General features: G+C 43.0%; 2 protein-coding genes across 2 annotated transcripts; both read right to left on the bottom strand.

The window, feature by feature from the left end:
* Nucleotides 1-662: 662 nt before the first annotated feature.
* LOC142748287 (volume-regulated anion channel subunit LRRC8D-like) lies at nucleotides 663-5,078 on the bottom strand. The gene is made up of 2 exons (XM_075855386.1): nucleotides 5,063-5,078; nucleotides 663-3,010 (listed from the first exon to the last, which is right to left on the bottom strand). Exons 1-2 carry the CDS (start codon nucleotides 5,076-5,078, stop codon nucleotides 663-665), a joined length of 2,364 nt encoding a protein of 787 aa, XP_075711501.1.
* A 25,482-nt stretch (nucleotides 5,079-30,560) lies between these two features.
* On the bottom strand, nucleotides 30,561-62,692 carry LRRC8E (leucine rich repeat containing 8 VRAC subunit E). The gene is made up of 3 exons (XM_075855385.1): nucleotides 62,590-62,692; nucleotides 35,690-35,838; nucleotides 30,561-33,300 (listed from the first exon to the last, which is right to left on the bottom strand). Exons 2-3 carry the CDS (start codon nucleotides 35,825-35,827, stop codon nucleotides 31,030-31,032), a joined length of 2,409 nt encoding a protein of 802 aa, XP_075711500.1. The 5' UTR covers nucleotides 35,828-35,838; nucleotides 62,590-62,692; the 3' UTR covers nucleotides 30,561-31,029.
* Between the last annotated feature and the right edge of the window lie 9,397 nt (nucleotides 62,693-72,089).

The raw sequence follows: 72,089 nt of genomic DNA, 5'->3' as shown, positions 1-72,089 counted from the left end.
GGTCATCTGGAAAAAATTAGCACCTCGTACCTTATGTGTCACTCCTCCTAGTGCATTTAGAGTGTGTGCTCTTATGGGCAGGGACCTCCGTCTTTTTGTATCATTGTTTGTTCATGTTTTTATTTTTATTAGTTGTTATTTAAGGCAATGTTCACATCTGCCTTCAGCATTCCGTTGTTCTGCTCCTTCAGAGCAGCAGAACAAAGAAATTACCGAAAGCGCAGGTTCCATTGAACAACGGGGACAACTGGTACTGGACGAAACCCATTGACTTTAATGGGTTCATGTTGTTGGTGTCCATGGTTTTAACAAAAAACATTAGCGCAGCACTAATGTTTTCAGTATATTCGGTGGAATCTGCGACGGAGGCCCTAACGGAGCCTCCTACTCAGATGTGAATTAGGCCTTACTTGTTAGTTACTTCCTCAATGACAAAGCGCTGCGGAGTATGTTGGCACTATATAAATAAAGGTTGTTATTATTATTAAACAGAAACGAACAGTTACAGAAGAGTTATTTATGTACAAGTGAAAAAAAAAAAGCATACACACACAAAATACAGTAAAAAGTTCACCTAGGGTGTGTCCAAATAATTTAGATATGGAAACATACATCATGTAACAGGAAATACATTTCTAAAGTTTGTGCATTTTTTTTATTAATTAGAATTTTTTCCTCAATTCTGGAGCTAATGTTCCTAAGACATGCTCTTCCACATCAATCCCCCCTTTCTTCAGTTGGAAGCAATTTGCAATTTCCTCTGGCAATTCAGTCAAGTTGTTGCCCATAAGGTCCAAGGTAGACAGGAGAGGTAGCTGTCCAATCTCAGGTGGTAGACTGGTAAGTTTATTAGAACTAGCATGGAGTGACCGGAGTCTAGAGCAACGGAACAGCTCACGTGGTAGGAAAGAGATTTGGTTAGATACGATTGCCAGTGTTTCCAGACGTGTTAAGTGACCAATTTCATGGGGGATAAATCTGATACGATTATAACTTACATCTAAGTGTCTTAACCTAACAAGATTAAAAAGAGAAACTGGTAAATTCTCCAACCTATTATGGGAAATTGAGAGCTCTTCCAAGTTATGCAGAAGCTCAATAGATGGTGGGAGACGACAGATCGCATTGTAGGATAGTCTTAAGATGTTCAGACTTCGGAGACGCTGAAGGGTTCCTAGTTCGTCAACATATTGCAGATGGTTGGATGTTAAATCAATACATTGCAAACTTGATAAGACAAGAAGGGCACCAGGGATTTTTGAGATCTTGCAGTGACAAAGGTTAAGCACCAGTAAGTGGTTCATCCTTTTCAGTTGACCCAGGGAACCAAGCTCAGTATCTCCATTCTGTATGCTAAACTTTGACAGCTGCCCAGCCACATCCAGAACTACTGAAGGTAGATGAGACAAGTTACTTGTTAGAGAAAGAGACCTAAGTGTGGATAGTCCACGTAGAGACTGTAGACGGATGGACTTGTTGTTGGAGCAATTGAGGTTGCCAGAAAGATGCAGTTGATTTACATTCTTCAAACAGTACATCCAAGATGGAAGTTCTTCCATGTCTGTGAATCTAACATGAAGCACTTTTAACCGCTCCAGAACAAAAGACAATGCATCAGGGTCCAATTTGACTGAGCAATGGCTTATATGGAGCTCCGAAAGAGATTTGAGTTGAGACACTGCTCCTACAATCTTTGCAGAGGAGATCAACTCTAACTTGAGAACCTCAATTTCACTCAATTCATAAACATCTTTTGGTATAACTGGGATCATTGACAACTGCAGCTCAAATCGTCCATTGGTGTCCTTGTTGATCATCTGTCTCAGTTTCTCTGCTGGCCACTCTGAATTAAGTGCTAACTCTCTGAGCCTCCCTTCGCTTACAGCTGAGAGGAACACAGAGAATCTTCTTGAGTACAAGGTGTCATAGCGGTCTACCATGTGTAACATGAAGGCAAAATCATTTTTAATATCAGGGATATCACTAAAGCCAGCTCCTTCACTATTCTTCTCAAAGGTGTAGACCCTGAGTGAGCTGCTAAATAACCAAAATAACGCATAAGCAGACAGGACAGCATAGACACAAACAAGCAAAATGTAGGTCAGCAGAAGTTTTTCTAGTATGAAGGCCAAGTTGTGTGTGCAAGTGAACACAGAATATCCCATGAGATTCTGTATGCCTGGTTTACAAATATGGTGGAAGTTGAATGAACCTATCAAACTGAGTGAGTACCCCAGGATTATAGCCACTTTAACCACTTTGAAAACAGTCTGACCAACATAAACTCTATACACAACATCTGAGTCCTCAGCATGAGCTCGGAAATGACGTATCTTCTCAAATAAAGCCTTAGCTTGCTCTTCCTCCTTTTTGTCCAATATTGCAGAAACCGTGAGCGGTACGAATGAAAATGGCATTTCCTTTATCAGTGGTGTCCTGGGGGAGTAGTCCATGGAACGTGAACTGCTGGACTTTTGACGGTTGTGCTCTGGAGGAGGCTGGTCGCTAGTTTCCTCAAGTGCTTTAGTAGTCCATGGAGACTCAAAACATTTGGCCAGGATAGAAAGGAAATGTTCAACCTTCGAAGATGTTTTTGGATACTTGAACCAGAAATTACTGCTCACCAATAGCATCAAGGTGTTGATAAGAGCCAAGTAAGGAAAATATTTTGACTGCCATGGTACGACTTTGTGGTAACAAACAACACTCACATACATATACTGTTGGTAGTCTAAGTTGGTCAAGTGGCCAATTCCTTTTAGAATAGTTGGAGTAGGTTGTGTGGTCATGCTAGCTTCACTAAAGTCATTTAACGTGTTCTTGGCAAACTTTGTAGCCTTTGGCATACAAACAACTTTATCCATGGTGATAAGGAGTGTTGCAGAGAAGAAAGATGTCATAAGCATAATTATGAGGAGATAATCCATAAGAACGTCCCACCAAGGTTTCATGGCCTTGAAATGGGCCTGGGTCTCGGCCAACAACGCAGCCTCGCTTACTGTTATCATACCTGGAATTAGGGAAACAACAGTTAGGGAAACATTCAAAACCTAAAAATTTTATTTTGTTTGATGTTTTCGAGCAATCTGAAGCACTCCGTGTTGTCGACAATGGTTTGCTTTGGCTGTCTATCAGAGTGCTATAACGTATGAAGAGGATTTTCTTTTTACTGGAGTAACGGGTGTAAATACTAAAGCATGATTGCACCATTACTTGTCAACTCTAGTTGGCCACTGAATAGATGAGGGACATAAACACTTTTCTGTTTGGACCCCTATTGATGCTTGCAGAGATAGACCACTTTTAAGATGACTGTTCGCTGAGTGATTGTGTGGCAAACAATTATATTCCCCGTATCCCCCTGAGCGTTATTTCAATGAATGGAGATAAATGGCTGACTTACACTGTTTACCTTGGGGGATATTTCGGCTCCAAAGCTAGCAGAATTGTGAATGCTGCCCTGTATTATAATACAGGCTGTAACTCAGGATCATTAGAGGAGAAGTAATGTATTTACATTGTTAACTTTATATGTAGATTTATTCTATATGTAAACGGTAAAATAGTGTATTAAAGAGTGCAATAAGCTTTTTCGGGCATGTTCATATCTACATCAGAAAACTGCAAAACTACTGCTCCCTAAAAAAAAGTAGCAACAATTGCACAGAAATACTTACATCTTTGTTATTAAGACCTCAGTTTTACCCATTTAAGTGAATCAGAAAACCAGTGCAGAACCACTGAAAGACAGGGCATGGTGTAGTGCCCTTAAAAAAAACCCACATCATTTTCAGCTGCAATTTTTTTTTAAATTCCATTCATTACAGTGACACATCTGATGCTGCAGTACAATAATTCAGACCCACGTCCGGGTTACTCTGCCTTGTATCAGTGACGTAAGCTAACATTAACAACTGTTATGGAATTGCAAGTTGAGCGATTCCCCAAAGGCTGCTGGAGACTGTCAGGAGAGAGTGTGCAAATGAAACCGCAACCTCAAATCCGTCACAACTCTAAGGCTACTCTAAGGTTTTCGCCAGAGCCGACCGCAAGGTGGAATGGTCTTTGCTGCATAGAACCCGGTTGCCTTAGCAGAGTTCAGTGTGGTATAAGAGGTGCAATGCAGGCAGGATAACCAGCCAGCCAGAGGATAAACACAAGGTCCAAAACAGAGCAAGTGGAAATCAGGTATATCAGAGGTCAGAACCAGCCGGGAGCAGATGATCAATATCGGTAAACAAGGTGTTAACGAGAGACAAGCCGAGGTCAGTTTCCAAGAAGTCCAGAAGTCAGAAGTACAGAGAGTGATTGATCAGGCTTGATCAGAACACCAGAAGACTAGGAAAATCACAAGCAAAGAGCAGGTGGAGGAAGGCAGATATAAATACAACCCCACACCTAATTGGCAGAAAGACAGAGAAAAGAGATAGGCTCAAACTAAAAGAGAACCGCCCAGAAGCTAGAACAGTAGTCATGGTGATCTTAAGGGAACAGGCGTTTTCCTTATTATTATAAAAAAAAAACACCTTATATGCTCCATCTCCACGTTCCCCCTCTATTATATGCTGCCCTCAGATGGAACAGCATATATCAGCCAACAAATTCCCATATGTTCCTGATGTACTAATTTATTAAAAGGGTTAAAAAGAAGCATTCTATGATATTGTAGAAAGTTTTTAAAGAAAAAAATAATTGCGTTGAACAACCAATAGGTGGCAGATTTTGCTTCAGTGGGTTGGATATTAGAAATGTAGGTGGTCTTCTATCCCATCCTGGAGTATTCCTAAAGGTCCTATGATGTGGTAAGGACAGTCTGTGATAGATTATAGTATCAAGGACTGTATCCATCAACATCACTAGACATTAGTCCTATACATATTTCACTGCTCATTCAAAAATATACCATTTACCCGTCAAGTGCTAGCTGGCTTCTTCCGCTTGTTTAACCCATGGACTTGCCTACCTATGTTTACCATTGGTTTTCAGGGTTATCCTGCTGAACATACGCTGCTCTTCAATTTCTCTTACCTTCTTGAAGTCTTGTTGAACTTACAGTCCTTACCTCTACGGGCGAGCATTTTTAAACCAGGAAGCTGTAGCAGATTCTTTTCTTTCTCAATCCAGGACAAGCCTTAACGTGTATCTTGTGCAATCTGTTCTTTATCTTTGGAACATTCAAAAGTGCGTGCCCCCAACTTCTATCCCCAAGGCTAATAGTTTTGTCAGGCAGAAACCTTCACTCTACGGCCACTTTTCACTCGTTCCTGTCTGCAGCTACATCTGAGAGTCGGCGGCCTCACCCACACAAAACTTTGGTTGGTTTAAACATGAGTCAATCATGCAGAACTTGGCTTACAAATACTGTGTACACATCTTTCTAGATATTAAAGGCTTTACATTTATGCGCTTTAGACCGTTGACTGATTGGTGTCATTATGACCTTACGAGTTTCAGATTCTTTATAAATGGTGGATGGGTTTTGGAAATCAAAAAAATAAACTTCCCCCTGAAATCAAAATCACGACATGGCCACTAGTACAGCCCCCTCTAAGGAGCTTACTCAGAAACAACTACATAAATAACTAAGGACCAGTTGAAGAAGAACTTGACAAGGGACAAACTGAAGGACTTATATTTGCCCATCTTGGGTTTCCTTACTCTTGGTATTGTAGAACTGCACACTTCTATATGTGCTTTATTGACCTGCAATTAATATCTGTCTTAGGCCTCATGTACACGACCGTAAGGATTTTTACCGTCCGCAAATACGGATCTGCAAATACAGATGCACATCCGTAGATGCCCCCAATTGAGGAAGTGCCCATAGACTTCTATGGGCAAGTCCATGCCAAAATTTGCGGACAAGAATAGGACAGGTTCTATATTTTGTGGATCATATCTATGGCCCGGACACACATCCATAACTATACAGAAGGGTGTCTGTGGCCTATAGAAATGAATGGGTACGCAATTTCATCCGTAATTACCTAATCCGTAATTACAGATGAAAACTACGGTCGTGTGCATGGGGTCTTAGGGTGAGTTCACACGTGCAGGCTTTGGTCAGATTGTTTTATGCAGTTTTTGAAGCAAAAACCAGGAGTAGATTCAAATAAGAGGGGAAGTAGTATCTGTCCTTTATACCTTTTCTCCCTTTTTGGATCTACAAATTGCATTAAAAAATCGGAACAAAACCTGATCAAAACATGTGCATGTGTGAATACACCCTAAGGAATCAGTTCCAAGACAACAGAACCAAAAGGTAATAAAATGTATGTAAGACTATAATTATTGAGCCAAAAAACCTTAACATCACAGTAGACAATAGAAGTGTTTAACTGGTTTGCCAGTTCATACAGGTTGACAACGTATTTGCCGAGGTCGACTGCATGCAATTTAACCATTATTTTTATGCCAGGGATAAATGAACTCTCATTCTCCACATTCAAATATCTTCACTGGAGCCATTGAGCTCCATTGTCCTTATTAGATGGTAGAAGTTGAATTGACATAAAGGATCTTGTTTGATGAGGGAATTTTAACGTGAAAGTTACAAAAGACCCGTGGTAGAGTATTCGAGAGAAAAGAAGAAGCACGGGTCCTAGTCACGTTGAATTTAGTGGTTGCATTTGAGTTGGCATCTAGAGATAAATAAAAGAGAGAGTGCCAGGTTCCAGAGGGTAAAGTTTGCCAGTGTAAGGCGTATGAAAAGTATTCTTATGTGGTAAGATTTGAGGGGCACTGGTCAACTTCATAGTAGGCTACAAAGGAGGGTCCATCGGGGGTATGATGAAGGCAGGAGCAAGTATTCAGGTTGGATCAGAAGTAAGGAAGGCGTGGAAATGGCAAATGTTTTACGTCGGAAGTGACAGAACTTGTTAAGACTGAGCCAAGTTAAATATTACCTGTAAGCTGCGGGCTTGTAAGACTAGAGTCAGCGTGTAGATATCTGCCACATTGTTTGTACAGCGAGGGAGGGGGAAGACTGAGGTAACAGAAAGATGATGAACTCACTTTTGTTCACTTGGATCTTGAAGACGTGAATGACATTACTGATAGAGACTCACATGTTCTGGATAGTAAAGAAGTAAAAGTAGAAACAGGACTATTGATATGGATTTTTCTTAGGCTCTGTTCATGTCTGCGTCAAACTCACAGATTACAAATTTAAGGGGAAAAAACAGTCCAGCATGCAGCACTATTTTTCCGGTGTCGGTTGTATCTGTCGTACGACGGATCCGGCAAAGTGTTGTGGCTTCTTTTTATGAATGGAAGCCACAATGCAAGTTTGAACATAGTATTAGTTAGTCTTAGTCTTAGTTCACCAAAACCAGGATCTGATCCTGTTAGATGAAAGCAAGTAGACTTTTCCCAAAAGTCTCTCCTTTCCCTTGATAGAATGGAGTCCTGTTTTTTGGTACAAAATATATGACTATCACATGTATCTCTAACACAGAAGTATGAATGAAGTCTTAGCTACACACAGACTTTTATTTAAATGGCCACAAAATTTAGCACAAGTGAATCTAAGAAACGTTATAATATATTTTAGCAGATAAAAATGCTTAATTTTCCCACTTATCAATCTTCTTTCCTCCACCACCTAACTGCTCACCAACTCTGAATTGACTATTTTTTCATCTCCTCAAGTCTAGACCGACTCTCAACTCACTGAGGGATCAGGTTACAGCTGCCCATAGAAGTCTATGGAGAGAGAAGGGGGATGAGGGAGCAGAGTGAGAGAGAGGCAGAGAGACACTGCTACAGCTTCTAGTAAGTGTTATATCTAACTCCAGTGCTGAATTTACTGCTAAACTGCTCATTACTGCTGTGTAATCTCCTCTATGCTGTTTCATCTTCTATATATCTGTGATAGATGGAGATAGGAGAGCAGGATTCCCCTTCTCTGTGTGCATTGTATAGAAGAAGACATGATAGCAGTAAGGCTCCATCCACTAGCACAGAGACAACGGAGAATTAGGCTACACTTGTAATGTCCCCCAAGACATTACTTGTATGATAATGTGTGTAAATGTATTTTATGACATTTTTGCACTTTTAGGTACTGTCACTTTAAAATAACAAATGTGAAGTTACAATGCACTTAGGACATAGAGGGGGTCCTGGTTCAGTAAGAGGAGGAGTGGCAGTTGCAGTTAGTGGCAGTTGGAGTCAGAGTCGGTTGGTAGAGGAGGACAGTGGTACCTGGGTCCATACATCTAGGATCCAGAGACAGGCTGCCTAGAACATCAGGCCATAGTAAAGCTCACAGGGAGAAAGAAACAGCCTTAGGCCTTACTCACACGAACGTGTGCGTTTTGTGCGCGGAAAAAAACACAGCGTTTTGCGCGCGCTGCACTGCCGTGTGTCATCAGTGTTGGCTGCGTGGCTGCGTGATTTTCGCGCATATGCCATGCTTATGACAAGCGGTTTTGATGTTTAGAAAAAGAAATGAAGGAAGTGCTTTTATTTTTTCCTTCATTTCTTTATCTACTGTTGCGCGAATCTTGCGCGTCACAAGGTAGTGCTTCCGTGCGCCGTACGTGATTTTTACGCACCCATTGACTTCAATGGGTGCGTGATGCGCGAAAAACGGCCAAGTATAGGGCATGTCGTGAGTTTAAGTGTGTGATTACTGGCCATGAATTACGGAAACCGCGTAGCTCACTGAGCTACGCTGTTTCCGTAAGTACAATAGAACTGACTGGTAGTTATGGAAACAGCGTAGCTCGCATTCTACGCTGCTTCCGTAACTGCCATTCACTACTATAGGAGTTATGGAAACAGCGTAGCGCCGTGAGCTACGCTGTTACCTTATTAATGGTCGGGAATCACACGCTTCAGCCACAATATAGAGCAGTAGAACTGGGTTTAGAGGGGGTCGGATTCTAAAGATAGGTGCGGGTCCCAGAGGTGGGACCCGCATCTACAGTGAAGGAAATAAGTATTTGATCCCTTGCTGATTTTGTAAGTTTGCCCACTGTCAAAGACATGAACAGTCTAGAATTTTTAGGCTAGGTTAATTTTACCAGTGAGAGATAGATTATATATAAAAAAAAAAAAAAGAAAATCACATAGTCAAAATTATATATATTTATTTGCATTGTGCACAGAGAAATAAGTATTTGATCCCCTACCAACCATTAAGAGTTCAGCCTCCTCCAGACCAGTTACACGCTCCAAATCAACTTGGTGCCTGCATTAAAGACAGCTGTCTTACATGGTCACCTGTATAAAAGACTCCTGTCCACAGACTCAATTAATCAGTCTGACTCTAACCTCTACAACATGGGCAAGACCAAAGAGCTTTCTAAGGATGTCCGGGACAAGATCATAGACCTACACAAGGCTGGAATGGGTTACAAAACCATAAGTAAGACGCTGGGTGAGAAGGAGACAACTGTTGGTGCAATAGTAAGAAAATGGAAGACATACAAAATGACTGTCAATCGACATCGATCTGGGGCTCCATGCAAAATCTCACCTCGTGGGGTATCCTTGATCCTGAGGAAGGTGAGAGCTCAGCCAAAAACTACACGGGGGGAACTTGTTAATGATCTCAAGGCAGCTGGGACCACAGTCACCAAGAAAACCATTGGTAACACATTACGCCATAATGGATTAAAATCCTGCAGTGCCCGCAAGGTCCCTCTGCTCAAGAAGGCACATGTACAGACCCGTCTGAAGTTTGCAAATGAACATCTGGATGATTCTGAGAGTGATTGGGAGAAGGTGCTGTGGTCAGATGAGACTAAAATTGAGCTCTTTGGCATTAACTCAACTCGCCGTGTTTGGAGGAAGAGAAATGCTGCCTATGACCCAAAGAACACCGTCCCCACTGTCAAGCATGGAGGTGGAAACATTATGTTTTGGGGGTGTTTCTCTGCTAAGGGCACAGGACTACTTGACCGCATCAATGGGAGAATGGATGGAGCCATGTATCGTCAAATCCTGAGTGACAACCTCCTTCCCTCCACCAGGACATTAAAAATGGCTCGTGGCTGGGTCTTCCAGCACGACAATGACCCGAAACATACAGCCAAGGCAACAAAGGAGTGGCTCAAAAAGAAGCACATTAAGGTCATGGAGTGGCCTAGCCAGTCTCCAGACCTTAATCCCATCGAAAACTTATGGAGGGAGCTGAAGATCCGAGTTGCCAAGCGACAGCCTCGAAATCTTAATGATTTACAGATGATCTGCAAAGAGGAGTGGGCCAAAATTCCATCTAACATGTGTGCAAACCTCATCATCAACTACAAAACACGTCTGACTGCTGTGCTTGCCAACAAGGGTTTTGCCACCAAGTATTAAGTCTTGTTTGCCAAAGGGATCAAATACTTATTTCTCTGTGCACAATGCAAATAAATATATATAATTTTGACAATGTGATTTTCTGTTGTTTTTTTTTATATAATCTATCTCTCACTGGTAAAATTAACCTAGCCTAAAAATTCTAGACTGTTCATGTCTTTAATAGTGGGCAAACTTACAATATCAGCAAGGGATCAAATACTTATTTCCTTCACTGTATCTGACATTTATGACATATCCTGTGGATATGTCATTAATGTCTCTGATGGGAAAACCCCTTTAATGAATTGGACAAGGCCATAGGTATAGACTGAGGGAGAAAAGATGGGAGCTGTGGGGTAGTGGGCGACTGCGTCACATACAGACTTTTATCATATGATAGTCACGTGACTTGCAAACAAGGTTGCACAACTTTTTTTAACCACTTGCCTTTCTTTTTTTCCAAAGAAAGTGAGCAAGAACCATTTGACAATGCTACACGAGTATGTCACGTAGCCACTGGATAGGACCATGGATGACATGTCACTACAGCCATATTCATTACATACAGCTATAGCTTTCCAGGGCAGCCTTGGGTTAACATCTTTTGGCACAGCTTATCATGACATCAAAATGGGGGAAAATTGAACGCAATTGAACAACATATTTATGTACTTTTCACGACAATATTGATAGAAAAACAGAAAGCTAAGTGCACTCAGAGTTACTTACTTTTTTATACGTAGATTTCAACTGTAAGGCCGGGTTCACACAGAGTTTTTTTGCAGGAGGAAAATCTGCCTCAAAATTTCGTTTGGAATTTTGGAGGCAGATTTTCCTCTGCCTGCATGCCGATTTTCGCTGCGTTTTTCGTGGTGTTTTTTGCCCACGGCCATTGAGCGTTGGAGGCATAAAACGCAGCGAAATATGTTTTCTCTGCCTCCCATTGATGTCAATGGGAGGTCAGAGGCGTATACGCCCGAAGATAGGGCATGTCCCTTCTTTTTCCTGCGAGCCGGTTTTTGCATTTTCAATGGGAGGCATTTTCGGCCGTTTTTTGGCACGGTTTCCGCGTCAAAAAATTTGTAAAAAAACTCAGTGTGTACTGGCCCTAAAAGTAGAATGGCACTTTAGACTACAAATTCAGTCTGCTATATCTGTGTATTTAATTGGCACACCTAATTTTTCTCTGCAGTAGCGTTCTACAAACCATATATACAGAATGTACCTGCTGACGTGAGTTGTTACACGTGACTTTATTTGATATTTGTTACGTCATTCACAAGGTCAAGATTCCAAATACGCAGCAGGTTCTACCGTAGTCCATATAGTTAGGCCTCATTCACACGACAGGGTCCGAGTGTCGGCCGGGAAAATCGGCCGTTTTTAGCCGATTTTCCCGGTCGGTTTGCATCCAGTTTGCATCCGTTCCGATTCCGTTCCGGGCCGTGTTGCCGTTTTTACTGGCCGATTTTGACCCGATTTGCATCCGTTTTTTTCCCTGTCCGTTTTAAAATCGGATGAATTTCATTTAAATTTGTTGCCACACACAGCCCTTTGTAGATAATGCCACAGCCCCCCTGGTAGGTAATGCCACCCAGCCCCCTGTAGGTAATGCCACCCAGCCCCCTGTAGGTGATGCCACCCAGCCCCCTGTAGGCGATGCCACACAGCCCCCTGCAGGCGATGCCACCCTGCCCCCTGTAGGCGATGCCACCCAGCCCCCTGTAGGCGATGCCACCCAGCCCCCTGTAGGCGATGCCACACAGCCCCCTGCAGGCGATGCCACCCTGCCCCCTGTAGGCGATGCCACCCAGCCCCCTGTAGGCGATGCCACCCAGCCCTCTGTAGGTGATGCCACCAAGTCCCCTGTAGGTGATGCCACACAGCCCCCTGTAGGTTGCACCCATCCCCCCCCCCTTCCAGGAGAAGTCACTGACTTCAATATCCATATATGGACAGTGTAGTCACGGACTTCTCCTGGAGAGGAATTCCCTGCCACAGGTCGGGAATTCCGCTTCAGAAGTGAGTGATGTCACCGTGTCCATATATGGACAGTGTAGTCGCTCACTTCTCCTGTAGCGGAATCCCCGGCCATAGAGTCGGGGATTCCGCTGCAGAAGTGATGCCACCCAGCCCCCTGCAGGTGATGCCACCCAGCCCCCTGAAGGTGATGCCACCCAGCCCCCTGCAGGCGATGCCACCCTGCCCCCTGTAGGTGATGCCACCAAGTCCCCTGTAGGTGATGCCACACAGCCCCCTGTAGGTTGCACCCATCCCCCCCCCCCTTTCCAGGAGAAGTCACTGACTTCAATATCCATATATGGACAGTGTAGTCACTCACTTCTCCTGTAGCGGAATCCCCAATCCCCGGCCGGCTTTGTTTGTCCTTTGGATCAATATCTGGTGATATCACAATGTGCCAAATGGGATTATCCATAAAACTGCAGGTAAACATTTAAATGTAGTAAAAGATATTACAATACAACCCTAAAAAATTTAAATGACAAATTCAGCTCTGCTATGTCTGCACATTTTGTATACATGGCTGTGGAATCTCTCACACTGTTCCTTAAAGGGAAATTCCAATTTTAATTATGACACTTCTGAAATTTCCCTGTGTCTGAGATTTTGGGCTACAGGAATCTGATGAAGTTCACGTGAATTACAGAGCAAAAATATGACAATTTGTGTCTTTTACATGATCAGTATCCCAGCATGAGGTGGTGCTGGTTATTATTAGGGTTATAAGAGGTTTCACATCAATTTTCATAATCAGCTTCTGTTTTATTATGGCCGTTCTCAGTCGTCACCACTAGATGTCACTCCACTCATTTCAGTTTGATAGGCAAAGCGCACAGACTGGTCATCAGTCCATAGCAGCCTCTCCCAGTGAGATTGTAAGTGTGACAGATTCATGACTCATTTAGTCCAGGCCGTAATTACAGACGCCACTTTTCCCAATTATAGAGGCGTACCTGTGTCCTCCCTAATATCCCTGCCATATGCACACAAGGCTCCAGGAGTAGAGGCCGCAGTGAAGCGTTCTGCAGATCCCTTTCATTTATATAAACCACACACTTATGGATATACATGGTATATCCATAATATATACATGGTAACTCCTATACGGAGAACACACCTAAATATCCAAAGCGTGTGTTTAAATAGGCTCTGTCACCAGATTATAAATGCCTACATAATCTGATCGGCGCTGTAATGTGGATAACAGTGGTTTTAATTTTGAAAAACTATCATTTTTGAGGAAGTTATGAGCAATTTTAGATTTATGCTAATTAGTTTCTTATTAGACAACTGGGCGTTTTTTTACTTTTGACCAAGTGGGCGTTGTAAAGAGAAGTGTATGACGCTGACCAATCAGTGACCAATCGGCGTCATACACTTCTCTCCATTCATGTACTCAGACATTGTGATCTTGCGAGATCATGATGTGCGGCCACATACACCCACATTAGCTTTACTCAAGTTTCTTGAGAGTGAATAGACATCATCTCCAGCCAGGACGCGATGTCTATTCACAATCCCGAAATTTCGGTAAAGTTTGTGTGGGACTTAATCGCTGCACAGCTTGATCTCGCGAGATCACGCTATGAATGACAGCACAGCGAGATCACGCTGTGCAGTGACTAAGTCCCACACAAACTTTACCGAAGTGTCGGGAGTGTGAATAGACATCCCGTCCTGGCTGGAAGTGATGTCTATTCACTGTCAAGACACTTAAGTAAAGTTAATGTGGGTGTATGTGACAGCACACGCTGTGCTGAGTACAAATACACATGAATGGAGAGAAGTGTATGACACCGATTGGTAAAAAGTTAAAACACGCCCAGTTGGGCATTAAGAAAGTAATTGGCATAAATCTAAAATTGCTCATAACTTCCTCAAAAAATGATTGTTTTTCTAAATAAAAAACACTGCTGTTATCTACATTACAGCGCTGATCAGATTATGTAGGATATAGGGCACTTAGAATGTGGTGACAGAGCCTCTTTAAGCCGTGCAACGGCTGTTGCTGACGTAGAGTATTCAATGGACCGGTTGGTACAGTCGTTGTATCCCTACAATCTTGAGTCCTAGTATTGAGCTTCACCGTAAGGTCAGGGAAAATGTCCTACAAGTCAGTCACATCTCAGAGAAAACTATAGAAGTCATGGGTGGAACCATGTGGTTCTGATGTTTGGTCCTGCAGAACCACAGGTGGGTCATAATACAGACATTAAAATGCAGTTGTGTTACATCCATGTGGAACTGGCCATAAAAGGCGTTTTGGGGGATTTTTTATTTTAGCCCTCTTTTTTTTTTTTTTGATGAAAGAGAGATTTTTTTATTGCGGTTTTTAAAAATTCTTTCTAGCGCCCGCTGACCTGAGATGTGCTGCATATAATCATTGCTGCAGCGCTCAGGTCCGTATTTCGCCCCCCAACTACTCATTCTCTGTACAATGTACAGGACACCCAAACAATGCGCAGAGAGTGTGTCCTTGCTGCAACCGTGTCACAAACTGTCAGCATGTGACAACAAACGGGCAGATTTACTACGGTGTTTGCGTCTAGAATGTATCGAAAAATATGCCAAATTTTGGCACATTTCATTTAAGAAAGTTTGTGCCTCACTAGATGCTTTTAAAAAGTGTCTAGAAATGGGGTATGTGGCTTAGCAGGGCAGGGGACGTGGCTAATAATGCATCAAACGAAAACTAACCCAGCAACGAGTTGGTATAAGAAAAAAGTTCACACAGCTTATTTTCGGCCATTTTTCGGGCCAAAAACGGCCGAAAAATCAGAAGCAGAATGCCTCCAAACATTTGCCCATTGATTTCAATGGTAAAAACAGCGTTCTGTTCCGACGGGGCGTTTTTTTACACGGCTATCTTGAAAAATAGCCGCGTTGAAAAACGCTTGCGAAAAACAAGTGCATGTCACTTCTTGAGCTATTGTTGGAGTCGTTTTTCATTGACTCTATAGAAAAACAGCTCCAAAAACATCCGTAAAAAACGTGAGTTGCTAAAAAAAAGTCTGAAAATCAGGAGCTGTTTTCCCTTGAAAACAGTTCCGTATTTTCAGACGATTTTTAGTAAGCGTGTGAACATAGCCTTAGGGCTTGTCCACACGTAACGGATTTTATGCGGAAAATTTCAGCCGCATTTCCGCTTAAACTAGCAGAAAAACCGCACCATTTCCTGTGGTTTTTACTGCAAAAAATATCGCAGATTTTGCTGCGTCTTTTTCAAGCCTGTGTAATGGTGATCTCTCCCTTTCCGCAGCAGTAAATGATATGCTGTGGAACTAAAAATACCTACCACAGGTGAATTTCTGGGCTGAAGTTTTCCGCAGCGTGTGGATGACATTTGTTCAATCACACCCACTTTGCTGCTACTGTATTCCGCTGCGTATTTTCCATCCGCAATTATGGATGGAAAATATGCAGCAATTCCGTTACGTGTGAACAAGCCCTAAGCTATAGCTAAATCTTCGTAAACCTTCCCTACTCTCTGTGCAGCGTACAGGTGTCTCGTAAAACTGCACAGAAAGTATTTTTCTATTTTAACAAGTTATTGAAAAGCCCTCTCATTCTTCATGAATAAAACGGCTAAAATAATAAAAATATCCCACTGAATAGGTGAAAACCACTAGATTAGTGGGGGACCAAACTCTGGGACCCCCACAAATTGAAAGAACGGGGAACCAGCCGCAAGACGGCGGCTAGGAGAAGTTTAAATGGAGCAGAGTTCCCGTTCTGACGGTGGGGGTCCCAGAAGTTAAACCCCATAACATCTAGCATTTTTCAACTATCCAAGACCGGAATACCCCTTTAATATTATTACATAGAACTGTACTCAGAAACAAGTCTCCGTTTTCAGATTTGCAGACATTTCGCTTTCGCTCAGTTTTTGGAGATCAAAGGTAATTTCCACTCATGTTTCTATAGCACTTTGATGTGAATGACTTGTAGGACATTTTCCTTGGTGAAGTAGGGCTGGGCGATAATGACGTAAATCAAAAGCATGATTAATTGAACATGTAACCTCGATTACGATTGAACGATTATTTCGGCCACACCTCCTATTTGCTTTCTACACCATTGAATTAATATTTATTCCCTGAGCCTGCTGTATATAATATACCCCCTGACCCTGCCCCCACACAGTATATTGCCCCCATAGTGCTCCCCATACCGTATAATGCCCCCACACAGCACCAATAGGGACTAATAAAATACATACTCGCCTAACCCTGTTCCAATGATGAGTGGAGGAGATACCTCCGCTCCTTTGGTCTGTGTGGCTCGGTGCAGACAGGTGCGATAACATCACTGCCTCGCTCCGGTCTGCACCAAGCCTTGAGTATCCATCAAGCCAAAAGTGAATGGTAGTGCAGGGATCTTACAGCTCCCTGCTCTTCCATTGGATTCAACTGTATCTGCTTCCCGAGGACACAGATACAGTTGAAACCAGGAAAAATAAATAATCGAAGAAACCAAAATGCACAAGATGACGTTGCTTAATTGCTCTGAATGTGTTTCATTTTTTTTTTCCGATTAATTGCCCAGCCCTACAGTGGAGCTCATCCCACCAGGGCCGTGAAGTCACACGATTGTGACAAAAAATACTTTGATGATAGTCTTCCAGCTGCTCGTTTCTTCAGTCAGTCGTCGTTCTTGCATAGCTTAGACGTGGGGTTCAGATCGTTGTTCTGCTGCACGGTGGAATTTGCTCTAATCAAGCCCTGACCACGGGAGATGACAATGTACGGGTGTAGTTCCACGTAGCAGTGTCCACTTGCACGTGAAACACTGCTTACTTGCGTTAGTCTAGGGCCGCACGAATTTGACGATAATACACGGCAAAATTATGCAGTCATTTGGCCACCGCTAATGGGGAGGGTTTGGGCTACATGGGACCGGACCCTAATTTAGAGTGGACCTGGTTCATAATTCCTTGCTCTATATGGAAATCGCTCACGTTACCAGCACCGGTACAGCCTCATTACATTACCTCTTCCCCACAATGCCTGACAGACGACATAAAGCACTCCTCCAGCATTCACTCACATGCTCTACATCTATCATATGATCTCCTTTTTTACCCATACATCTCATACTTAGGACTCATGCACATGGCTGTATTAAAGCTCTGTACTACCTCGAAGATGTACCAAAACATATAAGGGCACCCATAAGCTTGTATTGGTGCCCGCTGTATCTATATGCAGTTTTATTTCTAACAGATTAAGTGCAAAACCAATAGGAAAAAAAAAAAAAAGATGTGACCCGTTCCATTGCATTTATTATGGAGTATTGCTTCTAGAATCGAATATCTCAGACATACGGAAACAGCAGGGAGCACTATACGGCGGCACAGTCCATGCAGCGCCATAGGACGGAGCTACAGGAACTTCGTGTAGCATGTGCATGAGGCCTTAATCCACAATACTCTTCTATAGTCATCCACGGTCTGTGTACTTTTGCCTATTTTCATTCTATCGGCCTGTATCAAATTGGTCTTGACCCTTACATCCCTGCCTGTAATAAAAATGTCTGTTAGTGTGATTGGTGCAACGTTTCTAATTAGTTTTTTAAAAATTCAGTTTACTTGTTGAGATACAGCTGCTCTGTATTCTCTATAAAGAGCAGCAGTATCTAGTGCTAAATCATGTTCCAGCCAGGTTTGCAGAACTGACGGGTTCAGTGACAGCGAGTCCTACGTGTCTCTGACCTGCAGGATCCACCTGTTACCTATCACATCTAGGTTCGTAACTTGTGTGATAAATTACAGGTGGATCCTGTGTCTCAGAAACGCAGAACCCACTGACACTGAACCTGTCAGTCCCGCGGACCTGACGGGAACAGAATTTAGTGAACGATACAGCTGCTCTTTATAGAGAATACAGAGTAGCTGTATCTCAAAAAGCAAAAAACTAATTTTTAATAAAAACGAAATGATAAAAGTTAGCTTTATTATTACGGTTTTCTTTTGTTAATTTTTTTTTCTTATTTTTTTCCTTTGCAAAATATGAAAATTCTATCAGGGAACGTTTGGCGGTTGAGTAGTAGACTCAAAAGGTTGGCAGTGTTCAATCGAATCCAAAATTAGAATCCAAACCTGCGATAATCTGTCTGTAGGAGACACATCTTCTTCCCGCAACATCCAGTGCAGGAGATGGTTCCCCTATGCGTACCATTCTATATACTCATCTTTTTCTAGAGGAGTATTTTGGTTCACAGGGGTATCATGGTCCAGATATGTGAGGTCTTGTTGGACGATGAGGGAAGATGTTTCACCATAAAGGGAGCTTTGATGGGCTTATTATGGTACTGGGTTTGGTGTATGTTCCTCCACCCTGTGCTTATTTCAGTGTTGGATAATATTGCCTACTTTCTAAATAAAGCTGGGAGTTCCTTTTCTTTTAATTGGGGACTTTAACAAAGTTTCGGATGAAGAAAAGAATCATAGGAGGTTTCCCTCAAAATCGGTTAACGTCAGCCACTCTTTTGAGCTTTATCTGGATGAGATGGGATGGCTTGACACAGAGGACTTTCCATCCAGATACATCCCAGTTCTCTTCTTATTCTAAGACCTCGGAAACTCTTAAGAATAGACTTTGTATTGGCCAATAAACAATTGATGGGTTTAGTCAAGAGGATTTCACTGTATTAAATAATATATAGAATTGTGCTCCCACAATATAGAAAAAATTGGAAATTCACTGAAGTGACATTTGAGTAAAATATACCTTTTATTATAGTAACTCGCTAAAAACAGGGGTAACACACCACTGTGAAAAAAGCCCCACCGTGTATATTAAAAAATGTATTAAACAGTAAACACTGAATCATTTAGATAAGTATATCTCAGTGTTTATAACGATATTCACCGGAATCAGCATTTAACCTGGGCACAACAACAGTACGAGCCCCAAGAACGCACCAGGGTCCGTGATCAACACCGGAATCTCCTAGCGCTGGGTCCACCACAATGCTACTGTCCCCTATGCAACAATCCCATATACAAAAACGACCCTACGCGTTTCAAATACTCATCCTCAGGGGTCTGTATCTTGGTCACTCTGGCCTGATTACCAGCGATAAAAATATTCGACAGCAGATATTCTGCTGCGCATCACGGAAGGATGCTCGCGTCGATGTCGATGTTTAGTCAAGAGGGTAGAATAGGAAGCCAGAGGCCTGTCGGACAATTCACCCATTTGTTGAAATTGAGACCTCAAGGAGGTGTTGTACTAGGAGACCATATATATTCCCCTCCTTAACCCCTTCCCGCGATTGAGTGTGACTATGTCCAGAATCAGTGATTTCCCGCAATAGGGCGTACAGTCACGCCCAAGCTTTAAACTGTCACCATGTCAATAGACACGGTGACAGCATCCTGATAGCAACTGTCATAGACAGTTGCCAAGCAGGATTTATGGCACAGGACCAATGAGAATGGTCCAGTGCCGGCAAGCGGTGTGATTGGGCAGTCAGTACTTGCACTCAGCAGTGGCTTGTTTTGCTGGCATCTCCAGCTCTGACAAGCTCATATCCGTCAGAAAGCTTGTCAGTCAGAAGCCAGAGAGAAGACAATGGAAGAGTGTTATAAAAACAAAAAAAAACCCCAGCGATCTGCCCCCCCCCCCTTCTGCGCCCACTGACCAGTGATCACTCCCTTTGGTGCCCACTGGTTATCAAATATATAATTTCCGTCGCCCACAGTGCCTTTCTGCCATGCTATGATTTGTGGCCAGTGATCACCTGTCACAGTACCCAGTCGCCATCACCCTGCAGTGTCCCTAGATTGCCCACTCGGTAAAAATGCCACGTCTCATTTAGTTTTTCCCCTGGTAGGTAGGGTACCCTTACTCATCGAATACAACAGGGTCACTGGTCTGTTCTCGTTCCCCAGTTGGGAATAGCGCAGTTTATCTTTTTTGTTAAAAAAAAATGTAAAAGTGTTCGTTAGTAGCTGAACTAAATTATTCAATATGGCCAAAAGAGTCTTCTGAGCCGGAAGCATATCAAATGATGTGTTTTCCGATACGGACAGCGCAAGTGAAGGTGAAGCGCAGTTCATGCTTTCATCTTCGTCCGTATCCAGTGACTCTGAGTCTGCAACCCCCTGTTAGCGCAGAAGAGCCGTAGGTCCTGTTCTGCCTGAGCTGACATGGGTAGTTGCGGACAATTATACCCCCGCCCCGCGCAGGTGCCTGAATTCACAGCCACCTCAGACATTCAAATTGACATTACAGGCTTCAGCCCCATTGATTATTTTAAAGGTTTTTTTTCGGATGCCCTTTTAGATTTAATGGTCCAGCAGACCAACATCTATGCGATCAGTTTATCTCCCAGAACCCTGACTCTTTATGGGAAAGGCCAAAATTGGACCCCCCACAAACACACTGGTCTTCCGGAAGTTTTGGGGCATATTTTTAAGCTTTGGTCTAGTAAAAAAAACTCAGCATGAGACTATTGGTCCCCTGATATTTTATACAACACCCCCTTTAACGCACAGTAATGACAAGGATGCGATTCGAAGCTATCCTAAAGTTCCTGTACTACAATGACAATAGTCACTGCCAGGGCCGGCCCTAGGCTAGATGGCGCCCTGTGCGAAATGATCTTTCGGCGCCCCACCCCATCATTAAAAAAAAATGCCCCATAAAAAAATTATAATGCCCCTTTAGTGCCCCAATACAGTATAATACTAATATTTAATAATATAATAATATATTACAACCCCTTCAAGGACACAGTATTTTTTCCTCTAATTGTGCCCACAGTATTATGCCCCCTGTAGTACACCTACACAGTATAATGTCCGCTTAGTGGCCCCTACACAGTATAATGTCCGCTTAGTGGCCCCCACACAGTATAATGCCCCCCTGTAGATTTTGCCATATAGCTTCCCTGTAGACAGTGCCATAATCCCCCACCTCCTTTTTGTAGATCGTGCCATACAGCCCCCCACACCTCCCCCTTGTAGACAGTGCCATACAGGCCCCCACCTCCCCCTTGTAGACCGTGCCCCCAAACAAAAATTGTACTCACCTAGGCCCCGTTCCCATGACGAACTGAGCTGCTCCATGACGGGACCCTAGTACAGAGTTTCCCAACCTTTTCGGACTCGAGGCAGCACTGGAAAAATTAAATTTGCTCAGGGCCCCCTACCAAAAATTGTTTTGAGAAAGACAGAAAACGGCTAAGAACAAGCATTCCACTCGTAGGCTATGTTCACACACGTTTTTTGTAAGGCAAAAAAAATCTGCCTCAAAATTCCTTCAGCAACTGACCGCGTTGTGTGACCTTTTTTTTGTGTTTTCTCTTAAGCTGTTGAAGTGAATGCAAAAGACGCAGGAAAAAAAGCTCCAAATGAGCGCCGCACTTTTCTGCCTCCTATTAATTTAAATTGGAGGTCAGAGGTGGAAACCACTTGAAGACCATCAGCCCCCCCCACTCACAGAAAAATGACCATCAACCCCCCACTCACAGCAAAATGACCATCAGCCCCCCACTCACAGCAAAATGACCATCAGCCCCCCACTCACAGATTCCCCCTGTAGGTAGCACCGCACAGCCCCCTGGTAGGGAGGGCCGCACAGCCCCCTGGTAGGGAGGTCCACACAGCCCACTGGTAGGTAGTGCCACACAGCCCACAGCCCCCTGGTAGGTAGTGCCACACTGCCCACAGCCCCCTGGTAGGTAGTGCCACACTGCCCACAGCCCCCTGGTAGGTAGTGCCACACTGCCCACAGCCCCCTGGTAGGTAGTGCCACACTGCCCACAGCCCCCTGGTAGGTAGTGCCACACTGCCCACAGCCCCCTGGTAGGTAGTGCAAGGACTACGAAATGACCGATAGCTGGCGGGCAATACATTCAAAAAAGGACAACTGTGCAGGAGCACACAAAATACCCAGCTTTCCCAGCTATCAAATAAATGTGTGGAAATAAACTAAGTTATAACTTTTATTTAGTCTGAGTAAAAGGATTAATCCTTTTAGCTAGATTAAATAAAAGTTATATCTTAATTTATTTCCACACTTTTTTTTGATACCCGGGAAAGCTGGGTATTTTGTGTGCTCCTGCACAGTTGTCCTTTGTAGGTAGTGCCACACAGCCGACAGCCCCCCTGTAGATAGCGCCACCGTAGCTCCCTGAAGGAGCGGAATCCCCGTGTGGCCGGGGATTCCAGTCCTGGAGCGCTGCTTGATGCCTCTGTCCATATATGGACAGTGACATCAGGGAAAACTCCTGAAGTGGAATCCCCGGTCACAGCGTTGCAGACGCTATGACCGTCGATTCCACTCCAGGAGAAGCTCCTGACGTCTGTGTCCATGACGTCATTGGCTTCTCCTGGAGTGGAATCCCCGATCATAGAGTCTGCAATGCTGTGACCGGGGATTCCGCTTCAGGAGTTTTCCCTGATGTCACTGTCCATATATGGACAGAGGGATCAAGCAGTGCTCCAGGACCGGAATCCCCGGCCACATGGGGATTCCGCTCCTTCAGGGAGCTACGGTGGCGCTATCCTGGAAAGGGGGGGGCTTTGATATCTACAGGGGGCACTATAGCAGAGCAAGGGAGGTATCTCCCTGCTCTGCTGTCTACTAGCGCCGCTGTAGCTGAAGGGAGCTACAGTGGCGCTAGTAGACAGCAGAGCAGGGAGATATCTCCCTGCTCTGCTATAGTGCCGTCGCTACCGCTATAGCAGCCACAGCAGCTGCTAGCGGCGCCACCGCCCTCATGCCCGGTGTCACCGCTAGCAGCCGCTATGGCTGCTACAGCGATAGCCACTAAGTGAAGAAGCGCCCGGGTGCGACTGCAGTTAGTGTATCCCCGCTGGTAGTTGCAACAGCACGGGGATACACACCCCCGCTGGCGCCCCTCTTGCTGTGTGGTGGCTGGCGCCCTGTGCGACCGCACTGGTCGAACATAGCTAAGGCCGGCCATGGTCACTGCCCACCAACACAGGACCCAAATTTTAATGGGCTCTATAAAATAAGACCATTAATTGTCCAATACTCCCAAAGTTTTTCCCAAGATTATACCCCCGAACAAAACATTTTGGTGGATAAGTCATTGCTAAGCTTCAAGGGTAGACTGCACTTCAGGCAGTATCTACCCAATAAAAAAAAAAAAAAAAAGAGCCCGGTATGGCATAAAACTGTACAGTTTATGTGAAAGTGCCACCGGTTTATGAGGGGAAAGACTGCCATATAGATCCCCCAGAATGCCCCCCCCCCCCTTGCTGGGAATTAGTGGAGAGATCGTATGGGATCAGGTTCATCCTTTGCTCGGCAAAGGATATCATTTATATCTGGACAACTTTTACAATAATGTCCCATTGCTAAAAGTTCTCTCGTCCAGATCCACCTTGGCGTGCAGAACAATCCGCAAAAATCAGAAGGGCCTCCCCAAAACTTTGCTGGGTCAGATACTAAAATTAGGAGAGAGCAGAGCTGTCTGCAGCGACGATCTGCTGCTCCTGAAATATAAGGATAAAAGGGACATCCTTATACTGACCAGAATTTATGACAGCAGAGGGACGATCTACTCCTCCTGAAGTATAAGGATAAAAGGGACGTCCATATACTGACCAGCACTCATGACAGCGGCTGCAGCCTTGTCCCTGTACACGGATCCACCACCCAAGTCCCCAGACCATTTTGTGTACAGGACTACAACAAATATATGGGTGGCGTTGACCTGTCTGACCAGGTCATGAAACCATACAGCGCCATGCGCAAGACAAAGGTATGGTATAGAAAGTGGCCTGTGCATCTTACACAGATTGCTTTATGCAACGCCTTTGTCCTCTGCAGATATGCTGGCAGTAGGGAAACGTTCCTGTAATTTCAGGAAAAAGTCATCAAGTCCCTGATATTTGCTGACAGGGAAGGGGAGGGCAGTTTATCTGGTACTTCCGTCAGCAGGATAATTCCCGGCCAGCATTTCCCCACAGAAATCCCCCCCCCCCCCCCACTGAAAAAAAACAGAAGCCCACGAAAAAATGCTATGTGTGCGCCAAGCGAGGCATTCATATAAGGACACCACATACCAAATGCGAGACGTGTCCCACAAATCCCGGCCTGTGCATGAAACAATGTTTCAAAATATATCATACCTCCTTGGATTTTTTATTCTTTATCAACCTTTTGTCTCCCATATTGGACATGACAAATTATAAAAAATTTTTTTTTTACTGACCAGCCCCATTTCAAATTTTGAAAAAAAACCACCTAAAACAAAACTAAAAATTCTCACTATACCAAGAACTTAAGGTAGTGTCTTTCTCACCTCGGTTGCAAATCTGGGTGAGAAGAATAAATCCAGATGAGATTGGTTGTCTCAGCAAATCTTTTTTGCAGCGGCCTTTGATTTATTTTTTGGGCTGGATTTTATGGAATGGTGGGTAGGTTGGTACTGGGACCTGCCCTTCCCCCTCCATTGCGGGTTTTCCAGGTTGTCCTCCTTAGTTACTAAAATGAATGTAATTCTTATTATACCCCTAGATGAATACCTTGAAAGGTGTTACCTTACAATCTAAAATCTCACTATACAGGTAGATGAATTCTTTGAGGGGTCTAGTTTCCTAAATGGGGCTACTTTTCTGGGTTTCTAATATTTTGACTCCCCAGCGCCTCGGTTTTCATGACACAGGGCAGTCAATGCCATCGTACTAGGCCGCAGATGTTGAATGGTGCTCTTTACGGTCTGAGCCCCGCCACGTGCTCAAACAGCAGTTTATCTCCACAAATGGGGTATTGCCATGTTCAGCAGAAATTGCGTAACAAACGGTGGGTGCTTTTTCTGCTTTAACCCCTTGTGAAAATGCTGAATTCTTTGAAAAAAATGTCAATTTTCTTTTTTTACTGCCCAGTGTATGAAACACCTGTGGGGTCAAAATTCCCACTATACCACTTGAAAAATTCCTTCAGGGGTGTAGTTCCACAAATCGAGTCACTTTTGGGGGGTTTCTACTGTACGGTTACCTTAAGGAGCTTTACAAATGCGACATGCAGCAAATCTGCGCTCCAAAAGCTAAATGGCGTGCCCTCCTTTCTGAGTCCTGCCACTTGCCCAAACAGCAGTTTATGACCACATGTTGGGTATTTCCGTACTTTGGAGAAGTTGCTTTACAAATATTGGGGTGCTTTTCCTCATTTATTTGTTGAAAAAGTAAAACATTTTGGAGGTAAAGCTACGTCTTATTGTAAAGTAATGTCTTTTTCAATTTCCCTGCCCAATTCTAATGAAATCTATGAAATACCTGTGGGGTCAAAATGCTCACTACACCCCTAGATGAATTCCTCAAGGGGTGTAGTTTCTGAAAAGGTTTTTTTTTGGGGGGGGGGGGTCCTTTGTTTTGGCACCACAAGACCTCTTCTAACCTGACATGGTGCCTGAAATATAATCTAAAAAAAGGAAGGCCCTAAAATCCACTAGGTGCTCCTTTGCTAGTGAGGCCGGTGTTGCAGTCCAGTAGCACACTAGGGCCAGATGTGGGATATTTCTAAAAACTGCAGAATCAGGGCAATAAATTGTGTTTCTCTGCTAACACCTTCAGTATTACAGGGAAAAATTTATTCAAATTGAATTTCTGCAAAAGAAAAAAAAAAAAAAAGATGAAATTTGCAAATTTCCCTTACACTGTGCTTTAATTGCTGTGAAACGCCTAAAGGGTTAAGAAACTTTCTAAATGCTGTTTTGAATACTTTAAGGGGTGAAGTTTTAAAATGGGGTGTATTGTGGGGGTTCCGAATATATAAGGCCCTCAAGCCACTTCAGAACTGAACTGTTCCCTAAAAAAAAAAAAAATAGGCTTTTGAAATTTTCTTGAAAATGTGAGAAATTGCTGCTAAACCTTGTAACGTCCTAGGAAAATAAAAGTATGTTCAAAAAACGATGCGAACATAAAAGTAGACATATGGGAAATGTTAACTAGTAACTATTTTGTGTGGTATAACTATCTGCCTTACAAGCAGATACATTTGAATTTAGAAAAATGCTAATTTTTGCAAATGTTCTCTTAATTTTGTCATTTTTCACAAATAAATATTAAATATATCGGCCAAATCTTTTCACTAACAAAAGTACAATATTTCACGAGAAAACAATCTCAGAATCGCTTGGATAGATAAAAGCATTCAAAGGTTATTACCACATAAAGTGACACGTCAGATTTAAAAAATGAGGCTTCCTCATTTGGTCCAAAAGTGGCTGCGGTGGGAAGGGGTTAAATTTGGGAATGGAGCGAGATGATGCTCTAGAGCAGTTTGTGGAGTTTTTTTTTCAAATTAATAAGGGGTCTGCATCTAGTGGAGTGATCTGGGATACATTTTTAAAACCTACCATGAATAAAAGAGAAAAGTGTCAAGAAGAATAGAGAAGAGACAGGTGGTGGACTCAAGGCAGGATCTGAATAGAGCGGAGGAGGAGTATACAATTTTTCCCACAGAAAAAGTGGCAACGGTATGGCAGGCCTCAAAAACGTTATGAGGATTTCCTAAGGCAGGGCGCTGTGAAGAAAAATATGATTATTTCAGGGGAATACTATTTGGAAGGAGGCAGAGTTGGACATTATTTATAATCATCAAAAAAATGAGTTGGCATTCGGGAATAGTAGTTATTAGATGGGATTTGGGGAAAATTTTTACAAATCCTGATCGAATTGCAGATTAATTTGCCTTATTCTATCAAATATATGCATCTCTCGATGCATGTACTCCGTATCTGGTGGAGCTACATCTTGATAAGATAGTGTTTCTCGAACATCAGAGGCTTAAAGGGAGGCCCTACAGCGGCCTTTGACAAGGGAAGTATTTGAGGCAGCTATTAAACAAGCGCCCCCGAGATAAGTCCCCTGGTTTGGACGGGATCCCATACGAATTTTTAGAAAAACAAGAGCAGATCTTGGGTGAACTTTTGGTAACTATGGAGGATGCGTTCAGGACAGGGGCCTTCCAGAGTCTATGAATGATGCCTTAATTACCCTTATTTTGAAGAAAAATAAGAACCGGTTACTTGTCTCATCATATCGTCCGAATTCTCTTCTAAACTGCGATATGAAATTGGTTACCAAGGTTCTGGCGAATCATCTGGCTTCCGTTACCAGACAGGATTTATCCCTGGTAAAACTATCAACTACAACTTACGTAAAGTCTTTACTAATCTGCAATATGGAGAAAACTAAAAACTAGATGGTGGCTTACTTTCAACTGATGCAGTTAGGGCGTTTGACTGTGAACTGGGAATTTATGTGGGCAATCCTCAGGAGGTTTGGAGTTGGACATTTTTTTGTCTCCTGGGTTAAGCTTTTGTACAGGTCCCCCTGGGCACAGGTGGGTGCGAGTAAGGTAAACTCACCCATTTTTGTATTAGCTAGAGGTACCCGTCAATGATGTCCGTTATCTCCTTTTATTTGCAATGGTTATTGAATGTCTTGCGTTAAAGTTAAGTGCAGATCCAAGTATCAGGTGTTTTTTTTTGCTCAGGAGGGAGAAGGAAAAAAATTCTTGGTACGCGGATGACATGCTCCTGCATCTTAGGCATTCGTCGGACGTGTAGCATGTTGTTCTCATGTATCAGGAGTTTGGGGCCCTGTCGGGTATCTAGATAAATTGGTCTAAATCGGTTTCTCCCTTTTGGGAGTATAGCTTCAGCTTATCAATTGAAGGGAGATATTCAAGTTGTGGATCAGATTCATTACCTGGGTGTTATTGCAAAAACCGCCCAGGACTAAACTTCTTTGAATATTCTTCAGGGACAGTGTCACGATTTTTTTTTTTTTTTTTATTAATTTATGTTTTTATTTAATAACATTCTATTGACTTTATTTCATTTTTCACACACAAAGTTTTTTTTTTATTGACACTTTCTTACTATACTGGGGGCTGCCATGTTTACTGGGGGGGGGGGGGTGTGTGTGTGTGTGTGTGTGTGTGTGTGTGTGTGTGTGTGTGTGTGTGTGTGTGTGTGTGTGTGTGTGTGTGTGTGTGTGTGTGTGTGTGTGTGTGTGTGTGTGTGTGTGTGTGTCCTCAGCAAGATTGTCTGGGGACGACGGAGGAGACTGTCAGCAGGATTGGGTGGTGATGATTCCACACGCAATCTTGCTGACAGTCTCCTCCAGCGTCACCATACAATCTTGCGGACAGTGCTGCTGGAGGAGACGGTCAGCAGGATTGTATGGGGACGCTGGAGGAGACGGTCAGCAGGATGGAGGGATAAAGACATTTAGCAGGAGAGACATGTAAAATGCGCAAAAAAAAATGTGTCAAATACACGCCGTGTAAACCTGTTAACTAAAAAGTCATTCACTTCCATCATTCTAAGGGTATGTTCACACGCAGTTTTCAGCCGTTTTTCGGGCCGTAAACGGCCCGAAAAATCGGAAGCAGAATGCCTCCAAACATCTGCCCATTGGTTTCAATGGGAAATACGGCGTTCTGTTCCAACGGGGCGTTTTTTGACGCAATTTTCCAAAAACTGCATGTAAAAAGACACCTGCCAAAAAGAAGTGCATATCACTTCTTGGGATGTTTTTGGAGCAGTTTTTCATGGACTATAGAAAAACAGCTCCAAAAACGGCCGTAAAATACGCGAGTTTGATTAAAAAATGCCTGCAAATCAGGAGCCATTTTCCCTTTGTTTAGTAAGCGTGTGAGCATACCCTTAGCCTTCTGGTGTGTCCTATAGCTTCTGCCAGCTGCATTTCAACATTCACACCCAAAATGGCAGCCAGACACTGCTTAGCAATTTGAAGACACCTTTACCTGGCTAGTGAGAGGGGGGGGGGGGGGGGGGGTGAGATTCCCTCCCACATTTACAGCAGCTGTGAGTCAGGTTGCTTTGCCTTATTCACCTTGCTGTAATTCTGGGAAGTGCTCCCTCTGGTGGCCAACATAGGAAAACATGTCAAATTATTATTTAATTTTTAATACTTTTCACCATGTGGAAAAAAAAATGAAAATACAGCAAAAAAAAACCAAAAAAACTTAAAAAAATAATAGAAATAAGTAACTTACTTAAAAAAAAAAAAAAAAAAAGGTTTCATTTGCGACACATTCCCTTTAATGAGTATTCTGAGAAGGTAAAGACTTGGAACCAGCTCCCTCTGTCCAGGGCCCCGGGGATTGCTTTGATTAAAAGTTATATTACATATTCCATGGATTCCAGGCAAAATTTTCAACAGATTGGAATCCATCGTCAATGATTTGATATGGCATGGTAAGAAAACTCGTATTAAATACACTAAATGATGCCACCCAATGATAGAGGGAGGTTTTGCACTACCCGATTTTAGGCTGTATTTTTATCTCCACAGATTCAGCAGCTTATTGATTGGGATTATTCTGCAGCAAATAGATTGATATTGGGCAATGGGGGCTCTGTTCGGAGGGAGAATATATTCCAGGCTGGAGATGGGAGGCTTCAATATGATGTCTTCTACGTATAAAGTCTTTAATATACTGCACAAGGTTTGGAGCGCAGTGAACAGAAATTGGGAGTTAGGTGTTTTCCCTTTACCCTTACATGGCAGAATGAACTTTTCACTTTAATTATGGTGTAATTATTTTGCATGATTTAGTTATGTTAATGGAAACGCATGAAAATAAAAGCTTTGAAACAAAAAAATTTAAAACGATAGAAGTTGTACCAATCACACTGATGGACCCATTGACACTGCTACTTCTCCACTTTGGTGGACTCCGTTTGAATAGAAAAGGTGTAATACTTCATTTCACCTCCAGTGGCCGCTCCAAAAGAAATGAGCAGCCAACAGCCACTGCATTACTCTCATATTAAAGGGGTTTTCTGTGATAAGACCACCCGATTTAGGTGGCAACAGACAACATACATTGTGCCATGGTAAGAGAATCGTTTTGTCACCATAGATGTTGTATCATTTCCAATGTTTGTTTTTAGCCAAATTGGAGGTGGGTAAAGGGGACAACTGGTGCACCAACATACACCGGTGTACAATCTCATCCTACTGTTTTCACAGTCATCTTTACATCACCTGAAGATATATGCTCTTCAGCTACGCCTGGTCTATGTACAATGTGAAATTGGTTGACTATCATATATACACACACACACATATATATATATATATATATATATATATATACACACATACATACACATACTGTACTATATAGGTCTTACATAAGAGAAACAACAATTTATTGAAATGTTTATTTTTAAATAAAATTAAAAAAATGTTTACATCTAGACCATGGGCCGTATGGTGGTGAATACATAAACTGTGTAAGCCATTCTAATGTCCCATGTCCTTTAAATAAGGGTGGTCTTAAGTAAAACCAAAACATACAGATGTCTACAACTTAAAAATAAGCTAACCTACAGTACATGTCACAGACTGCTCCTCTATATGGGTACATACAGAATAATCAGTAGGTGAACTTGGAGAGAAACATATTCCTGAGCGAAGACTATTACTTGGTCTTGAAGAGCCATTCAAAAAGAATGCCAAATTCTAATAAGGCTACACATTGCATGCCAAGTAGAGAAAGGAGAATGACCGGGGGTATTTTAAATTCTCTAGAAGATTATTTAATCTTCTCGTCTCATGTCATTACCAGTTCTCCATTGGCTCTTGGTACCTACCATGTCATCACAATAGACATCTGTGAAATATATGGTTGGTCTCCTGTCCCTCAACTATAGATCACGTTCCTCGGATTATTGTTCTAGCATCCAAACCTTCTATAATTCCTCACTTAGCCTCTCCCTCACATCAAGCGGTAGGGTCTCTAGTAGAGAATGCTCCACCGTAAAACCAGACTTTTTAAGACTAGTACATGACCCAAGTTCTGGAGGCAACGCATCGATCCGGTTCCCTTTTATGTCCAGTCTTACTAAGGAGACAAGGGACCCAATTTTGGGTGACAGACTTGAAAGTTTATTCTGTCCCAACTTCAAAGTCTTAAGCCTTTGGCAGAAAAATAGTTCATTGGGGAGATCCTCTAAGAAGTTACCAGTCAAAGACAAAAACTGAAGCATCTGCAAGACTCCCACTTCTGGTGGCAGCTCTCGGATTTCATTATAAGAGAGGTCAAGGTGGCGAAGTTTGGTACATAGGAAAAGTTGAGGTGGCAGTACAAGGATCTTGTTACGATTTAAGCACAGCTCTTCAAGACTCTTCAGTTTGCGAATGTGTTCAGGGATGTAGGCAATTTGGTTGTGCCACAATCGTAAAATGCTTAGTTTCCGGCAGTGCTGCAAACTTATGATTTCCTCTATGGTGTGAAGGCTGTTCTCCTTTAAATCCAACATCTGTAGATTATTAAGACTGAAGACTGCATGGGGAATGCGCTCTAGATCACATCGAATCAGCTCTAACTCTTTCAACAACGAAAGCCTTTTCAAAGCATTAAGTGTAAGGAGCTTGGTTCCATCATTTTGTATACTGAGTTTCTGCAAATGGCTAGCCACATCTGAAACCGTCTGAGGCACTTTGGAAAGATTGCTCTTAAGCATCAACACCTTAAGAGCTTTTAAATCCCGCAAGCTTTCAAGTGAAGCATTTTTTGAGACATCCTGAGACAGGTAGCCAAACAGGTGTAGCTCCTCAAGAGCCCGAAGGCTAAAAACCCAAAGTGGAATTTCCTTTACATCATCAAACTTAATCTGAAGAACCCGAAGATGGTCCCGGAGGTAAATCAAAGAAGCATGTTGTACTTTAGCTGGGCAGTTAAACAAGGACATTTCTTCCAACCTGACTAACTTGGACACCAGTGGAGGAATATGCGCTTCACTGAGAAGTTCCAGCTTAAGGGATTCCGTCTCAGTCACTTCAAACACTGTATCTGGAAGTCCTGGGAGTTTGAAGAGATGAAGTTCTAGCCGGCCTTCTGGTGTATTCTGAAGTTTTTGCCTTAGTTTATCTGCTGGCCATTCATGGTTGAGATTAAGCTGCCTCAGTCTACTTTCACTAACCTCTGACAGGAAGACAGCAAATCTTTTAGAGTAGAGGGAATCATATTGGTCCACCAAATGAAGTACAAACGCAAAATCATTTTTCACATCAGGGATATCCCCAATCCCGGTTTCTTCTCGTACTGATCTGAAGGAGTACTCCTTTAGGGGACGACGAAAGAGCCAGTAGAGTGTATAGAGACAGGTTAAACCATATAAGCACAAAAAGCACAAATAGCTGATAGCCAGTTTGGAGAAGAGGTGGGCCTTAGTGTGGTTGCAGCAAAAGCTGTTGTATCCAGTCATGTCCTCCGTATGAACACTACATGGGACAATAAAGTGAATTTGCCCCACCAAGGCGGCATTGTATGTGGTTATCAGAACAAATTTGCACATTTTCAATATTGTTTGACGCATGTACATGGAATAGAGAATATCACCCTCCTCAACATGATGTCGGAATTTCTTAACCTTTTCAAATAAGGCCTTGGCCTGTTCTCCTTCCTTTTTGTCTAGAACACTAGCCAAAGGAGTCTCTGCCACAATTTTCTCTGGAAGATCAGCAGTCACCGGGCTAGTTTCATCAAAGTTGGTCTTTGGAAGCTCTGGCTCTGCAGCCTTTTCTTGTGTGGTCTCTCCCGAAACCTCAGAGAGAGCTCGAGTTGTCCATGGAGAATCAAAACATTTGCCTAAGATGGAGATGAAGTGTTCAATTTTGGAACTTGTTCCAGGAAACTTGAACCAGAAATTGCCAAAAATGATGAAGATGAGTGTGTGAATGACCACAAGATATGGGAAGTACTTTGCATACCAATGTAATGCAGTTTCATAGCACATTTGATTGATGAAGCTGTACTGCTGAAGGTCCAAGTTATTACGCAGCCCACTCATCTCACGTGGAGGACCAGAAGTTGCAGCTGGAGGTGGTGTGTCAACGGCCTGGTCTTCCTCACTAGCATTCCTGGCTTGCGAGTTTTGGGTGTACTCTTTGCAGGTGATTTGCGAAACATATTCAGCGGAGGTGTGATTAGGCAGACAAATGATCTTATCCTGAGTGATCTGTGAATGAAGAGAAAACATGAAGTCAGAAGAACTTTCCACTTAATCAGATTTAGGGAAAAAAAATAATTATATTGACAAATGGTGAGGAGTTATTAGTATGTGTATAGGGTAATGCATAAAAGATGAAAAACAAACACTTAAAAGGAAGATCAATGTGATAAATTTCATAATGCAGCATAAAGTGGAAACATTGCCATTCCCCTGTTTTATAAGGTCCATTAATGGAGTCTGACTCACGTTTCATCCACCCCTTAAGAAAACAAGAAGGATTGGCTGTGCAGTAAATCATCCTAGATGCCATAGACATTAAATACGGATTCATAGTAGGTCATACAAGACGTTCAAAACTCCTAGATTAAAAGGGGTTATCCGGTTTAGAAAACCCATTTTCATATACCCCATTAGGGAATTCTGAGTTAGAGGGAGTCCTCTGTTCAAGATCCTCACCTCTTAACAAGAGTGGAAATCGGTTACAAACAGCATGTCTCCCATTGATTTAAATGTACACCGTGTATATGCTTAAATTTACCCTGTGGTGGCACTGCAAGGAAATTCAACACTTACGGCATGCCAGGTTTTCCCACAGATTACTGCTGATCGCTGGGTGTCCCAGCGATCAGCTTGTTGTCAAGCTCATCACAAGGGACCCTTCTAACAAATAGGGATTGTCCAAAGAGAACCGCCCTTTTAAATATAAAATGTTTTGACCAGACTCCCTACTAAATATTTTTGGTGGAATAGTTTGCTTTGAAGCAACCCGAGTATATTTCCAGGCTTTGACTTCACAACAAATGCCGATGACAACAGGGTGAACACAGGATCTCGTATTACCCACTATACTGGAGAAGGGCTAAAGGCACATCTCACTGCTTGGATTAAAGGGGTTGTCCAGGATTAAAAAAGGGGTCTGTTTTTTTTCCAGAAATAGCGCCACTCTTGTCAACGGACTGTGCCTGGTATTGCAGCTCAGCCACAATCACCTAAAATACTCTGGAAACAAATCTCTTCCTACCAAGGTAATATATCTATAGACTATTGCACACAGAATCAACATTCCATAAGTTCTTCTGGGCTATTCGCCCTTTTCTGCCTGTATGCAGCCGTTAGAACCCAGAGGACAGAACACCTGCATCTTCATTTATTAGTATGTTATACGCCTCTCACTTTTAATTTATAAATTCTTTACATCCATTGTAGTGAACAGAATTAACTAAATTATGATATGCAAAGAATCCATATCTTCTTTAAATATCTTTAAAACATTGTTTTAACCCCTTGCCGACATTTGGCATATAATTACATCATAGCCAGCAAGGGAAAGTATAGAGCGGGCTCACGGACTGAGCCTGCTCCATGCTAAGTGGGTTTCAGCTGTATGAAATAGCCAACACTTGATTGCAACAAGCGGGATCCTGCTTGTTTAACCCCTTAAATGCCGTGGTCAATAGCAACCACGACATCTAAGCCATTAGAAAGAGGTGGGCAACAAAAAATGGCTGCAGCAGGAAGGGGTTAAAGTAAATGTCCAACATTGAGAACCAGTGTTTTATTTTTAATATAAATAGGTCCAAAACACGGTCTTGATTCATTTCTTAACATATCTTTGTCACACAGTGCTCCAAGTCCCCTGCATGGACATAAGATTGTCTGGCTCCAGCCACCACTAGAGGGACCTCAGGGGCTTACTGAATACGGTTATTGAGTTCAATGTATAAAGAGTATGCAGTAAGCTCTCAAGCTCCCTCTAGTGGTGTCTGCAGTCAGCTAGAATTGTATTATTTAAATCTGTCTATGCAGGGGATTTGGAGCTCTGTATCAGAAAATCGAAGTTCCGACCACTATACATATATATTATAACATTATTCAGCACAGAATACTGGATCTAAAATGACAAAGTAAAAAGGTGGACATTTACTTTAAAAGGGAATCTTGAAGCAGGACAGGTTCCCATTCGATTACATGTGAACAATATCCTTATCAAACCTGAATTACTGGACACAACTGCGTCCATTAAGTGCCAGCGATGGACCCCTTCTTGCCCCTGTTGAATGCATGGGAGGAGAGTTGCATACATGGTATAATATTAGAGGGTGTATCCCCTAATTCAGCATATGGACGTAATAAGTGTAAAGGAGCTTGACCTGGTGATTGCTTTAACAAAGACAACGCGTAACAATAGGAACAGATACAGATAAAATACTTTGAGACATTTCTCAGGATTGATACTTCTTTATAATTGTTAAAAGCGAGTATCCTCCTCTTTTCTAAAAAGCTTCTGCAGCCGCAAGGGTGTCAAATAAAATGTATAGTGTCCCAGTTACGACAGAATAGAAAAATCCAGTGAAGAATGAATTTTATTCCGTTTTAGTGTTCAGTGATCACCTACCAGCAGGGTGCATCCGAAGACCCCAATCATGAGCATGGCGATGGTGATATATTCAGCCAGGACATCCCACCAGGGCTTCAGCACTTTGAAGGCCGGCTGCTGTTCGGTGAACTGCTTGAACTCGGCCACAGGAATCATGGTGACGGTGACTGCAGAAGGAGAAAAATATTGTATGAATTACAACAGTGTCCACAGTAACCCCCGAGATCCTCCCACCTGTCCACACCAGTCATACAACTGACCCGCGATCTTATGTATGGCCCCGTGCGGTGTGCCCTCAGTATTATAGTATAGTTTACATGTTATCTGTGTGAGGACACCATGGTCTTATCAGTCACCCACAGACTCCTCCACCCGTTACGTGCACCAACTACAAAACCTCCAGCGTGAAAAGAGTTAATGGTTGTTCTGCAAAGAGGCCACTAAAACTACATTCTGACCCCTGGTGAGAACACATTTATGAAAGCACTGTATTCAATTTCTACATTTATATCGATTGTCATCCAAGGCGTCGTATATAGGAGAGATGGAGGAAAAGGTCTCAAATGACCGTAACGCATATAAAACAGATTATACCCTCTATATTCATATCATATGCAAACTATATACCCCCATGCCAACTATAAAACTATAATCATATGCAGCCTAAGCCATATAATGACTACACCCATATTCAGACTATACCCCCTATCCTGACTATACCTCTATAATCATATACAGACTATAACCATATACCGACTACATCCATATGCAGACTAACTATATATTCATATACCGGCTATACCCCTATGCTGACTATACCTCTATAATCATATATAAACTAAACCATATATCGACTACACCCATGTTCAGACTGTATTCATATACACACTACAGGAAGGAAGCACTGTTTGTAGGGGGAACACTATCTGGCACTGCTGTAAGGTGAAAATTGGCTGGCACATTTTATTGGGCACAACCCTTATATGTGAGGCTTAGACAGAGCTTTAGTCTCTACGCCTTTCCTATATACATAAGACGCTATAACTTAACTGTGTGATATCATACAATCTCTGCAAAACGTTTTGCAGTACAATTTTTAGTCTTTGCAGAAGGGACATGTGTTGAAAATAATTCCCTTCTTGCACCTTACATAAAAACCCACCCCAAAAAATGAAGATACAGACCAAGCAGTTGGACAGCGATCTATACACAACACGTGACCCTACCCTGGAAGGACTCGCCCCATCAGATTTCCCATCATCCGTGGGACATACGATACAGTGGATATAGTGGCATTTCTGTTTTTTACAACTTCACCTTTTCACTATATAGATCTCCCCGGGGTGGTCCCCTGCTGATCAAGTTACAAAGGGACAGATTCATTCATTTTTCTCTTATTTAGAACACATCATTTACAAGAGAGACAATGAGAAATGCCTCATGTTCCGCACTCCAGGGCCGGCACACACCAGGACTACACCAACAAAACAGAATAGAGAGGGGCGGGGGGGGGGGGGGGGAGGGGGTGTTGATCCGACAGTGATGGACACTATCTTGTGGGTTGAAACAACCGCCATAATCATATATGTTACATGCAACAACCGAGAAACCAGCCACATACATCCAGAATACAGTGGTTTACCTAGCATGGCACTGCCATGGGGTCCAGCCAGGGCCGGACTGGGACTTAAAATCAGCCCTGGCATTTTAAAGCACACAGGCCCAAAACTATTTTATCTCCGATTCTGTCGAATCGGCTGTCTAATGCAATTTGAATAATTTTGCCGCGAATCGCAAGTGCCCTGATTGCCCTGTCTGACTGAGGTCTTCTAGGACTGTATAAAAGTTGGACACAGTCCTAGAAGGCATCCAAGTCTCAAATAGGGCACTTGGGATTTCACGCCTGAAATAAAAAAAAAAAAAAAAAAAAAAAAACACCATACTTACCTTTTTTGGTTTTTATTTCAGGGGTGAAATCGCAAATGCCCTGATTGCCCTATTTGAGATTCTGATGCCTTCTAGGACTGTCCTCTAAGGAGGCATCCCTGGAGGCTTCCTTAGATGACGTCACTTTCACCCATGTGACCGCTGCTGCGTTGCGTCCCTCTCGGCCTCCTGAGATGACGTAGTTTTGTCCCAAGTAACTGATGCAGCCTGTGATTGGATGTAGTTACATGGGACAAAACGACATCATCTCAGGAGGTTGCCACGGACGCATCACCATCACGGCTTTGTCTCAATGTGACAAGTAATACAGCTGTGTCACCTAGGGGCGTAACTAGAGTCCTATGGGCCCCAGGGCAAATTTTGTACATGAACACCGGTTCTTCCCAGCTTGTTCGGATGCGCGGGCCCCAGTGTTATTGTTAATCTTACAGACAACATAGCTAGAATGGAATTTTCTACGTATGATGATATACCTCTAAATTATACAGTCGTACAGTTACCAAATTCCACCACTATCCACTCTACAAGGAACAAATATCACTATACGGTCACTAAACAGAACCCAGTGTACCAAGGCAAATATTACCAAGGATACCACTATACAAGGGATATAAACTATATCGCCACACCATTACCACATAGTGACTGAACAATACCACTATATTGTTGCTGAATAATACCTCCACACCATCCCCACATAGTGACTGAATAATACCGCCACATCATGACCACATATTACTACCACATAATGGCTGAATAATACCTCCACAGCAGGACAACATATTACGACCACATAGTGACTGATTAAGACCCCCATATTGTTACTGAATAGTGCCACACCATAACCACATAGCGACTGAAAAATGCCCCCATACGGTTATTGAATAAAACCACTATACAAAGACCAATATTACCACCATACAGTGAGTATTTAGTAGTAGATACAAGTTCTACACATGCGCTCTGCAGACCATTTAGGTGAATACAGTAGAGTTACATCCAGGGACGCCTTCTCAGATTCTAGTCGTTCAGTTTCCTTTTATTCTTCTTCCGGCTCAGACCGCCATGACAACTTCTACCAGCCACGACTTGTCTTTGCTGGAAAATCAAGGAGCCAAAGATGTCTGTGCTGCGAATTCTGCATTTTCCCCATCTATTCTCAAACATTAATAGTGCCGCCTGTAGACACCACACTGTAATAGTGGTCATTTTTCCACTATATAGTAGTTTGGTGCCCTCATATAGTAGTTAAGCGCTCCCAATAGTAATTAGGCACCCAATGCCCCCATATAGCAGTTAGGTAAATAGTAGTTTGTGCCAATGAAAGTATATATATATATATATATATATATATATATATAAAAATAAAAAAAAGTTAACTCCCCTAATCCCATTCACGCGATTGATGAGCGGCTGTGTCTTCTGCCTGCGGTTTGGCACAAGCGGCAAGATGCAGCAGTGTCATTAAGCCGCCTGCGCCGGGACATCAGGTTGACGTCCTCCGGAACCTCTAGTATGCCACAGGCCCCAAACAGCCTCTGGCTTACCAGAAAAAGTGGTGGGGCAGGGAGCCAATGGCTCTCTACTCCGCAATATTAAGCAACGCTTTCAAGGGGGTCAGGGAGGCCCAGCTCCAGGTTTGTGTGGGCCCTTGGACAACACAAACTTATTGGGGCCCTTTGCGGGGGAACTCACCGTGACGGTAAAAACGGCAGAAAACTTCAGTTTGTTCCCCCATCTAAAAAGGTAGGCCCCCATATATACAGCTCCCTCTAGGAGTGGAATCCCCAGCCAGAGCATTGCGAACACACTGGCTGGGGATTCCTCTACTGGAGGAGCCCCTGACGTCACTGTCCATATATGGATAGCGACGTCGGGGGCTTTTCCAGGAGCAGAATCCCCGGCCAGAGCATCGGCAACGCTCTGGCCGGGGATTCCGCTTCTGAAGGAGCCATGATGGAGCACCCGGCGGCCGAGTGGGTCCAGGCACTTGTCCGGGTTTGCCGGGGGCAGTACCCCCCTTTACCTCCAGTCACATCTGAGAAAGCGGGCTTTGCTGTGCGGCATGATAATGTTCAACGAAGCACCATTAAATCTATTATAAAAAAAAAATGGAGAGAATATGGCACAACTACAAACCTGACAAAACTCAGACCGGGCGTGGAGGGCATTAATCAGAGATTCAACAAAGACACCAACGATAAGGAGAGAGCTAGAAAGATCCACAGGGCAGATAAGAGTATTTGTTCTTGGGGGCACTATAAGCCGTACAGTCCATAGTGTGGGGCTTGATAGAACAGTGGCTAGGAAAAAAAAAAGTCAAACAAGTTTGGAGTCCTCCAACAGCATGTAGCAGACTCCCCAAACACATGGACGATTCTCTAGTCAGAGGAGACGGAAATTAAATTTTTTGGCCATCATGGGAAACGCTGTGTGTGGTACAAACCCAACACTTGCCATTACCCCAAGAACACCATTCCCACAGTGAAGAATGGTGGTGGCAGCATCACGTGGGGGAATGCTTTTTAAATCAACAGGGACTGGAACACTGGTAAGGACTGAAGGAAAGATGGATGGCAGTAAATACAGGGCAATTCAGTGATGGAGGTTCACCTTACAGCAGGAGAATGAACCAAAACTGCATACATGTTTTAAAATGGCCTAGTCAAAGCGCAGACATCAATCCAATTGAGAATCTGTGGGACGACGAAGACGCTGGACACCAACACAACCATCTACTGTAACTCAGAGTTGGAGCAGATTTTCCTGAAAGAATGGGCAAAAATGCCAGTGTCTAGATGTGCTAAACTAATAGACATATCCCAAGAGACTCACATCTGTGACTGCAGGAAAAGGTGCTCCACAAAGTATTGACTTTCAGGTGGTGAATACTTACGTGCAGTATAATTATTTTTTTTTTGTCCAAATTGTGTCACAGTAAAAACTATTTTGCACCTTCAAACAAAGTGGTAGGCATGTTGTGTAAATAAGAAATGGTACAACTCCCCCAAGGTTGTAATGCATTAAAATAGGAAAAAAGTATCAGATGGGTGAATACTTTTGCAAGGCTGGAAATAATAAGAACTAGGTAACATGACCAGCTGGGCCTCTAAGGATCCTTACATTGCTTCTCGGAATAGCAAACAAATAGACGTCTCACAAAACAGGAAGAAAGGCGTGAAGGAAAAATGCTGCCTCCAAGAGAAAAGTCTTACAATTTCCACAGTGAAAAAGTCTAAAATGTAGAAGCATGTAAACAATCCCCACCCTCTGCCGAGAACGCAAATGTTTTCAATGTGGAGAGGGGAATAAGCAGCTGCCAGACACTTCTGGCTGCGACTTATCCTCAGATTTGCTGTCAGGGGAGAGTAGGGACACCCCATACATACTAGATAGTCAGACGCCTTTTATCCTGTGTATAACCACCTTTAAAGCGAAAAAAGTATTTTAGCGGGAAGGGGATGGGATTGAACATTGACGGCCTGTACCCAACAGCACATCAATGTGTGATAGGCGGGTCAAACCCCCAGAAAAACAGAACAAAGGAACCGCGAATAGGCCATCAATAAGCATGGAGATCTCCTAAAAGTTCTCTGTCCACAAATAACAGCGGTGAGCTCATCCGGAGGTGTGTGGGATACATGCGGCCATTGCTTAGTAAATGGTACAGCGCATTTTAAATTTCGGATCCCTCATTAACTAGGCTCTGACTAATGTACTCTTGCCCCGTCCTTTCCTGGCAAGAATTACTATAATCAGGTCACTTCAGATTAAAATAGTTTGTGTCACAAACCTGGAAGGTCTTATAGGATTACTTTTCACCAGTTTAGCGTTAGTAAGAATATTGGCAGTGCTAATTGGGTTTTCCCCCTTAACATGGCTAGTTGGGGATAAACACAGAATAGTTAGCCTATTATGATCACTGGGGGCCCCACTACTGGGACTCCCACGTTCTCTAGAACAGGGTTCCCAACCCCTTCATCCTCACTGCACCAATTCTAAATGGAACGGAACTTGCACTTCCACTCCAATTCAATGTCTGCCAACTGAGACAGCCGAGTACAGCGCGGTTTCCATTATTCCCATAGACTTTAGAGTGGTAGCACACATGTGACTGCTGCTCCATTCAAAATAATTCTCACTATGACTGTGCAGTGAAAAAATGGGGGTCAAAACACCGGTTCCAGAGATTGGGGGTCCCAGTGGTGGCAAATGTTAATTGTCGGAAAAAAAACACTTTAAAGGCGCAGAGTCTAACAGGCGTCCCGGTTTTCACTAGGGACCATTGCCAGGAACCTGAAGGTCGTGACCCTCTAACTGTCCCCTTAATATGGCTAGGTGCAGATAGACAAATTATGGTATGAAGAAGCTGTGCCAAATGGAGATCCAAGCCAAGGTCATGTACACAAAAAGAAAAAAAAAAAAAAAGTCTCAAATACAAGTCAGGATGGGACCTATAACTGGCACCAGATGGTGCTCAAAACAAGGCTTATAAAATGCAGTCCAATTAAATCTGACAGCGCGAGATCTTCTAATTAGGGAGGTAGTTCTTCATGCAGACCCTTATACTGCGTGTGGTACTGCATTTTAACCAGTAGAAGGAGCTCCAGGGTGTAGTACTGCATGATGACCACTGGTGGGGAGCACAGTTGCTGGAAAGGAATGAAAAATGAGGGCAGGGAGAGGAGAGCCTGCCCAAGAGTTTGGAGTGCCAGACACTGTTAGTAGGCGCCTAGCGCCATTTTGTTAGTTTTGGACTCATTTTCAGTGTCCAGGTTTAATGGACATGAAGGGAGTCTGGTTTAGACAACCACTTGTAAAATATCCTCTTAGGACCACAGTAGAGAGTTGCTCCCGCTTTGAAAAACTTTGCGTATCAATTGAATTCAGTAGACGGCTGATTGATTTTATTGGGGTGAAGCGTAATACTCCTTGCACCCCCATACTCTAGGTTGCTGCTAGGTGGTGTACCCTGTATACAAATTGTGAATCCAAACCTGTAGCCCAGAGGTGTATGAAAAGCCCTTCTACAATGTACATTGTGTCTGGCCTGCACACGACTGCATTTTAAAAGTAAAGAAAAAAATGTTGGCAGCCCTTTATAAATGAGCCACAAGTCAGCGCCATTTGCACCAGTTTTACTCCATAATATTGGCTGCGCCAGTGACTCCCATAGTATTCATTCAACAGCAATGTCAATGTTGCAGAAGTGGTTTCTAACAAAAAGTTAATGCACTCGCAACTTTATTATTAGTATCTCTCGTTTCCGTAATGATCAGGCGGGGAAAATTCTTCCCTCACGATCAAGGACAATAGAGGATTAACATTCTTCTGATGCATTTCTTTACTAAAACCTGCAGCAGCAGTCCGGGATTAGACTGCTTCTAGGGTGACGGGAATACACGGGAGGATTGCTTCTACAGCATATGGAAACGATGACCGTCTGTATTTGTAGAACCTGGGTAATGATGGCGGTTCTTATCCCCCAGGGTTCTTGGGTGTTCAGACCTTGAGCAGCCTACAGGTCACCCATTCAGTCACTTTACACATCTACAGAGAGAGGGGGGGGATGGACCGGAAAAAAATATTCTCGCTCGTCTTTGACTGTACTGTAGAAATAATTAGTTATTCATCTTCTGTCCCATCTGGACCGTTTCACGAAATTCACTGAGGTGGAACCGCACACACTTCACATTGATAGGATTATTGGTCACATTACTTTGTTTTCAACGCCTCCAGTTTGACTCCTTGCTTTCTTGTTAACACACTTCACTAAGTCTGGTTTAACGGTCATGTTTTATTAGAAAGTTCTCTCTCCTTCCAGTCTCCTCCTTTGTTTCGGTCAAGGCTCAGATGCCCTCGGTGGTAGAAAGCTATGAAGGGATTGACTTCATGCAAGGTCCAAGCAGACCTTCGTTTTATAGCAGTCCAAAGACATCTCCCTGGACTTCCCATTAATCCTATGACGAGCGAAGTAGCCACCAGACACAATTTGCGGAAATTAGTTAAAGTCCAACCTGTCCACTCCGTATTCAACCGACGGCTAATGTGGTAGAGCTACTGTTTAAATCAAGTTTTTATGTTAAATATTTTAAGATTTTTTTGTCATTATCTAGATAAAAAGAAATAATTCAAAATTCAAGTGGGCGTTGCACAGGGGAGTGTATGATGCTGACCAATCAGCGTCATGCACTCCTCTCCATTCATTTAGGCAGCGGATAGGGATCCTTTAAGATCGCTATGTGCTGTCTTATACTAACACATTAACGATACTGAATTGTTTAGACAGTGAATAGACATTCCACGGGATGTCTATTCACAATCTCTGCACTTCGTTACTGTTTCTGTTGTAGTTACAGTAGAGGAAGCGTAATCTCGCGAGATTACGCTGTAGATGACAGGTTAAACCGAGATTACGCTTCCTCTGCTGTAACTACCACAGAAACAGTAACGAAGTGCAGAGATTGTGAATAGACATCCCGTGGAATGTCTATTCACTGTCTAAACACTTCAGTATCGTTAATGTGTTAGTATAAGACAGCACATAGCAATCTAAAAGGATCCCTATCCGCTGCCTAAATGAATGGAGAGAAGTCTATGACGCTGATTGGTCACTGATTGGTCAGCGTCATACACTCCTCTGTACAACGCCCACTTGGTCTAAAGTAAAAATATGCCCACTTGGGCATTAAGAAACTCATTAGCATAAATCTAAAAACGCTAATAAAGTGGTGAAAATAGATAGTTTTTTTAAAATAAAAAGCATTACTGTCACCTACATTATAGCGCCGATCTCCTTATGTAGCAGATAGGGCACTTATAATGTGGTGACAGAGCCTCTTTAAGGGTGTTTTACACTGGACGATTGGGCAGACGAGCGTTCATAGAATGCTCGTTGCCGATAATTGCCCAGTGTAAACAGGGAAATGATCAGAAGATGAACGAGCAAACACTCCATCTGCTGGTCGTATGGTTTTAAAAAAAGTGAAATATTATCGTTGTCGGTAGCGCACCTCCCTGTGTAAACAGGGAAACGAGCTGCCGACATGATAATGAATGGGGACGAGCAATCGGAGTAACGACCGCTCGTCCCCATCCATAGCTCCATGAGACCGGAGCAAACGAGCACCGATCAACTATGTCTCGTTAATCTGCACTTACTGCACTGGCCACTTATCGGCCGACCTAAAAGTGCCTTTAGGGTATGTTCACACAGTTTTTTTGCAGGCAGAAAAATCTGCAGATTTTGACTTGCCTGCACTTTCTTTGCTGCGTTTGGCAGAAAACGCAGTGAAAAACGCTTTCTCTGCCTCCCATTGATTTCAATGGGAGGTCAGAGACGGAAACGCTGCAAGAAAGAGCAGGTCACCTTTTCCCGCAAGCTTTTTCTTTTTTTTTTTTTTAAATCAATGGGAGGAGATTTCGGACGTTTTTATTTTGGAGTGGTTTCCGCATAAAAAAAAACAAAAAACTGTGTACTGGGCCTAAGACATATATAGCCAACACTGGATCCAACATCGACAGCTCCCCTCCTCCCTGCACAATGACCTCTGCACAGGTCACAGAAAATGCCTAGAAAACTCTCCCATAGAGGTCAATAGATTCCCATGGTCTATGTGGCTGCTGTAAAGCCTCTGTCTAAATTTTGCTAACACCAGCTCAGGCAAGATGGCTGCCCGCATAATCACGTACATAAAATATAAATGTAAAAGAAAATAGACTATTAGAAAAAAAATATCGTTTCACTATCTTTATAATTAGGGAAAAAAAAAAACATAGCCGATACATTCCCTTAAGGGTATGTTCACACGACAACACCAAATACGTCTGAAATTACGGAGCAGTTTCCAGGAGAAAACCGCTCCAGAATTACAGACGTTTTTACAAGTGCATGCATTTTTCGCGGCGTCTTGAACGGACATAATTGGAGCTGGTTTTCATTGGCGTCAATGAAAACCGGCTCCAATTACATCCCAGGAAGTGTCCTGCACTTCTTTGACGCGGCCGTAATTTTACGCGCCGTCTTTGGACAGCGACGCGTAAAATGACAGCTCGTCTGCACAGAACATCGTAAGACCCATTGCAAGCAATGGGCAGATGTTTGCCGACGTATTGGAGCCGTCTTTTCAGGCGTAATTAGAGGCGTGAAACGCCTCCATTAAGTCTGAAAAAGAGGTCGTGTGCACATACTAATCTGATCACTTCACTATTGATTGTCAGACTACGGCCTAATTCATATCAGCATTGGAGTCTCCACTAGGGTCCTCTGCCGCAGATTCCGCTAAAAATACCAGAGATAATAGCGCAGCATGCTGCGGTATTGTTTCCGGTAAAACCACGATCACCCTGACTGAAACCCGATGGAACCCATTAAAGCGAATGGGTTCCGCCGGGCGCCGATTGTTTCCGTTATTCAATAGAATTTGCGCTTCAGCCATTTTCGTTGTGCTCATCTGGTGGATGATAATCGGCCATAGGAATCCAATTGGACAATGGCCGTACTTAAAGAGGCTCTGTCAACAAATTTTGCAACCCCTATCTGCTATTGCAGCAGATCGGCGCTGCAATGTAGATTACAGTAACATTTTTATTTTTAAAAAACGAGCATTTTTGGCCAAGTTATGACCATTTTTGTATTTATGCAAATGAGGCTTTCTAAAGTACAACTGGGCGTGTTGAAAAGTAAAAGTACAACTGGGCGTGTATTATGTGCGTACATCGGGGCGTTTTTACTTCTTTTACTAGCTGGGCGTTCTGACGAGAAGTATCATCCACTTCTCTTCACAACGCCCAGCTTCTGGCAGATCACGCTGTGACGTCACTCACAGGTCCTGCATCGTGTCAGACGAGCGAGGACACATCGGCACCAGAGGCTACAGATGATTCTGCAGCAGCATCGGCGTTTACAGGTAAGTCGATGTAGCTACTTACCTGCAAACGCTGATGCTGCTGCAGAATCATCTGTAGCCTCTGGTGCCGATGTGTCCTCGCTGGTCCGACACGATGCAGGACCTGGGGCAGGAAGTGACGTCACAGCGTGATCTGCCAGAAGCTGGGCGTTCTGAAGAGAAGTGGATGATACTTCTCGTCAGAACGCCCAGCTAGTAAAAACGCCCTGATGTAACGAACACAATACACGCCCACTTGTACTTTTACTGTAAACACGCCCAGTTGTACTTTTGCAAGCCTCATTTGCATAAATACAAAAATGGTCATAACTTGGCCAAAAATGCTCGTTTTTAAAAAAAGAAAAACGTTACTGTAATCTACATTGCAGCGCCGATCTGCTGCAATAGCAGATAGGGGTTGCAAAATCTGGTGACAGAGCCTCTTTAAACCTATATCCAAAACATTCATGATTTTTTTTTTCCTTCCCGGTTTGTAAAGAAGTAGACATCCGGATTGTATCAGAAATTTTCTAAAATAATACAGTATAAGTAAATTTTTATGCAGCCTTAATGTTATACAACGATTTCCTTGTTCTGGTTTGCTTTATTACCGCATAGCTAGAAGCGATCACTCCTATAGCTGGGCGTGATTTCTGGACTAATTTTTGATAAAACATTGATGCCCGAGGGTCATTGTCTCCATGGAGTGAACCATAAGTGTTACCAGGTTATGGGCTATCAACAATGCAATACCATGTCTAGAGACCTACAAAATATATTCCATGGCACCCATCTAATTTCATTGTTGCCGGCAGACTAAGGAAGTGGTTTTCCGTCTTAAACGTTGGGAATGATCACAATAAAGAAATTCCCAAATCAAACATATACCGATACTAAAGGCCGAGACAATCCATCAGTATTACCAGTCTACGGTTACCAGCTGTTCTAGTGTTTAAGACTTCCTCATTCAATTAACTAATGACACGGATGGGAAAAGACGTGACCAGGGTCTGTTCACCTCCTGAAGACGTTTGAGGGTTTCTTATTAACTGGTCAATTGCCAGAAGTCAGTGACATACTAAGCAGGAGATGGAGGCAAAGAAACCATCTGTTGTTCTTATGTCGATCTGGTGAACGCCAAAGTTATCCACTACCAGTCCTTAATTTATAGGGTTCAATATTTATATAAATACCAGTATGGGTATTATATAAATACCAATATGGACTGTAGCAGAGCTGAAGGACATTCACTGTATATGTCCACTGTGTGACCCGGTTGAACGAGGTCTCGTGTATGAGCGAAGGGAGGGATAAGTAACCGATTGGATCAGGCGTCCCGAGTGGTAATGATACTAGACAAACTATCAATAGTACGTTTTGCATGGTATGTAACAATCTTAGTCCTCTACATTTCGGTCAGCGACTGTTTGTTCTCTGATCACAAGCAAAGTAATGGAGAAAGCCCCTGCAATATCATGCTACCTCTTACCCATAGATCGGTCTTATCGGAGGTCTATGAGAAGGAGGGAAAGAAAAAAATGGATGCTTTCTAGGACATGTGCATCTCATGGGATTTTTTTCCCTCCCTATGACAAAGGATAGAAATTAAGCTAAGAAAAGGAACTTGCCATAAAAAAAAAAAAAAAAAAAAAAAGTGTTGCTTCTGTTTTTTTGTTTACTTCATTTTACATTTATTATCCCTTTAAAAGGCATGGATAACAGAGCCGAACATTTATGTGGATAGGGGGAAATCAAAAAGTGATTTTAATTAGAACTGTGTAATGCTCCATTTCTCCTGTGGTGGCACTGCAGGGGCAGTGAAGGCTTCTCCTGTGGTTTCCCAACAGATTACAACAAATCACTAGGGGTCCGAGCAGCAGGATATCCTGTGATCAGCTTATCGTCAGGGGACGGCCAAAGAGGACAACCAATATGTCCACCTTTACAGCGCCTACAGGGTTGATCACCCAATGATGCAGGATAGCGTTTTAAACAGAACAAAGTTTTCCCGGAGATCTGTATTTGTTTCCAGCCTCCCTTGACTAGGTTCCCCCCCCCCCCCCAAGGAGATAAGCCACTGCCAGGGGGTATAACAAGGAATTGTAAGTGTATGGTCAGCTTAAAGGGGTTGTCCAGGGTTAGAAAAGTATGGCTTTTTTCTGGTAACAGTGACATGTATACAGGTTGTGTCTGGTATTGCAGCTCAGCTTCATTAAAGTGAATGGGGTTGAGGAGCAATATCACACAGAACTTGGACAGGTTTGGCGCTGGAGAGCAATGTAAAACCATTCCATATTTCTCATCAAAATCTTTTTTTATTACCAAATCACAAATATAACCACATAGCTTGTTAGGTCACTGATCTCAAAAAGCCAGTTCAGATATTTTCGCACTCCGGGTTACGTGAAAAAAATTCACACACCGTGAAGGAAATAAGTATTTGATCCCTTGCTGATTTTGTAAGTTCGCCCACTGCCAAAGACATGAACAGTCTAGAATTTTTAGACTAGGTTAATTTTACCAGTGAGAGGTAGATTATATATAAAAAAAAACAACTGAAAATCACAGTCAAAATTATATATATTTATTTGCATTGTGCACAGAGAAATAAGTATTTGATCCCTTTGGCAAACAAGACTTAATACTTGGTGGCAAAACCCTTGTTGGCAAGCACAGCAGTCAGACTTTTTTTGTAGTTGATGATGAGGTTTGCACACATGTTAGATGGAATTTTGGCCCACTCCTCTTTGCAGATCATCTGCAAATCATTAAGATTTCGAGGCTGTCGCTTGGCAACTCGGATCTTCAGCTCCCTCCATAAGTTTTCGATCGGATTAAGGTCTGGAGACTGGCTAGGCCACTCCATGACCTTAATGTGCTTCTTTTTGAGCCACTCCTTTGTTGCCTTGGCTGTATGTTTCGGGTTATGGTCGTGCTGGAAGACCCAGCCACGAGCCATTTTTAATGTCCTGGTGGAGGGAAGGAGGTTGTCACTCAGTATTTGACGGTACATGGCTCCATCCATTCTCCCATTGATGCGGTGAACTAGTCCTGTGCCCTTAGCAAAGAAACACCCCCAAAACATAATGTTTCCATCTCCATGCTTGACAGTGGGGACGGTGTTCTTTTGGTCATAGGCAGCATTTCTCTTCCTCCAAACACGGCGAGTTGAGTTAATGCCAAAGAGCTCAATTTTAGTCTCATCTGACCACAGCACCTTCTCCCAATCACTCTCAGAATCATCCAGATGTTCATTTGCAAACTTCAGACGGGCCTGTACATGTGCCTTCTTGAGCAGGAGGACCTTGCGGGCACTGCAGGATTTTAATCCATTACGGTGTAATGTGTTACCAATGGTTTTCTTGGTGACTGTGGTCCCAGCTGCCTTGAGATCATTAACAAGTTCCCCCCGTGTCGTTTTCGGCTGAGCTCTCACCTTTCTCAGGATCAAGGATACCCCACGAGGTGAGATTTTGCATGGTGCCCCAGATCGATGTCGATTGACAGTCATTTTGTATGTCTTCCATTTTCTTACTATTGCACCAACAGTTGTCTCCTTCTCACCCAGCGTCTTACTTATAGTTTTGTAGCCCATTCCAGCCTTGTGCAGGTCTATGATCTTGTCCCTGACATCCTTAGAAAGCGCTTTGGTCTTGCCCATGTTGTAGAGGTTAGAGTCAGACTGATTAATTGAGTCTGTGGACAGGAGTCTTTTATACAGGTGACCATGTAAGACAGCTGTCTTTAATGCAGGCACCAAGTTGATTTGGAGCGTGTAACTGGTCTGGAGGAGGCTGAACTCTTAATGGTTGGTAGGGGATCAAATACTTATTTCTCTGTGCACAATGCAAATAAATATATAGAATTTTGACTATGTGATTTTCTTTTTTTTTTTTATATATAATCTCACTGGTAAAATTAACCTAGCCTAAAAATTCTAGACTGTTCATGACTTTGACAGTGGGCAAACTTACAAAATCAGCAAGGGATCAAATACTTATTTCCTTCACTGTATATATATATATATATACACACACACACACACACACTACACCTCCCAACATGACACGACTACTGGACCTGACCATAATACAATTCTATTATACTCTATACATAGACCACTACACCTCCCAACATGACCCGACCACTGGACATGATCATAATACAATTCTATTATACTGTATACATAGAACACTACACCTCCCAACATGACCCAACCACTGGACATGACCATAATACAATTCTATTATACAGTATACATAGAGTACTACACCTCCCAACATCACCCAACCACTGGACATGATCATAATACAATTCTATTATACAGTATACATAGAACACTACACCTCCCAACATGACCCGACCACAGGACATGATCATAATACAATTCTATTATACTCTATACATAGAACACTACACCTCCCAACATGACCCAACCACTGGACATGACCATAATACAATTCTATTATACTCGATACATAGAACACTACACCTCCCAACATGACCCGACCACTGGACATGATCATAATACAATTCTATTATACTCTATACATAGAACACTACACCTCCCAACATGACCCAACCACTGGACATGACCATAATACAATTCTATTATACTATATACATAGAACCCTACACCTCCCAACATGACCAGACCACTAGACATGACCATAATACAATTCTATTATACTGTATACATAGAACACTACACCTCCCAACATGACCCAACCACTGGACATGACCATAATACAATTCTATTATACAGTATACATAGAGTACTACACCTCCCAACATCACCCAACCACTGGACATGATCATAATACAATTCTATTATACAGTATACATAGAACACTACACCTCCCAACATGACCCGACCACAGGACATGATCATAATACAATTCTATTATACTCTATACATAGAACACTACACCTCCCAACATGACCCAACCACTGGACATGACCATAATACAATTCTATTATACTCGATACATAGAACACTACACCTCCCAACATGACCCGACCACTGGACATGATCATAATACAATTCTATTATACTCTATACATAGAACACTACACCTCCCAACATGACCCAACCACTGGACATGACCATAATACAATTCTATTATACTCTATATATAACACTACACCTCCCAACATGACCTGAGTACTAGACGTGCCCATTATAAAATTTGGTTATACAGCCAGTACATTATACATACCACACTATACAGTTTGCTGAGTAAGATGAATACTCTGTTCAGTAATGTAATCCCCGGTTATTATAAAACTCTAGGTGGAAATTCTCAGGATACATTGTGTCTGGTCCTGTCCCAGGAATTAGTGGGACAGGCTATAGTTTTCTATTCTATAGTTTTCCTATACCATTCTCCTCCTGCTCTGCATGAAGGCTGGGCCGAGTCTTGCTGGAAGGCTTGCGTGTAACCTGAGCACTTTAATAGGTCTGGCATTTAAAGAGACAATGCCTGCTTTCAGAGTATGAAGGTTGGAAACACGACAGCGTTCAGTAATCTTAACAGCCACATCTGGGTCCATTTACAAGTGGTTTTCTGGAAAATGTTTTTATCCCTCTTAAAACTCCCCACCATCTATGTATTCTATATGTGTGGTGTTATCCAGCCTGCCATAAGCCTGTAAAGGATGAAGGATTCTCCAATAAAAATAATGAGAACATACAGGACATTATAGCAGCCCTCCACCCAACAGCGAGGAAACCATACTCCGGAAACTTAAAGGACAACTCCAGTCACTACATAGATTTACACTGCTGACTCCTCTTATAGGACACCAGTCATGATCCAGCTTGAAAATAGGGGAAAATTTATACATCCCTAATTTTTCTATTTTACTTGTGTCCCATGATGCATCATTTACAAACTACATCTTTTTAATTCTTCCCCACCATGGGAGGAGCCTAGCTGTCACGTGACTGTGTGCACCTGCTGACTGAGGTCTATATAGGCAACAATACATACCGTTTACATATTATGGTGCGGGAAAATGTGAATTGTGGGGATAAGGCTTCGTTCACATATTTGTCAGGGCTCTATTCTGACGTTCCCTCGGAGCTTTCTGTCAGAATGGAACCCTGACTGAAACAAGCGGAAACCATAGGTTTCTATTTCCATCACCGTTTATTGCAATGGTGACGGATCCGGTGCCAAAGGTTTCCTTTTGACTCAGTTCTGTAAGGGTTCCGTCGGAATGAATACCATGCTTATGGCATGCCCGACTTCTCTTCCTCAAAATCTGGTGTCGTATCAGTTTGTTTTTTTAATCCACACCTCTAAATATTTGTGTTTTTTCCCCTCAGTTCCCCAGTACATTAAACGGTGCTGTTTAAGACTACAACTAATCCTGCAAATAAAATACAAAAAGCCCTCATATGGCTATGTCGATTGAAAAATATAAAAGTTACAGCTTTTGGAAAAAATGGGGGGGGGAGGGGGATGAAAATGGAAAACCGAAATGTGACTGCGGTGACAACATTCTGTCTCCCTGCAGCCACCACTAGAGGGAGCTCAGGAGATTACAGCTTATACATTGAACTCAATAATAACAATATTTGCAATAAACTCCTAAACTCCCCCTAGTGGTGGCTGCAGACAGTAGGTTATCCATTAGATCCATGTCATTTGGGGGGGATTTGGAGCTCCATATAATAAATAAAAAAACAGAGCTCTGTCTGCTGTAAAGATATATTAAATTAATCAGCACAAACTTTTGTACCTAAAAACAACAGGATGACAAAAGGTGAAGATTCACAGGAAGGTTGGAGCTCAAAAATGTTCACTGCCTTGGCATGATGCTCACCTAGTCCAGGTCAAAAACGCATATATATTAGAACAGGTTTGCCAAAATGTCATGGAACTGAATTGGGACCATAAAAATATAAATAAAGCACAAAATCTGTTATTTGACTTCTAATACTAACTGATGGGATTTAAATTAGGGGTCTGACCTTTGAGATACCCAGCGTTACCAAGAACAAGGGGTCCAAATAACCCGCTTTGAATTGAAGAGCTGGAAACCCTATTACTAGATCATTACCTGGATGCGGATATACAGCTATATTAGTCAGGACATATGTAAGTAAAGAACCCTAACCTCTGCCTATAGCCCCCTGTGATATACACCCAAGGATTTCAGTACTATATATAGTACATAGAAGCCCCTTACTTCAGATCTGAAGGCAGTCACTAAGGACATACCATCCCTCTAGATCTTTAGGCAGAACATTCAGTTTTGTAATCTAAACAATGGAAGAGATGTGAAGTATAATTATATCCCGTATTTGGGTAAGTGGCATATAAATACATTTAATTCAACAGGCAGATGGGTACAACCCAAGCCCGAGGGTCAATAATACTCCTTGTGTAACGTCCACTTTTCCTGCGTGCCCTTTTTATTTCGTTCTTTTTTTAAAGGGGAATTTCACTTTTGGCAAGAGCTTTTACCGAAGACAGGTTTATGTGGCTAGTAGCATAGAGATACTCTCCAGTCCTATATCACAAATCCAAAAAAAAAAAAAAAAAAGTTTTCTATAGGTGTTCCAGGTGCTGACCATTTTTTTTCTTCCTACTCTTCGGAGACCTCAGATCAGATAACTCATTGGCTGGGAGGCAGCATGATGCAGCAGGAACCTCCCTCACTGCTTGGTATAACATAGGTGAGCACAGCTAAGCCCCGCCCCCAGTCAAACAGCAGAGATAAGTAGAACATGGACCAGTTTTGTTTATCTAGATTACTTTAGTTTGTTTTAGGTGTTTGCTAAATGCTTAGCATGCTGACACAGCCATGTATTTACTTTATGTTTATGCTTTCCCCATTTATTGCCCTTTTTATGCTGGGTTCCCACGTAGTGTAAATACTGCAGATTTTCCACAACGGATTTCATTGTGGAAAATCCATAGCGTAGCACAGTAACCGCAAAGTGGAGGAGATTTGAACAAATATCCACATGCTGCGTAAAAAAAATAATAATAATATGTATACATTTTTAATCCGCAGCATGTCAGTTTATGCGTCGAAATACGATTTTCTGTTGTGCGTTTTCCCCCATTTGAATTCAATGGGGAGGTAAAACCTACAACAAAAAGCAGATGTTTTGCGGCACAAAAAGTTATACTTACCCAGATCTCTGCCCCTGCGTCCAGCCCCAGATGACTACGTTTTATCCCATGTGACCGCTGCAGTGGTCACATGGGCTAAAACGTCATCCCAGGAGGCTGGGATGCAGGACGTCAGAGGGATGCACCGATATAGCTACAGGTGAGTATGGATTTTTTTTTTTTTTTAAATTTACGTGCCGCTTTCCAACAGTGGACGTTCCGGCCGAAAAACCAACACAATTTGATGCGGTTTTTCGGCCTGAACTCCCTACGGCGTCCTGGGTGGATACACCTTGTACTTTTATTAGCATAATAATATTAGCAGCCTGGGAGCTGGGACCCCCACCAGGTCAATGAATAAGTTTGTCTTGATACTGAATGAGAGCTACAGGAGCCAAAGAAAACCTTTTAGGATCCACGTACACGGCAGTCTCACGTGTATGGCCGGATTCTTTACGTCAGAACACAGAGTCCCTACAGGTCTGTAGGTACGGAGCTATATGTACTATGTGTGCGGTTATACGATGCCTGCATGAGAAATTACTACTAGAGTAGAATTACCTCCATAATAAGATACATTGTGGAGAAAAAAAACAAAAAAAAACTGTTGACATGCGGAGGTACAGTATGGGCCCAAAATAGTCCATGACCACCGTATTACATATCCGTACAACACTGTTCTGTAATATGGCGCTATACACGAGGCCTACGTTTTCTATAACTCCCATCATATATAAACACTTACAGGAACTAGCTTATTCAGGACACCTATTGGGGTCCCAGATCACTGCCCCCCCCCCCCCCTCTTATGCTACAGGAGTATTCTGAACATAGTGACTTATAAAAACAAACTCCTATGGTGACCATATAGCGGTATCCTGCAGCATGGGTATCACGTGGCTATGAATGGGTGTGCCGGTAAAGGGCACTGATCATAAACTGCAATAATGATTTTTTTTTTTTAATCTTATCGCACAGATAATACGTATAATCGAGTAGCTGCTGGGAGATCTCTGGTCAAATATTGACTTGTGCACATTCCCTCCTGGAGTCTGGTTTCTTACAATAAAGTACAGAACCTGATTGCGATCTCGCCGCCACTTTCCCGCTGTCTGTAAAAGGACTCAAAACCCAGTATGAACAGTCACTGATAAACCATGTAAGCGAATACTCCCCCTCTCCCCAGCTGGAGAGACTGCATTGTGAGGTATTGTTCTCTCTTATCAGCTCTTTCAGAGGCTCCTTGCAGTGACTATTAAGATGGATAAAAAGTCCAGCTTGCCCTAGTGGTTGTCCATTAAAAGACTCTCAGACACATATGTAAGTCACTTGGACGTTTGTCTGTGGATTCACATCTTCTTTAGGTGGGTTACCTTCTTAATTCTATGAGAAAAAGGAAGGATTCTCTTTGAAAATTTACAAGATTAAGTCCATTTCAGTTGGCCGTAATACGGGCGTTTTTTAGCGTCCGTTTCATGGATGTAAAACCCGGACCCCTCCCATGGCTCTATGGTCATCGGAGTTTGATTTAAAAGAACCATTGCAGAGTCCGTGTCTTGCGTCCATCATAAGAATATGGCCATGTGAAACCGGTCCTCGTATCACCCCATACCTGACAATAGTCCCATTTTTTACTGGTAATGTCACATAAGCATATCCAAAAGGGGTGTATTTTATGCAAATAGGCTGTTTTGGGGTGTCTCTGGGCAGAGTGTGGCAGTGTCGCGTGATTTTGGATTCAGATGTTGGGAGTTGTGTCACCACTACTAGGCCTCATTGTTAAACTGGACAGAAAAAGCTTACAAGTTATCCACGCTCAGGCTTCTGAAAAAAAAAAAAAAGCTGAAATAGCGCCACCCCAGAAACCACCCATTTGATTGCCCCCTCCGGCCTACAGGATGCTGGTCCGGAACCATTGATTGGCTCACATCGCGGATTTTGCAACGATTTTCGATCTGCAAATTGATTGTGACATGTGGACACACCCTTTCAACGTGGACACAATTAAATTGGGGTAAGGCCAGGTCGGTTCTTATGATCCGGTTAAAAAAATACAATTGAATAGGGTGAATTGGTTGATTGGCAGAAGAGGCCTGTGGCACAGTCGGACGCTGATGTGGGAAAAGGGACAGGTAAGTATGAATAATGGCTATTTTTTGGAGCACTCTGTATAGTACCATTTTAGGAGGCACTATATGTGATACTATGTTTGGGAACACTGAGTGCATGGCTGGCTCTATTTTGTGGGAACTGTGTGTATGGGCACACAAATAAGCACAGTATATGGCAGCATTATTTATCTATACAGTATATTGGCATGATTTATGCGGCCACTGGTTCTAACTAGCATGTTCATGAACCCTCCTCCCCCTAGACTATATGTATCATGAACCCTCCTCCCCCTAGACTATCTGTATCATGAACCCTCCTCCCCCTAGACTATATGTATCATGAACCCTCCTCCCCCTAGACTATATGTATCATGAACCCTCCTCCCCCTAGACTATATGTATCATGAACCCTCCTCCCCCTAGACTATATGCATCATGAACCCTCCTCCCCCTAGACTATATGCATCATGAACCCTCCTCCCCCTAGACTATATGCATCATGAACCCTCCTCCCCCTAGACTATATGTATCATGAATCCTCCTCCCCCTAGACTATATGCATCATGAACCCTCCTCCCCCTAGACTATCTGTATCATGAACCCTCCTCCCCCTAGACTATATGTATCATGAACCCTCCTCCCCCTAGACTATATGTATCATGAACCCTCCTCCCCCTAGACTATAAGTATCATGAACCCTCCTCCCCCTAGACTATATCCTGCATTTGCATCTAGCACGACTAGTACAAGGAAAATCTCCTTAAAGACATAGGGAGGAATTTCAGAACGCCATTTTGCCTCTAGTGTTAAAAAGTCGCAAATTATGCTGCGCGCTATATTTGCACGATAATTTGCAACTTTTAGTCGTTTGACACTTTTTAAAAATTGGGCGGGTTGTAGCAGAACGCAGCTCCACAAATGGACAATATTTTTCACAAAAAAAATAAAATAAAAAAATAAATAAAAATCTGCGCTAGTAGCTGGCACGAGGATTTGTTACAACTGTATAGAGTCCAAACAATCCTCTGTGAGCATATTGTACGGAATAAACACAATAGTAACAAGCACTCAGCTGTGAGAAGTATTAGGTCTGTATTATCCTCTGGTTATAAATAAACATGTTCCTATTCACTGACCGCAAGCAGAAATCTTGAGAATAAGGCGACATTGAAATACAAAGAAATAGTTACTTTTTACTATACAATAGTTATAAAACTAGAGAATTCTACCCAGCGATTCATGAAATATAGTGAGAACTCCCAGCTAGACACATGCAGGACTGGATAGATTGTAGGTACGGCCTGTTCCAGCAAGTCGTGTCAGGCCCCACTGCCTGCGCGGTGTATCGAAGCGTGCAGGAACCTCCGTCTATCACCAGATTGGGGCTAGCACGTTTGCTTACGTCGTCTACTACACATACTCAATAATCCTTGCCCTACCAAACATCCGTCTCTGGTACCCGGATCATTTTCTGTTCTGCACGACAGCCATATAGCTCCTATAACTTATGTATTTGTACTACATAGACTAGAACCTCGGACAGATCAGAGGAAGATTTTAATGTAACTTTTGGGGAATACATGGAAAGGTATACGTTTAACATATACTTGTGACGGAAGCCATACAGTTGGCCTCATTTACCGGATTGAACACAGTGCAGGGAGCCGGGCTCCTAGCATCATAGTTAGGGTATGTTCACACTGCCTATTTACGGACGTAAATCGGGCGTTTTTGCCCCGAATTACGTCCGAAAATAGCGCCTCAATAGCGTTGACAAACATCTGCCCATTGAAAGCAATGGGCAGACGTTTGTCTGTTCACACGAGGCGTAATTTACGCGCCGCTGTCAATAGACGGCGCGTAAATAGACGCCCGCGTCAAAGAAGTGACCTGTCACTTCTTTGGCCGTAATTGGAGCCGTTCTTCATTGACTCCAATGAATAGCAGCGCCAATTACGTCCGTAATTGACGCGGCGTTCAAGCGCCTGCACATGCCGTTACGGCTGAAATTACGGGGATGTTTTCAGGCTGAAACATCCCTGTAATTTCAGCCGTAACGGACGCCCTCGTGTGAACATATTCTTATGTACGACGCTAGGAGTCCCTGCCTCTCCGCGGAAAACTGTCCCGTACTGAAAACATGATTACTGTACGGGACAGTTTTCCCGCAGCGAGGCAGGGACTCCTAGCGTCAGAGAACTATGATGCTAGGAGTACGGCTCCCTGCAGTGTGTTTAGTCCGGGAAACGCGGTCAACATACGGTCCATATTTTACGGACCGAACATGATCGTGTGAACCCGGCCTGAATGGTAAATAAAAGAGGATTCCTTAGACTCCGCACCCCAGATTAGCCCGCGCCAACTCAATAACGATCTCAGCATTTCAATGCCCCTGCCTACTGCCAAACTTCTCCACCAAGTCGGGATGGTATCACTAAAGTCTTCTCCCGCTACGCTGTGTTACTCTGCATCACCGCCCCTGAACGTCACCCTATTTCTGACTACGCAAGCTGAAGACCAGAATCCAGGTACGCTTGGGAGCTTAGAGTCGAATATCGAGCTTTACAGTCTACGCAGGGGGATTTGGAGCCGTTTCAGAAGAACAGCGCTCCTGCCACAATAAAGATTTATTAAAAAGGACCTGTCACTTCTCCTGACAGGTCTATTTTACTAAATGTATCCCTCATGAAACCATCGTGGACATCTCTACTTAGAACTCTGCTATGTGCCGTTCCTCTGTTAATCCTCCTAGAATTTTATGAATAAATTGACAACTGGGTGTTATTGTTGTCTTTTTCAATGGGGGCGTGTCCCTACACAGTGTCACGGTCAGCACTGATTGGACATTGTCAGTCTGTGTAGGGACACTTCCAACCGGTAACACCTGGTTGACAACTTATTCAAAAATTTCTGGAGGAGCAACAGAGGAATGGCACAATGTTCTAAAAAAAAATGCTCCAGAATTGTTATTTTATGGGAAATACAATTATCTACTAAAACAGACATGTCAGGAGAGGTGACAGGTCCTCTTTAAGAAAATAGACAGAATTTCTGATTTTGATAAAAAAAAAAAAAAAAAGGAATGGAGTTCAAGGGGCAGCATTCCTCAACTCGAGTTCGACTTTTTTCTTCTACTCATAGAAGTTAATTGAAAAGTTGTGTGACAGGGTTCCTTTTCATTAAAGGGGCTTTCCAGTGAGAATAAATTGATGGCCTATCCCCATAACAGGCCATCAATATCTGATCGGCGGGGTCACACTCAGGACCCCCGCAGATCAGCTGTTTTAAAGGGGGCCATGGTGCCCGTGCTAGAACTGCTTCCCCTTACTGCTCTGTACTGTAAAAGGCCAACACTTGTAGCAGTGGGTTCACAGGTTTACAGCATTCCCCCATTCACTTCAATGGGAGAAGGCTGTAATATTGTTAACCGCTGCTACAAGTGTGTCAGTGTTTCACAGCGCGGAGCAGTGACAGGAATGTGGGAAAGCAGCGCTCACAAGTGCCGCGGCCCCTTCCAAACAGCTGATCAGCAGGGGTGCCGAGAGTCGGACCCCCACCAATCAGATATTGATGGCCTGAGGATAGGCCATCAATTCCTTCTCACTGGAAAACCCCTTTAACTTCTGTAAAAGATGTGAAATTTCGGGTCACATTTTTTTGGGACTATGGACAGTGCGAGTCTCCTATGGAACACGACTGTTGCTTGACAGAAGCCGATTTGCCGTCTAGTCCTGATTTGTGGTATTTTGTTTATACGTCTACAGGAAATTGGCGGATTGTTTTGACTCTTAGGTAATATTTACATAGGAACATGTGTGACACATAAGAACGCAGGCGCACGTGTACCTGATCGAAAAACATACAGCGAGGCTTCATTCACATCTGTGTCAGGCTTTCGTTCATGGGTTCCGTCAGACCTTTCGTCAGGGGAACCCATAGCTTTCCATGTGCATTACCAATGCTTCCGCTGCAAACTGTTTCCACTTGTCTCCGTTCCGTAAGGCTTCCGTTTTTTTGGGCAAAATCAATAGTGTAGTCGACTACGCTATTGAGTCCGCCAAAAAAACGGAAACCTTACAGGATGGAGACAAACGGAAGCCATTAGCAACGGAAGGATTACCATTGAAATCAAAGGTAATGCAAACGGAAAGCTGTGGTTTCCATTCATGGGTTTCCTTGACTGAAAACATGAACGGAAGCCCAACACAGATGTGAACGAAGCCTAACCTCTGATCCAGAGCCGGACAGCGACCAGAAGCCAGGTGGCTAATCTCAAGAGCGTGGAAGAACCGCAGCAAAAACCACAACATGGACAGTGATGTCAGGGGCTTCTCCAGTCCCGAAGTCCCCAGCCAGAACGCTACCTGACGCTCTTCCCGGGGACTCCGGCCCTTGGAGAAGCTCCCTGAGCTATACATTTAACGTACACGTCTGACAGATTCCATACACTGGCATCGGTCTCACATAAATATCTATGTTAAAGAAAGTATACTGTGCGATGTAGGTTTTTTGCGGGATCCCTCAGTATAGAATAGCGTAGTCCACTACATTATTCCATCCTTCATAAAAAGGCACAGTGACGTGCACCAACCCGACAGAGGCCAAAAGGAAACTTTTGGCCTCCGTGGGGATAACGCAGCCCTATGGACACGTTTAGCGTGTACGTCGGGAGCTCCCCTGACATATACGCTAAGCGTAGGGCAAAAACACCATGTGCACGAGCCATAACTCAGGAGTAGTACAAGAGAAGTAACGTAGAGTAGTTACAAAGTGGCTCAAGCTTGTCACCTAGGCTAATTCTATATGTAAACTGCTAAATGGTGGACATTCACTTTAAATAACATTATTTTAGATGAATGTGCAAACTGATGCAGCACACAAAAGGTTAATAACTCAGGATCAGCTGTGTAGAATGAGGGAGTGTGCATTGTAATCTGCCAGACATGGAGCCATCTATTATATACGAACACCACCATCTTACTCCACCCATACACTGTGAAACGGGGGACACATTACATCACCGTGTAAAATCTCCATGTGGTGACGTCATCATGATCAGAAAACTAGGTGGGGGTGGGGGGGTCACCCGGGGTGGGGGGGGTCACCCAGATCATAAGTGTCAGAGCCACATGTATGCCCAGCTTTACCCTCTACCATAGCACTACAGTTTTCTTACTCTGCTACATTACTAGTAAACCTTATAGTACTCGCTATCTAGTACAGTAAGAGGAAAACTATCCCGATGCGCCATTACTACATACTCTATTATTACTGCTACGTTCCATATAGATTGTAATTCCTCCACTATATTAGATATTATATTGACGTTCTACATACATTACCGCATCAGCTCTGCTACATTGCTACTATGGCTCGACATTATATTACTAAAACTCCTGGAGGAACATTCATCTGCTATATTACTACTACAAAAAGACTATCACTACTTATTACTCCTGTACAATACTACCACATCAAAACAATACTCCACTATATTACTATGATACATTACCACTACTATGTTACTATTACTACTCCAATACCACTACACTGCTGCATTACTAATGCAACAACCCCCTCAGTACTACACTGAAAAAGGATTATACATCTGGACAACTACTCCTGCTCTATCTACATTATTCCTCCACCGTTATACTACTAGTACTACACCGACAGTACTGCTACCTTACTACAGCAGCCACGTTGGGAGTTGTAGTCCCACTCTACATACCAACACCTCGAATATAAGTAGATACAATAAAATAGAAGTCAGTTGTGATCACACAGCCATAGAGGAGGCTCATAAGTTGCACACATTGGGGGCCCCTCATATTAGTACTTACCAGGAGTGTCCCCCAGCTCAGGACACTTAGACGGAGCAGCGCCTCATCCTCTGGCGGACCGTACCATGCTGTTTATGGGGGAGCAGTGTCCAGGTCCCGGGATCTCCGGTCTGCGCTCCCAGCTGAGCGCACAGTGAGGAGGAGTGAGACAGGGAGGGGCCCGACTCCAACTCCACACCTACATAGTGCGATTACGGCAGCTGCGGGGAGCGGGGCCGCCTGCGAGTGTGCTCAGCGCTGTACTGCCTGACTGAGGCATATCTATAGGGAGTCACACCTTTAATAAATGATAGTGGGCATGAAATGGGCATCCAAAATGACCTGTCCTTGGACCACTGACCAACCTGGTGCAGAGTTGGTCTGGCTGGCATGAAAACTGGCATCAAATTGGGCCATTTTCAGCTATTTGAGTTAGGGCTCATGCACATGGTGATGTCATCTGCATTGCATTGACCGTGCGGTGGCACAGAGTCTCTGTGGGTCTGTATTATGGGCCTCAGTGTGATTTTTTTGTGATCCCACAGGAGTAATGTGCAATCTAAGGGCTAGTTCACACGTAGCAGAAATGCTGCAGATTTTCTATCTAAATCTGGGGAACTACAGCCAGCAGCAAAGTGAATGAGATTGTAACAAATCAAAATTACCCGCCGGAAATTCACCTGTGGTGCGTATATTAAAAACGGCGGCATATCAATCTATGTTACAGATGAGGGGTAATATCCGCAACAAATTCTGCCACGAATGTGGGTGTCCTAAGGTGTCACTTAACTTTCGTTCTCGCGATTTTACATCGGACATGGAAAGACGCAGTACAGGTACAACACCTGAAGGAGTGTCGAACTGTGCCATCCAGCGTGCCACCTGCGTCTCTCCACGTCTCATGTAAAAGATCCGGTGAAAAAGCAAAGGCAGTGATACTTTTAGGCCAGGTGCCCACTTAGTGTAAACGCTGCAGAATTTCCGCAACGGAATTTTGTGTGGAAATTCCTCGTCATTCACGTTCATAAATTGACCTGCGGTGCGGATTTAAAAACGGCAATTTATGCTGCTGTTGCGGTTCGTCCCCATTGAATTCAATGGGGATGTAAAATCCACAACAAATAGGCAAGTGTTTTACGATTCCGCCGCAAAAATCGCAAGTTGTAAAAAAATGCTTACCCAGAACACTTTGCTCCTGCGTCCAGCCCAGCCCCCAGGGATGACGTTTCATCCCATGTGACTGCTGCAGCCAATTACATCCCAGGCCGGACGTCAGAGGGACGTGTCGCCATGGTTATGGCCGAGGTAAGTATGGACGTGTTTTTTTTTCAAATCCTGCCCAAAAAACTGCACCACAATTTGGGACGGTTTTTCGGACGGAATGTGCTGCGGGTTCTGCGTCGTTTTACGCAGCGTATCCGACCAGTGGGAACCCGGCCTTAAAGGTGTATTCAGATGTTGAGGTGCAATTAAAACCGTATCCAAAACTCACATGCGTTTTTACCGAGTCGTGGTTTTCCGATATGGTTGCTGTAAAAAGTACAACCCAATAGAAAAATGCTCCAAATCGCAGTAAAAATGCTTCGTTTTTTTGGATGTAGTTTTAACCGCACCTCAACCACAACATCTGAATACACCCTTAACCCCTTCACGCTTCCACTTTTGACCTTCCTGACAGCCTTATTTTTCAAATCTGACGTGTCACTTTATGTGGTAATAACTCCGGAATGCTTTTACCTATCCGAGTGATTCTGAGATTGTTTTCTCGTGACACATTGTACTTTAAGTTAGTGGTAAAATTTGGTCAATACATTCAGTATTTAATTGTGAAAAACACCAAAATTTAGCGAAAAATTGCAAAAATTAGAATTGTTCTAAATTTAAATGTATCTGCTTGATAAATAGTTATACCTCACAAAATATTGGCTAATTAACATCCCCCATATGTTTACTTTATATTTGCATAGTTTTTTGAACATCCTTTTATTTTTCCAGGACGTTACAAGGCTTAGAACTTTAGCAGCAATTTCTCACATTTTCAAGAAAAATTCAAGATTATTTTTACAGGTACCAGTTCAGTTGCGAGTTGCTTTGAGGGGCCTATACAATACAAACCCCCATAAATCACCCCATTTCAAAACAGAATTTAGAAAGTTTCTTAAGCCTTTAGGCATTTCACAAGAATTAAAGCAATGTAGAGTTGAGATTTACAAATTATTATTTTTCGCAGAAATTCATATCTAATAAAAATTCTGTAACACAGAAGGTTTTACCAGAGAAACGCCACTCAATATTTATTGCCCAGATTCTGCAATTTTTAGAAATATTCCACTTGTGGCCCTAGTGTGCTAATGGACTGGAACACAGGCCTCAGAAGCAAATGAGCCCCTAGTGGCTTTTTTATTTCTTTTTATGATATATTTTAGGCACCATGTCAGGTTTGAAGAGGTCTTGTTGTGCCAAAACAGTGGAAACACCCCAAAAAAAGACCCCATTTTGGAAACTACACCCACAAGGAATTTATCTAGGGGTGTAGTGAACATTTTGACCCCACAAGTGTTTCATAGAATTTATTCGAATTTGGACGTGAAAATGAAAAATTAAATTTTTTATCCAATAAGATGTCGTTTTAGCTAAAAAAACAACAACAATGTCCACAACGAATAAAGACGTAAAAGCCCCCTAACATTTGTAAAGCAACTTCTCTGGAATATGGAAATACCCCATATGTGGGCATAAACTGCGGTTTGGGCACACGGCAAGACTCAGAAGAGAAAGAGCGCCATTTGGCTTTTGAATTACAGATTTTCTGGATTGGTTTCTTGACACCATGTCTCTTTTGTGTCGATTAACGACACATACAGAGATGGAATACGGCACATACATCCCCATAGAGAATGCGAACGGGAGCCGTTCAATTCACTACAGCGTACGCCGTCTGTGTGGGAACGGCGCATGCGCCGCTCCCACACAGTCCAAAAGGAAGGTCTTCGGCAGAGCGACATCCGGTGCCATTTTCATGTGGACCGGAAGCCGCGGCCGGACAGTAAGATGACTACTTCTGGTCGCGGCTTCCGTCCATATGTTCAGAAGCAAGGACTAGGAGCGGAAGGAGCGGAGGCGGCAGGAGCAGGTAAGTTATGTCTGTGCTTGTTCGTGTTTTAATGTATGATTACCACTGTATCTAATCCTCCTACACTGTGCATTCGCTCAAAAAATGGCGGCACACAGTGTTGGAGGTTTGAACATTCAACCCCCTCCTTTCTCCTGGCACTAGCCAGAATAAAGGAGGGGGGATTGTTTGAGCACATTAGAGCGAGTGTGTCTTCTCCAATTTTGCAGCATAAAGCAATGAGGTTGCTTTACCACATGCCAATGCTGCAATTTTGGGAATTGCTCCCTCTAGTGACCAGCACATTGAAATGTTATAAATTAGAATCTAATTTATAATATTTCCTGACTTGTGAAAAAAAAAAAAAAAATTAGAACAATGTGTAATCATTTATATACTAACTGTTTAACGAAAAAAAAAATATTTTCTAGCGACACATTCCCTTTAAGAGGTCAAAGGGGTCAGGGTTTTATATCAAGGAATATGCCAAGGAATGTGTGTTCTTTTCAACAAACTTTATTTATACAGCCCCTGGTCTGACACAGATAGGACCAGGGGCTGTATAAATAAAGTTTGTTGAAAAGAACACACATTCCTTGTCCATGGACGTGCTGAATGTAAACAAACAAACTGCACCCTCTGTAGCCCAAAATCTGAGCTCAGGAGCCAAACTGCTACTAATACATAATAATGTGTGGACATATGGCTTGTTCACGTCAATAATCTCTATGTATGAAGTACTGGAGAACCCCTTTAAAACCTGAGCGGTCTCCGAGTGTGTACAAATACGATGATGTGGGAATTCTGGCTCTCTCACTTGGCGTCCTTGTTGCGTTTCACAACAGTGTATAGAGATTTTAGCCACATTGTCGCTTTGAGCAGTGGAGCTCATGTTACTTTACCTCTGTGGGAAGAAATCAGAGTATTCAGCACAGGAGCGCTACAAATAGCGTCTCCCCCTAATAAATACCTATCAATTACTGAGTTATTTCAGCCTTCTCTGAGGATCCTTTTACACAGACCGGTTTTGGCCGTCGATTGTCGCTCTCTTCACAAGGAGCAATGATCGGTTATGTATGGGGACAAGCGATCATTACAACGATCATTGGTCCACATACATTTCCATTTTGTCGTCGGCACATCTCCCTATTTACACACGGAGATGTCCTGCCAACTAGCGATCATTTTATTGGCCGCATAAACTAGCAGATCAGCGGATGAATGAGCGTTTGCTCGTTCATCGGCTGATCGTTGCCCTGTTTACACAAGGCAATGATCTAGAATAAGGGTTTATATTAACACTCGTTTTCCCAATTGTTGGCCCGTGTAATAGGGCCTTAAAGGGAATAAATGCAGGGTAACAACCACTAATGGCTGGGCATGCATTTTTTCCTCAGTGGATGGTAAAGGGATAACACCTCTTGCACAAGACAGACTTCGGGCCATGAAAAACGGTCCCTGTGTCGGCCGCATTTCCCGGCCCGACCGTGGTACAGGTGAACGGGACTCCTGGCATCATAGACATTTTATGATACTCAGAGTCTTTGACTCCCCACGGAACTGCTGTTTCGTACTGAACAAAATGATATAGTATGGAACCACAGTTCCGCAGGGAGGCAGGGACTCCGTCATAAAATGTATATGATGCCAGGAGTCCCGTTCACCTGTACCGCGGTCGGGCCGACACACGGACCGTTTTTCATGGCCTGAACTCGGTCATGTGCAAGAGTTGTAAGCCGCCACCAGACATATCTGTTGCTGCTTATCTACACAAAAACAATAGAATTGGACTGATTTAGATTAGCGTTGCCACTAGGCCAGTATACCTTTGACCCTGCGGGTCGGAAATGCTTTTACGTGAGGAAAATCTGCAGCGTATTACAGTCCCAATCATGTGGATGAGATCAGAACAAATCTCATCCACTGGCTGCTGAACATTTTTTTCGGACGGAAATTAGAGCATGTTGCAGATTTTCAAAATTGCAGCACGCTCATTCTGTTCTGGATATTCACTGCGGATTTCCGCCTTTTCAATGTAGTAGAGGTGAAATCCGCACAAAATATGCATATAAAACATGAGTATTTTGCTGTGGATATGCAGAAATATTGGCATAATTTCCCTCCCGTATGAATAGAGCCCTATTACAACAGCCGAGACAGCTCGTTGATTGGCGCTCGTTTGCTCCTGTCACACGGAGCTATGGATGGGGACGAGCGCTTGTTACTCCGATCGCTCGTCCCCATACATTATTATCATGTCGGCAGCGCATCTCCCTGTTACACACCGAGATGTGCTGCCGACAATGATAATATTTTACTTTTGCTCGTTCATCTGCTGATCGCTGCCATGTTTACACAGGGCAACGAGTGTTCTACAAACGATCGTTTGCCCGATAATTGCCCAGTGTAAAACCCCCTTAAATGGCCGGTGCCATTATATTTTTTCTTACCAGCAATAACATGTGTCAGTAATTTTGTATAATACGATGTGAGGGATAAGTCACTTCTTATTTGGATTGAATACTACTACTCTGCCAGGCCGCACAATTCTAGGAACGTCAGCAGCAGGACTAGGTCAAGATTAGCGCAAGTGAGATTGGCGCCAGTGGGATTGCAGCGGAGAACTAGAGACTGATATCTGGTAGCCAGATATGTGCACAATTCCTGCCTGCCCAGCCACGAGAGTCAGGAGCGGCGGAGGATACTGCCCGAGTTACAGTCGTTGTGAGGCTCCTAGTGACAAATCACGCTCAGTGTGAAGTCATGACCCCATATTTTTTTTTTACCAATGTGGGGGTCTATTTACACATGATGGTTTTGTGGCAAAAACATTCATAAAACCACCATGTGTAAATAATTTTAAACCTGGCCGGTATTTTTGGGTGGAGATAAAAGGTGGTAACCCAAGTTAAAATATATGTTGTATCCTTCTTTCTCGTCAGGGCTGATTTTCCAATGTGTGCCTCGATGATAGGTTGAACTCGTTGGACTTTTTTTCAGCTTTATTATATTACTATGAAATCGGAAGAAAGTCTGATGTCTCTGACTAGTTTAAGTGTCAGTCTTTACTGTAGCTTCGTCATTCTATTCATGAACCAAAGGGGCAGCGCTGTATAAAAATGTGTGCAAAAAGGCAATTGACCTAGGGGCCTCCACCACCTAGAACATAAAAAGAAAAAACATATCTCCTATAGTGGCTTCTTGAACGAAAAAAATATTATTTTATTCATGAGGCATCAGGTCAAGTTCTTGTTTTATAATAACCTTATTGTTTCGGTGGTGGTACCTATTCAGTTTCAATGTATACATTAATGTATATGACACCTAGTGGCTGGCCAACAACAGACATGGAAAATTCCGCACATGGGTGTGAGAGGTAGAGGTGGGTGTGTGGGAAGGTGTGGGTGTAGGGCGAGGAGAATGGAGAGATAATGACACAGACGGGTGCCTGTTCTTGAGGTCAGGATGCTGCATTCTATTGTGGCCGCAGGTTTCCTTCCCTGAACTCCTTCCTCCTTGTGCACGGTCTGGATTGTGCAGTCTGGGATATTACCTGTTTTATCTGTGGATTGTTACACCTGGCCACCTAAAATTTTCTGCAACATCCTATAAAAAGCCCAAGTTTAAGGGGATTTTACCCTGAATAACATGTATTACCTATCCACAGGACCTCCTAGCGCTCTACTGTTTCCGTATCACCCATAGAGTTATATGGAGGGGCTGTGACGTCGCCACTCCATACATCTCTCCCTTGACTGGCCGTCGTGGTTAAAAAGGGGGTTCCCGGTTCTCATGTGGGCATCCCAGTGGTCCAACTCCCATCAATCTGACATATTTTCCCCTATCCTACAGATAGATTTAAAATGTCAATGGTTGGAAAGCCCCTTTAAGTGTTTTAGGGAAAATGTCTAAATCTAGGATAACTCCTTTAAGGCCTCCTTCACAGACACAATTTTTTTAGTGTTTTAGAGCGATACCAAAAACAGCATTAATTTTTTTACAAGGTTTTTGGTGGCATTTTTTGTTTTGTAACATGTGTACAAGTGTTTTTTTCCTGCATTTTTAGAAAAGTCTATGGGAAAAGTCTATAGCAAAGTGGATGAGATTGAACAAATCTCATCCACATGCTGCGTAAATACTGAGCGGAAAAAACGCTCAGAAATTGACCTGCGGTGCGGAAATTTATTCCGCAGCATGTCAATTGTATTTCTGTAAATGCTGATTATTTGTTGAGGGAATTCCCCATTGAATTCAATGGGGTGCTAAATCCCACAAAAAATAGCAGTTGCGTTTTTTGTGGCGGGTTCGCAAAGATCCCACCGCAAAGAACGCATCTCATGAAAAAAAAAAGCCTGATACTTACCCAGAAGTCTGTGTACCTTCCTCCAGCGCAGCCTCCTGGGATGACGTTTCATCCCATGTGACCGCTACAGCCAATCACAGGCTGCATCAGTCTCCTAGGATGAAACATCATCCCAGGAGGCCGGCCTGCTAGCTGGTGCTGCAGTTTTTCGCATGAGACATTCCGGGCAAAAAACCACCACTGTTTGGTGCGGGTTTTCGCACGGAATTCCCTGCGTTTTCGCAGTTGACTGCTCTATTGGTTCCGTCAAGAACAACAGAACCCTGTCACAACGGTGACAAACGGAAACCATTAACAAGATCAATGGTGATGGAAACGGAAGCTAAGGCTTCAGTTTGCCTTTCCGTCAAGGGGAAACCGCCAATGGAACCCCTCAACATAAGGGCCACGCTGATGTGAACAGGCAATTATAGACAGTGAGAGCATTTCATTCTGTTAGGCTTCGTTCACATATCCGTCTGGGCTCTATTCTGACGTTCCGTCTGAGGTTTTCATCAGAATAGAGCCCCGACTGACACAGACGGAAACCATAGGTTTCCGTTTCCACCACCATTGATTTCAATGGTGACGGATCCTGTGCGGATGATCGTTTCTATTTGTCTCAGTTGTGAAAGAGATCCGTTGTTTTGATGGAATGAATAGCGGACTACGCGGTTCTCCATTGTTTGCTTGTTCATACACTGGTGAGTCATAGATATAAACTATTCATTATATACAGTACAATTCTAATCATTCTTCTTTGGACTTCTTTTGGACTTTCCGAACCATTGGACAGCTACGATGTATACACAAGCAATATGTACAATAAAATCATGGCCAAGCTCTGGCTGAGATAAGAACTTCACATTATCCATCCATCCATCCATCCATCCATCCATCCATCCATCCATCCAGCCATCCATCCATCCATCCATCTCATATCATATCATATCATATCATATCATATCTATCTATCTATCTATCTATCTATCTATCTATCTATCTATCTATCTATCTATCTATCTATCTATCTATCTATCTATCTATCTATCTATCTAACTATCTCTATCTATTTATCATCTTTTGTTCTGTATATTTGTGGATATATAGTATAAGAACTGGTTATAAAGTGTAGCAGTTTTCTGCTTTTAAAGGCATGTGTCACTAATGCAGTTTCTTGCTTTATGTCTTGTGGTGTCCATTATTTCACTTTATAGTTGTGGTTTTATAGTTTATGCCTTTGTGTCTCCATTAGTTATGTTTTATAGTCATGTAGGAGTTCTGCTCTTTGCCATGTGTATTATAAGACAAGCCTGCGTAGGATATAACCCAGGGAGACTTGATGGTTTAGGCAGTGTAAAGATGACCATGCTATCGCTGTACTTTCACACTGGTCATAATGATGGCGGAGGGACTACACTATCTATTTGCAATACATATGGCCTTGTTATGTCCGAGCATTATAGCTTTAGAAAATATCTTCAAATAGTGTCTGCTTTGATTTCTACTCCTCTGCCAGTGCCCCATGTAATCGTTTTCACCTTTATACAGACGAACCTGCCCAGCCAATGCCATATTGCAGCTCTGTACATGTTCCAAGTTGTATGTTGCCATAATACTGCCTTCATAGAAGTCTATGGGGCCATAATGTCTCTGTGAAATGCCACTGATTACATACAGAGATTTTTTTTCATGGTATGTTCCATTGGGTACACTATTGAGAACGTTTTCTTTCCTAGAAGAATACCTCCTTAAAGAGGCTCTGTCACCAGATTTTGCAACCCCTATCTCCTATTGCAGCAGATCGGCGCTGCAATGTAGATAACAGTAACGTTTTTTTTTTTTTTTTAAACGAGCATTTTTGGCCAAGTTATGACCATTTTTGTATTTATGCAAATGAGGCTTTCTAAAGTACAACTGGGCGTGTTTAAAGTAAAAGTACAACTGGGCGTGTATTGTGTGCGTACATCTGGGCGTTTTTACTTGTTTTACTAGCTCGGCGTTGTGAATGGGAGTGTATGATGCTGACGAATCAGCATCATCCACTTCTCTTCGTTAACACCCAGC

Source organism: Rhinoderma darwinii, chromosome 3 (assembly GCF_050947455.1).
Source record: "Rhinoderma darwinii isolate aRhiDar2 chromosome 3, aRhiDar2.hap1, whole genome shotgun sequence".
In the NCBI taxonomy this organism is placed as follows: domain Eukaryota; kingdom Metazoa; phylum Chordata; class Amphibia; order Anura; family Rhinodermatidae; genus Rhinoderma; species Rhinoderma darwinii.
This window is presented reverse-complemented; position numbering and strand designations above follow the sequence as displayed.

Bases quoted from the DNA above. Each gene is read 5' to 3' on its own strand.
- LRRC8E (XM_075855385.1), bottom strand. From the start codon at position 35,827: ATGATTCCTGTGGCCGAGTTCAAGCAGTTCACCGAACAGCAGCCGGCC. The intron at 33,301-35,689 runs GTAGGTGATCAC...CTTCATTCACAG, and splicing joins TCTTCGGATGCACCCTGCTG to ATCACTCAGGATAAGATCAT.